The sequence below is a fragment of the Pristiophorus japonicus genome, unplaced genomic scaffold (assembly GCF_044704955.1).
Source record: "Pristiophorus japonicus isolate sPriJap1 unplaced genomic scaffold, sPriJap1.hap1 HAP1_SCAFFOLD_455, whole genome shotgun sequence".
NCBI lineage: Eukaryota > Metazoa > Chordata > Chondrichthyes > Pristiophoridae > Pristiophorus > Pristiophorus japonicus.
This window is the reverse complement of record NW_027254358.1, coordinates 216,470-288,558: the sequence shown is the minus strand read 5'-3', so window position 1 is coordinate 288,558 and position 72,089 is coordinate 216,470. Positions and strand designations below refer to the sequence as shown.

The 72,089-nt window shown below is 46.8% G+C and overlaps 2 protein-coding genes across 2 annotated transcripts; both read right to left on the bottom strand.

Moving 5' to 3' along the window:
* Window positions 1-7,329: 7,329 nt before the first annotated feature.
* LOC139252336 (probable G-protein coupled receptor 139) lies at window positions 7,330-8,154 on the bottom strand. The gene has a single exon (XM_070873339.1). It carries the CDS (start codon window positions 8,152-8,154, stop codon window positions 7,330-7,332), a length of 825 nt encoding a protein of 274 aa, XP_070729440.1.
* A 16,298-nt stretch (window positions 8,155-24,452) lies between these two features.
* On the bottom strand, window positions 24,453-63,945 carry LOC139252334 (probable G-protein coupled receptor 139). Its single transcript, XM_070873338.1, has 3 exons — window positions 63,876-63,945; window positions 52,220-53,107; window positions 24,453-24,673 (listed from the first exon to the last, which is right to left on the bottom strand). Exons 1-3 carry the CDS (start codon window positions 63,943-63,945, stop codon window positions 24,453-24,455), a joined length of 1,179 nt encoding a protein of 392 aa, XP_070729439.1.
* Window positions 63,946-72,089: the final 8,144 nt, after the last annotated feature.

Here is a 72,089-nt window from a genome sequence, read left to right as displayed (position 1 = left end):
CACTCCATCAAATCCAAGGGGTGAAGACTTGCGTGTAACTGGGGCACATCACATCAAGCTATTTGGCCTCTGTCTTCGCTGACAAAACCACCAACTATGTCAAGATCATCCTGGAGAGCAAAGATAGCCTCTGCCTCTTCTCCATTAGCAACTGTATCCTTAAACCCATCTCACTGGCACCTACCATTACCTTCAGCATAGAGTGCGAAGACTATATGTGTGCGCACTTGGTCCTTGCAGCAGAGCTGGTCTCCAGTCGCCTTGGATCCCCTTGCCACTAGACCAAGACCTAGCTCTGTCAAGCCCATGTGGTGGCTGGTGTACAACGGCCACCACACGTTAAAAAAATCCACGCACAGGCATCTTTCACTCTCCAAGATGTAGTTCAGGATCTGGAATATTAGGTCCTTCATTGAAACACCTATGAACTCATTCCTTTTTGGCGTTGAAGCAAATCATCATCGCTTCGAGGGACTGCCTATGATGATGATGATGATGATGATGATGATGACCTTGTAGTCTCTGCAGATTCTGACCGTGCCATTGCTTTTCAACACCGGAACAATTGGACTGGCTCACTCGTTGAACTCGACTGGCGATATGATTCCTTCGCGTTGGAGTCTGTCCAGTTCAACCTCATGTACGGAACCGCCTGAGACTTGTGATGGATGGGCCGTGCATCGGGGCCCAGATGGATCTGTACCTTGGCTCCTGTGAAGTTGCCGATGCCTTATTCGAATAGCGAGGAAAACTTGCTCAGCAATTGAGCACACGAGGCGTCATCCACTGAAGATAGTGCTTTGATGTCGTTCCAATTCCATCTAATCTTTCTAGCCAGCTTCTGCCGAACAGCGTTGGGCCATTGCCTGGAACAATCCACAATGATAGGTCATGCACAGCTCCATCATACGATACCTTCACTGCCGCACTTCCAATCAATGGTATGAGCTCTTTGGTGTAGGTACGCAGCTTTGCATTAATTGGGCTCAGTTTGGGCCTTTGTGCTTTATTGCCCTACAGTTTATCGAAAGCCTTCTGGCTCATTATTGACTGACTCGCCCCCGTGTCCAACTCCATGGATACTGGAACTCCATTTAATTTGACTTTCAGCATTATAGGAGGGCTCTTGGTGGGGAAGGTATGTACCCCATACACTTCTTCCTGGGTTAAGTTGCCTGTGCTGCGTGATCCGCGCCGGATCGATCATCCTCTGCCACGTTTGCACATTCGCTGGAACTGCCCCATCGTTGCGCAGCCTTTGCACATGTAGTGCTTGAATCGACATTGCTGGGCCCGATGATTACCCCCGCAGTGCCAACACGGTGCTAATGGATTCACATTCACCCCCGATGGAGGACTCTGAGTCATCACAGGTCTTGCAGCCGCAGACGTATAGGCCCTGCCATGTGCAGTTCGGCCTGCTAGCAACGTCATTTTATGCACAGTACTTGCCGGTGAGCTTCGATGTTGAGAAGATATCTGTTTGTTGTTATCGTCCATGGCCATGCATGCCTGGGCGATCGCGATGGCCCTGCTCAGGTCTAGGGTTTCAGCAGCCAGCAGCTTTCGAAGAATGACCTCGTGGCTGATGCCTAGCATGAAAAAGTCCGGCAGCATTTGCCCCAACGCAGCTCCAAAATCGCAAGGTCCCGCAAGGCATCTCAGGTCGGTGACATAATCCGCCACGTCCTGGCCCCCGGAGCGATGGTGCGTGTCAAAACGATTTCTGGCCATGAGGATACTCTCCTTCGGCTTGAGGTGGTCCCGAACCAGCGTGCACAACTCTGTATATTCCTTCGTCGTTGGTTTTGTTGGTGCAAGCAGATTCTTGATGAGGCCGTATGTTTTAGGCCCACAGACGGTGAGGAGAACCGCCCTGCATTTGGCCACGTTAGTGTTTCCTTCCAGCTCGTTGGCCACGAAATACTGGTCGAGACACTCGACAAAGGCTTCCCAATCATCACGCTCTATGAATCTCTCTAATATTCCAACAGCAGCCATGGTTGCGTGAAGGTTCGTATTCTGTTACTCATCGCCAATTATAGTGTATAGAACAACTCCACGAGGCTGAGTACCGTGAACTAAACTTAGTGTGACCATAATCTTCTTTATTGGAGTGCCGCAGGGTTCAGTGCTGGCACCCCAGCTCTTTACAATATGCATTAACGATTTAGATGAAGGAATTGAGTGCAATATCTCCAAGTTTGCTGATGACACTAAACTGGGTGGTGGTGTGAGCTGTGAGGAGGATGCTAAGAGGCTGCAGGGTGGCTGGGAGAGGTTAGGTGAGTGAGCAAATGCATGGCAGATGCAGTATAATGTAGATAAATGTGAGGTTATCCATTTTGGGGGCAAAAACACGAAGGCAGAATATTATCTAAATGGCGGCAGATTAGGGAAAGGGGAGGTGCAACGAGACCTTGATGTCATGATTCATCAGTCATTGAAAGTTGGCATGCAGGTACAGCAGGCAGTGAAGAAGGCAAATGGTATGTTGGCCTTCATAGCTAGGGGATTTGAGTATAGGAGCAGGGAGGTCTTACTGCAGTTGTACAGGGCCTTGGTAAGGCCTCACCTGGAATATTGTGTTCAGTTTTGTTCTCCTAATCTGAGGAAGGACGTTCTTGCTATTGAGGGAGTGCAGCAAAGGTTCACCAGGCTGATTCCTGGGATGGCTGGACTGACATTTGAGGAGAGACTGGATCAACTGAGCCTGTATTCACTGGAGTTTAGAAGGATGAGAGGGGATCTCATAGAAACGTATAAGATTCTGACGGGACTGGGCAGGTTAAATTTGGGAAGAATGTTCCCGATGTTGGGGAAGTCCAGAACCAGGGGACATAGTCTTGGGATAAGGGGTAGGCCATTTAGGACCGAGATGAGGAGAAACTTCTCCACTCAGAGAGTTGTTAACCTGTGGAATTCCCTGCCACAGAGAGTTGTTGATGCCAGTTCATTGGATATATTCAAGAGGGAGTTAGATATGGCCCTTACGACTAAAGAGATCAAGGGGTATGGCGAGAAAGCAAGAAAGGGTTACTGAGGGAATGATCAGCCATGATCTTATTGCATGGCGGTGAAGGCTCGAAGGGCCGAATGGCCTACTCCTGCACCTATTTTCCATGTTTCTATGTTTCCGCCCCATTCGTTACATCCTCAAAGAATTCCAGGAAATTTGTGAAACTTGGCTTCCACTTCATAAATCCATTCTGACTCTGCCTGATTGAATGATGCTTTTACAAATGTCCTGCTCATGCTTCTTTAGTAATGGACTCTAACATTTTCCCAACCACAGATGTGAGGCTAACTGGTCTATAGTTTCCTGCTTTTTGTCTGCCTCCTTTTTTAAATAGGGGTGTTACATTTGCAGTTTTCCAGTCTGCTGGGACTGCCCCAGAATCCAGAGAATATCTAGAGGGAGCCTGGATTCAACATCTGTTGGATGCGTTCCAAATTCAACATCTGTAGGAGACGTCCTGAATTCAATATCTGTAGGAGTGTGTCAGTATTCAACATCTGTAGGAGAGGTCCTGAATTCAATATCTGTAGGAGTGTGTCAGTATTCAACATCTGTAGGAGAGGTCCTGAATTCAATATCTGTAGGAGTGTGTCAGTATTCAACATCTGTAGGAGAGGGAATCAATTCCAAATATATAAAGGGGACATAATTCAACATCTGTAGGAGGGGGCCTGAATACAACATCTGCATGACTTGGACTCCTCATCTCGCTCCTGTTGTAAGTAGGCATTTGTAAGATCCAACTTTGAGAACATCTGACCACCTGTCAGTGTTATGAACAAATCTTTTACATTTGGCAATGTATTGGGGCAATTACCCTCAAGAGCCTGGTTTACAGTTACTTTATAATCACCACGCAACCTTACCTTACCATCTGTCTTAGGTACAACAACAATGGGTGTAGCCCAATTAAATTGATCTATCTCTGAGATAATGTACTCAGTCTCTAGGCCTTTGAGTTCTTGCTCAACTTTCTCCTTGAGTGCATATGGTACGGGACATGGCTTGAAAAAAATTGGTCGAACATCCTTCTGTACTCTGACACTCACCTTGAAGCCTTGGATCGGACTGCCTGGTTTGCAGAACTCCTTCGGATACTTCTTCAGGACATCATCTTTCGATGCAAATCGCGTTTCAACTTGAAAAATCTCATTCCAATCCAGCTTCAGTGATCCCAACCAATTTCTACCTAGTAATGCAGGCTTGTCTCCTGCCACTACTAAGAGAGGCAAGCTCTGAAACTGATCCTTGTTTTTCACCAGTATGGTGATACATCCTACCACAGGGATTTGCTCTCCTGAGTAGCCTCACAGCTCTATCTTTGACTTCTCCAGTGGAAAATCACTCAACTTGTCGAGACATAGCAATTCCGGGACTGTGCTCATGAATGCATCAGTGTCAATTTCCATGAGTATCTTGGTTCCTGTAACATCTAATTGGATGACGATACTTTTCGAATCGTTGTTCGATACTCTTGTGCTTCTGATGACATGTATCTCTTTGACCGGTTGCTTTTCTTCTATGCAATGTAATCTCTGTGGATTTCTACTTATAGTCTTGAAAGTTGATTTACTCTTCAGTTGGCATGCCTTTGCAAGATGCCCAGTTTTCTTGCAGAATAAACACTTTGCCTTCACATGTGGACAACTTTGAGCTATGTGTTGTTCCAGGCACCAATTGCACAACTTCAATGCTCTGTTACCTTGGCCAGGTGCTGAGGCCTTGGGGCCCAACTGCCTTTTTCTTTTAACCTGCAGGTGATTCACCTCGGTTGTCTGACGACTGGAAATGGTACAAAATTCTGGGGAGTACTGGTCCGTTATATCCATTAACATAGCTGTCTGACAAGCAAAATCAAAAGTCAAGTTAGGGGTATCAGCAACTTTCTTCTGATTGCTTCAGTTTTCAGCCCAAAAACATGTAATGCTCAGTCCTGAAAGTTTCTGAAATGACAGCGAATAGTTAGCTTTTTAATGCTAAAATGTGCTCACTGATACATTCATCAATTAATTGATCTCATATTCCAAGATAATAACTTTCAGCAATCTCCAGGGGCTCAGGATGGTAGTGATGTTCTAAATTGGTTAGAATCTCCGTAAGTGATGTGTCCTTTGACATGATGGGAACAAGGACATTTTTCAGGGTTTCATACACCTCGGGGCCTGCTTCAGTCAGGAAAATAGTCCGTTTCCTTTGTTACACCGCCCGGTTACGGTTTTCATTATCGGGGAGTTCGATGATACTATTTGCGATGAAAAACTTTTCTAGCCGCCACATATGCTCCAAACATCTCTCGGTCATGATGGAACTCACCAAAGCGTCCTATTATTCCCATGGGCACGGCCATCTGGACTCTTCAGTTCAGCCAAATGTGCTTGTAATTTATCTGGGATTTTTAGTTGTGCTGCAACAGAAAGGGCCTCGCTAGTCTCTCTGTTGTTGGCTGGGATCATCCACCAACAAAAATTTCAGCTACGGTATCCAGAAATCTGATCCTACGTCGCCAACATGGGATCTTCACTATGACATCACAAACACACACTTACAAGATGGCTTCAACTCAGGAAGTTGTCAGGTGACCAAGTCACCTGATGCTTTTATTGTATAAACAGCAATGGCTGCATTACCACAGTAATCTACTCGGTGGAGCAGTAGTTCACTGGGTGGAAGTATATATTACAGCCTTACTATCGCCTTACGTGGCTCAGTGTCAAATTTTGTTTGATTACGCCCCTATGAAGCACCTTGGGACATTTTACCACGTAAGACCCTATATAAATACAAGTTGTTGTTTTATCATAGACCCCGGGGGAGAGCAGATCCCCTCCCCGCCCTGCCCCACTGTGTATCACAGACTCCAGGGGAGAGCAGACCGGGCCCACTGTGTATCACAGAACCCGGGGGGAGAGCAGACCAGGCCCACTGTGTATCATAGACCCCAGGGGGAGAGCAGACCGGGCCCACTGTGTATCACAGACCCCGGGGGGAGAGCAGACCAGGCCCACTGTGTATCATAGACCCCGGGGTGAGAGCAGACCGGGCCCACTGTGTATCACAGACCCTGGGGGGAGAGCAGACTTGGCCCACTGTGTATCACAGACCCCGTGGGGAGAGCAGACCGGGCCCACTGTGTATCATAGACCCCGGGGGGAGAGCAGACCGGGCCCACTGTGTATCATAGACCCCGGGGGGAGGGCAGACTGGGCCCACTGTGTATCACAGACCCCGGGGGGAGAGCAGACCGGGCCCACTGTGTATCACAGACTCCGGGGGGAGAGCAGACCGGGCCCACTGTGTATCATAGACCCCGGGGGGAGGGCAGACTGGGCCCACTGTGTATCACAGACCCCGGGGGGAGAGCAGACCGGGCCCACTGTGTATCACAGACCCCGGGGGGAGAGCAGACTGGGCCCACTGTGTATCACAGACCCGGGGGAGAGCAGACCGGGCCCACTGTGTATCACAGACCCTGGGGGGAGAGCAGACCGGGCCCACTGTGTATCACAGACCCCGGGGGGAGAGCAGACTGGGCCCACTGTGTATCATAGACTCCGGGGGGAGAGCAGACTGGGCCCACTGTGTATCACAGACCCCGGGGGGAGAGCAGACTGGGCCCACTGTGTATCACAGACCCCGGGGGGAGAGCAGACTGGGCCCACTGTGTATCACAGACCCCGGGGGGAGAGCAGACTGGGCCCACTGTGTATCACAGACCCGGGGGAGAGCAGACCGGGCCCACTGTATATCACACACCCCGGGGAGAGCAGACCGGGCCCACTGTGTATCACAGACCTGGGGGGAGAGCAGACCGGGCCCACTGTGTATCACAGACCCTGGGGGGAGAGCAGACCGGGCCCACTGTGTATCACAGATCCTGGGGGGAGAGCAGACTGGGCCCACTGTGTATCACAGACCCCGGGGGGAGAGCAGACCCCCCCCCGTCCCACTGTGTATCACAGACCCCGGGGAGAGCAGACCGAGCCCACTGTGTATCACCGACCCCGGGGGGAGAGCAGACCCCTCCCCCACCCACTGTGTATCACAGACCCCGGGGAGAACAGACCGAGCCCACTGTGTATCACAGACCCCGGGGGGAGAGCAGACCCCTCCCCCACCCACTGTGTATCACAGACCCCGGGGAGAGCAGACCAGGCCCACTGTGTATCACAGACCCCGGGGAGAGCAGACCGAGCCCACTGTGTATCACAGACCCCGGGGACAGCAGACCCACTGTGTCTATATCACAGGGTGAGCTGGTTGGTGAAAATATAAGATAGGATTCAGTTCTGATGCTGGAAAATCTTCAGCTCTTATTGTTTAATGCATTTGACAATTACATTAAAGGGATATTTCCTCACATTCTTTAACTGCTCTCTGAACTTAGTCTGGGTCACAGCATAAATACAAGTGTTGGTGCAGCAACTCAGGGGTTGCAGCATGAAGCCCAGCTCTTGTACACAGAGAGGTAGAGATACAGCATTAAATCCAATGTACCACAGTCGGTTGCATATAGAATACACCACATACGTTGACCATAACAGGATGAAATTCCCCGAGGTAACAAACAGTAAAATGACAGATTTCCTGCGGCTCTCCATCTCAGGGTCTCTGGGACCACCCCCATGGCTGGGACCCCGGAGTCTCCTGCGAGCTCTGCTGGCCACTAAAATGTGTCTGACGGTGGGAGCATTGAGCAGCAGGATCAGAACAAATGGGACAAAAGTGTTGAGAATATAATGAAGGAGTTCGATTATTGCCCAGACTGTTGAACCAACAACACCATCTCGTCTATAACAAAACCAGGGATCGTTGTCGAGGTAATATTTACCCGTTAACATAAAATACCAGAAAATATCCTTTAAACAGCTCAGCACAGTCACTGTTCCCAGAACCACAGCCGCTGTTCTCTCAGTGCAATATTTGGTTTTCAGCTTCTGGCAACAAATGGCCACAAATCGATGGAAGGTGAAAGTGACGGTGAACCAGACAGAGCAGTCTGTGGCTGCATACAGCAGGACGGCGTGGATATTACACACAGGAATGGACATCACGAAATGGAAGTGACTCGAAAAACGAACTGGAATTTGCCTCAATATCAGGTCGAGGATAACGACCTGTAGATCCGCTGCTGCCATGGCCACCAGGTAACGAGTGAACATTTGGAGAGACCGCACTTTCCCCGAGTCAGGATCACAATCGTCAGTAGGTTAACTGTAAGGCAAGGACATAACAGGAATGTTATACATCATGCTGGGACCCAGTGTAAATATTAGTACCATCTCTGGAAAACCTGTAAACATTAGTACCGTGTCTGGAGTCTCTGTTGCTATTAGCACAGTCTCTGGATCCTCTGTTGCTATTTGCACAGTCTCCGGGTCCCCTGTAAATAATAAAACTATCTCTGCACCCTGTGTAAACATCAGCACCTTCTCTGGACCTACTGTCATTATTAGCACTGTATCTGCATAACCTGTACCTATTATTTCTTTATCTAGATCCCCTCTAAATATTAGTGTTATGTCTATAATGTACTTATGAATGACTCCACGAGGCAATGTGTTGTACTCAAACTGTAGTGACCTTGGTCTTTTATTCCAAACTCCAGAGTCGGCACAAACATGGTGTGCGGCCTTTTATACTGGGAGCTGCCACCAGGGCAGGAAACCCCTGGTCTCCACCAGTTGCACCCTTTAGTGGTGCCAGCATGGAAATACACAATGCAAACCTTATTGATAATACATCAGGTAACCAAGTCTCCATCTTATGTAACCACACAGTGACTACACAGAGAGTACATCCATAGTCTGCATATACAACAATTAGTACCATCTTTTAATCCTCTGTAAATATTACCACTTTCTCTGGATCCTGTGTAAATATTAACAGCTCCTCTGTACAATCTCTAGATTCTCTGTTAATACTGGTACCTACTCTTGATTCCATGAAAATATGTCTCCAGATCCACTAAATATAAATGCAATTTATGTAATTCTTGTAAATATTAGTACCACCTCTGGACCCCTGTAAATTATAATAACGTCTCAGTAAATATTAGTACCGTCACTGGATCCTCTGTTAATAATTTTTAAACTTTTAATGTATACATTCATGGGATGTGGGCATCGCCAGCAAGGCCAGCATTTATTCCCATCCCGAATTGCCCTTGGGAAGGTTGTGGTGGGTCTTCTACTTGAACCGCTGCAGTCCATGTGGTGAAGGTACTCCCACAGTGCTGTTAGGGAGGGAGTTCCAGGATTGTGACCCAGTGACTATGAAGGAACGGCCGATATATTTCCAAGTCAGGATGGTGTGTGACTGGGAGGGGAACCTGCAGGTGATGGTTTTCCCATGCGCCTGCTGCCCTTGTCGTTCTAGGTGGTGGAGGTCGCGGGTTTGGGAGGTGCTGCTGAAAAAGCCTTGTTGAGTTGCTGCAGTGCATCTTGTAGATGGTGCACACTGCAGCCACGGTGCACCGGTGGTGGAGGGAGTGAATGTTTAAGGTGGTGGATGGGGGGCCAATCAAGCGGCTGCTTTGTCCTGGATGGTGTCGAGCTTCTTGAGTGTTGTTTGAGTTCTACTCATTTAGGCAAGTGGAAAATATTGCAGCACACTCCTGACTTGTGCCTTGTAGATGGTGGAAAGGCTTTGGGGAGTCAGGAGGTGAGACAGTCGGTGTAGAATACCCAGCCTCTGACCTGCTCTTGTAGCCACAGTATTTATGTGGCTGGTCCACTTAAATTTCTGCTCAATGATGACCCCCAGGATGTTGATGGTGGGGGATTCGGCTGTTGAATGCCAAGAGGAGGGGGTTAGACTGTCTCTTGTTGAAGATAGTCATTGCCTGGCACTTGTGTGGTGCAAATGTAACTTGACAGTTATCAGCCCAAGCCTGAATGTTCTCCAGGTCTTGCCGCATGTGGGCACGGACTGTGAATGGACTGAGCACTGTGCAGTCATCAGTGAACTTCCCCATTTCTGATGTAGGGAAGGTTATTGATGAAGGACACTGCCCCGAGGAACTCCTGCAACAATGTTTTGGGGCTGTGATGATCCAACAACCAGAACCATCTTCCTTTGTGCTCGGTATGACTCCAAACAGTGGAGAGTTTTCCCTGATTCCCATTGACCAGTTTTACTGGGGCTCTTTGATGCCACACTTGGTCAAATGTTGACTTGATGTCGAGGGCAGTCACTCTCACCTCACCTCTGCATTTCAGCTCTTTTGTCCATGTTTGGACCGAGGCTAATGAGTCTCTAGACCCTCTGTAAGTGTTGGTAAAGTCTCAGGACCCTCTGCAAGTGTTAGTACAGTCTCTGGACCCTCGAAGTGTTGGTACAGTCTCTGGCCTCTCTAAGTGTTGTTACAGTCTCTGGACCCTCTAAGTGTTGGTACAGTCTCTGGCCTCTCTAAGTGTTGGTACAGTCTCTGGACCCTCTAAGTGTTAGTACAGTCTCTGGACCCTCTAAGTGTTGGTACAGCCTGTGGACCCACTGTAAGTGTTGGTACAGTCTCAGTGCCCTCTTTAAGTGTTGGTACAGTCTCAGGACCCTCTGTAAGTATTGGTACAGTCTCTGGATTCGCTTGTGGAATCCGTGCTGACTGCTCTATTATACTTTCAGTTTCTAGGGGCTAGAAATTCAAAGATTAGCAGCACCTGTTAGCGCCAGATGGGAGCATGAATGGGCATTGCAGAGAGCAAAATTCACCAGAACCCCCCCTGTGTTTGGGCTCATTCAAAAGGAAACTTAATTTGGGACTATCTACCGAAAAGTTTGGAACACTAAAGTGCTTATGCAAGAAACTACGAACTTTAATAGCGTTATGAACTTTTACAAGACAAATTCAAGCCTGTGGACAGACCTATGGAACAAAAGAAGCCCATTTGATTATTGGAACTGTCTGGGTGTGAGAACTGAGCTAACCTGTCTGGAAGAATGAGTATTTGGAAATCTTCCTCCACAAGAGACATGACCATCACATTATCACCCAGAGATAGCTCCCCATCAACATGGGTCTGGACAAACCATTTCAGCATATACATCAGGAAGAGGCCCAATCCAGCCTGTATGCGAAAGACTAAGCACAAAAGGTCATTGCAGTTACCAAACTAATTTTTCCATCAGGAAACAGTTTTTCGAAGATCAACCCACCCAAGACATATCAACTTTAACGAACCCGACAAAATATTACAAAGAAGAACCAAGCCCGACAAAATGATAGAAAGGATTGTGAACAGATTGGGCGGCAAGATTAGAACACTGAAATCGTATAACTGGCCACTGTTTTCAACAGAGGTTGGAGAGACGAGAAGACGAAGAGAGAGAGTGGGGGAGAGAGGTGGTCGCTACTACCTCATCAAGACAAGGAGAGAAACCAATGTGACAGTTGTAAAACTAACTTCTCCAGCCTCGAAGTCTTAAAGTCCTGAAGGAAGGAAGAACATCACCATCTACCATTAACTATCAAAAGGATTGGTAAACATAAGTCCCTGCCCTGGAGTCTAACCGAGCTAGAATTAGGTATTGGGAGGTGGGAGGTATAATTTTACTGCAACCCCCTTTGAATGTGTAGTGTATGGTACTTTATTACAGTGATTCTAAGTTTGACCTTGTACCTTTCCTTGTCTTGTTCTTTATTAGAGTGATTGTAAGTTTGGCCGTGTATTTTCTTACTAGAGTAATAAGCCTGTATTACATTCACTGTAATAAAACCAAAGTTCTTTGCATCAAACCAGTGTCCTCTGCACTTTTGTCACCCCCCCCCCCAAATAAATCCAGAGTGCAGAACCCAAGGGAGGGGGAGCGATTCGAAACCGCTCAAGTTGGTCAGAAGGGAACCTGACCCCTCAGAGACCACAAACACCACCCCCTCCCCCCTCCCCTTACAAAATGACGACTGCGGCAGGACTCTGTTACACGGGGTGTGATGTGGAGATTGCTGGTTTGGGGCAAAGAACCAAAATGGAAGAGAGAATTTCCTCCTATGTGTATAAGAAAGTGAATGTAACTAAGGAATGGGTGTTTAGTCGATTGCGCGCTGAGCGTCCAGCTGACGATGCAGCCCAGTGGACAGCAAGTAAAGATCACAAAGAAGCAGTAGAGAAAGCAATTTGGTTGGTCTGTCTACAGCAACAGGTCTAACTGCTAGACAGAATGAATGAAACATTGCAGGCAGGGTTATGGGAATGTGCAGAGAGCTACCAGGAAAGGGTTATGTCAGAAGAAAGATTATCAGGAGAACTCCGTCAGCTAAAACAGGAAAGGACCCAAATAATGGAAAGGTTTAAAAACAGTCAGGGCTATTTTTAATGTCAGGTTACCGAGGCCAAAAGTAATGAAAAGTCACTGAGGGAGGAAAGCACTCGCTTCACCCTACAAGTAAAAGAGCTCCAGGAAAGATTAAAAGATGTGCAAGTAGCGTATAAAATAGCTAGCACTAATGGGTTTGAATCAGGAGACCACGGTCCCTGCCAGCAACAAATTAAAAGTTTAAACCTTGCTCTGTTCAAGGCAATAGGCATGGTATGCCTAATAAGCCCGGGTACGCCCCAGGTAAACCTGGAAGAGAAGGAAGAAACAACCCGGCCACCACCTGTGGCAGCAGTGACTACACCGGTGCAGCAGCAGGGGGGGCAAATCAGTTGCGGGCCGGACAGGGATAGTCAACCACCACCACCTGTGGCACTGAGTTTCAGCTCGGCTTGGACGCAGGGAAGAGAGGGAGGCGAGCCAGAACAGGGAGAGCCAGAACCAGGGCCAATGTGCCCGGTCCAGCAACAGAAGTTTGGCCCGCCCACTCTTAACGGGGGTCTCGGGCCCCTGGAAAGTCAGTTTGTGGTCCCCCACACTCCCCACCAGCTTAGGGCCATGATAAGCCACCTGGGAAAGCTAACTCCAAAGGGAGACCCCTCGGTTCACTTTGTGGAAGTGGAACAGGCCGGGAATATTAATGGGTGTGATGATGCAGAAATGGCAAAGATGCTTCTCCTATCTCGAGACAGCAAACTGGACCAGTTCCTCTCTACTGAGAGCAAAAGAGGACAGAAAATACTTGCTGCCATCCAGAAAGACATTTTAGAAGCTATGGGCTGCAATGACGGGAGTCCCTTCTCGAGAGTAGAGAAAACGGTGCAGCTCACAGGAGAACCCCCACAGGCTTTCGCAGACTGACTGTGGCCGGTGTACAAAAGCACGTGTAGTGGGGGCATAGACAGAGATCACTTAAACCCGGACAAATTAGCACACAGGTTCCGAAGACTAGTAGCTAACGGTTTACCCAGAATAAGACCCAAGGCTGAGGCTTGGTTCGATCCCAGAGATTCCCAAGTCACAGAACAGGGCAGCTGACCCTAGCTTACAGAAACGGCAGAGGGACAGAGGAGCACCCACAAAAGGAAAGGGTTCACGAAATCCGACCTAACCAAGACAAGAGAGAATGGCATCACGAGGGGGGCAACTCCTCCGATACAAAACGTCCCCGTGTTGGGTGCGGAAAGAGTGGGCACTGCAGAAGGGATTGTAAAAATCCTTGGATAGAGCAGGAAAGAGTTCTCCAGCCCCTGCCCAAAAGACCGAGACAGATAAACCAGTCCCTCCCCACTCATTCGACACCTTTTTAACTGCAGTCCGAGCCATGTTAGATGGCCCTGGAAAGGTAGCCACCGCCACTGGTACCGAGATCCCATCTGCCCCCTCCCAACCAAAACCATGACTAGGACAGGCACAGCCCATCCACCTGTGTGCCCTCGAGTATGGTGCATGGGGGAGACCGACCGTACAGATGGAAGTGGAAAAGGTGAAAGGGACTTACCTGTTGGACACCGTGCCTCAAGCACCCTTGTCTCTGCAACTAACCCCGCCGCCTCACCTCTGTCTAACAGGGTCCCCTACAGCTTGGTGGGTTTCACGGGCACTGAACAGACTGGTTCATTCTCCGTTCCACTCTCCATTCATTTTGGTACACTCCACACTAAGTGGACTTGTGTCCTGATGAAGTGGGAGCAGGAAGGGAGAGGGATCCTGGGGGCTGACTTCATCCTAGGCCACGGGATCCTGGTGGATTTAAGAAACCACTGTCTTTGGGGGTCAGTCTGTATGGGACAGGAGAGTGAGGTGATGGTTATCCCAAGAAAACAGCGAAAAGGGACGGTGTGCACCATGAAACCAAAGGAGGGTTACGACCTTGAATCACTGGTCAGTAACACCCCTGTAGAATATCAAGAGTATGTGAGGAAATATCTTGCAGCTTTTGCCACTCACAAACATGACTGCGGGAGAATAAATGGGGTCGAGGTTAGCAAAGATGGGGACCCCATGACTCGACCACGGAAACAGTACAACTTCCCCAGGGAGGCGGTGGCAGACATGGAAACAGCCTTGGGTTTGCTGGTTAAACAGAGGGTATTGAGACCAATGGCTACCCATGTGAACTCTCCAATTTGGCCGGTTAAGAAACCGGACAACTCCTGGAGAGCCACGGTGGACTATCGAGTACTCAATCGTAACATCCCCGCCTGTGCACCCACTGTTGCTGCTGTCGCCGACCTCATTGGAAGTATCCCAGCCTCCGCGACCACCTTCACGGTGCTGGATATTTCCAACGGGTTCTGGTCCATACCTTTAAGAAGGGAAGATCAGTACAAGTTTGCTTTTACCTTTAAAGGGCAGCAATACACTTGGAACTGTCTCCCTCAAGGCTTCCACAACAGCCCCAGTATTTTCCATCAATGTATGGCCAACTGTTTAAAGTGTTTCAGCAGACCCCAGCAATTATTACAGTATGTAGATGACCTGCTCCTGTTCACCGATGAGGGGGAGGAGCATGGCCCACTGCTGGCTGAGCTGCTGGAGCTGCTGAAAGAAGAGGGATTTAAAGTAAACCCCAAGAAGGCACAGATCGGCCTGAAGGAAGTAAAATTCCTGGGCCTGGCTGTGTGCACTGGAGAAAGGGCCAATGACAAAGCTAGAAGGGAAGCAGTGCAGAAGTTACCCGCCCCCAACACAGTAACAGGAGTAAGATCTTTTCTAGGGCTAACCGGGTACTGCAGAGATCTCATTGAGGATTATGCAGCCACAGCAGCCTCTCTGCTCCGACTCCTACACAAGGGAGTGGAGTGGGAATGGGACAAAGGTTACGAGGCAGCATTTATCCAACTCAAGAAAGACCTGCAGACCGCGCCAGCTCTAGGGGCCATAGATGGGGGTAAAGAGTTTTTCCTGGAGGTAGCAGCCAGTGGGGACAGCCTGAGTGCAGTACTGTTCCAAGAGTGGCACGGCCGGCTGAGACCAGTGGTCTACTCCTCCACGATACTCACAGAGGTGGAGAAGGGATACTCCAACTGTGAGCGGCACCTCCTAGCCACTCACTGGGCTGTGAAAAGATCACTGATCTTCACAGGGGGTCCCCTATCACACTCCTTACCCACCATACACCCACCCAAATGTTCCTGGATGGGAGAATTAAGGACGGGACAGTGAGCAGTGCCCGCATTGCTCGCTGGACCCTGCTCCTCTCTCAAATGGACCTAAAGGTAAAGGGTCTCTGCGACCAACATGATTTATCCAGGGACTGCCCACCGGTGTTCCATAGAAGGGGTATGGGAAATTGACATAGGCTTTCGGGCTGGGTTACACCCCACAGGCCGAGAGATCAATGTAGACGGTTCAAGCACAGTATCTGCGGGTGAACGACTCACAGGCTGCGGAGTTTATGACCCTGAGGCAGGCACTGCCCTGGCGATTAAACTCCCAGCACTATGAGCGCACAGCACGCTGAACTGTCTGCTGTGGTGTCACACACCCCGAAGAATTCCCTAGTCCATACACGATTTGCTCGGACAGTATGTTCACATGCAATTCGTGTGTGGAGTACCTGGCTATCTGGTCCCGCCGCGGATACACATCCGCAGACGGGAGACCCCTGGCAATTAAACCCCTACTGGAAAAGATTATGAAAGCCGTAGGGGACAAAGGGAATATCTACATAAATAAGGTGAAGGCACATTCAACCACAGAAACCCGTAGCGAGGGAAACCAGCAGGCTGACATGTTAGCCAAGCAAGGGGCCCGCACAGGGAAGCTCTGGGATCCACACAACTCAGGACCCATAGCAGCAGTCAGGGGCAGGATAGGGATGGCAGGGAAGGCAGGGATAGCTGTGCCCCCGGACCTAAAAACGGTTCAGACCCAAGACCCCGTCCTCAAAACTGTCCTGAAGACGCTAGCAAAAGGGGAGAGGGTAGACGGCCCGTACAGCACCGCAGCAATTGCCATTAAAGAAGGCAATGGGTAGTACCGTAAGAACACTGGAGAGAATTCCTCCAGCTGGCCCACGAGGGTCCAGGAGCAGGACACCCCCGACCTGAGACCACTTGGCAACGAGTGGAACAGGCAGGGTGGTGGCCGGGACTCAGGGAAGATGTCCGCGAATTCTGCGCTAGCTGTCTGGTGTGCGCGGCCAACAACCCTGACCCCCAGAAAAGAACGGTGTCTACGGGACATATCAGGAGAGTAGAGGGACCCTGGGAGTCGATCCAGATTGATTACATCGGGCCCCTACCCACTGCCCAGGGAGGTTACAAATACTGCCTAGTATTAGTGGACGTATTCACCAAATGGGTGGAAGCCTTCCCATGCCGAACAGCCACTGCCCTGGGAAAAGCCAGGATCCTGGTCAGAGAAGTGTTCCCTCGATGGGGATGACCACAATATGTGGAGTCCGACCAAGGGAGTCACTTCACCGGGCAGGTGATGCAGGAGACCCTTAAGGTACTCGGCATCAAAGGGAAATGGCATGTCACCCACAACCCGCAGCCATCCAGGCCTGTGGAGCGTTTAAATCGCACCGTCAAAGAAAGGCTCCGCAAAGAGACAAGGACTCACCCAAGAGATGGGTAGAGGTCCTACCGCTAGTCCTCATGGGGATCTGGGCCAGCCAGTCAAAGAGCACAGGGTACTCCTCGTACGAGCTCATGACTGGCAGAGCCATGCGAACCCCCACCCATGTGTTAGCCCCGGTACTCATGGAAGGTCAGCTTAGGGAAGCGAGCTGGGACAGTTTTGTCAGCAATCTGTATGAACACCTTAAACAGATTCACTGGCAGGCTGCTAACAACATGGGAAAACAGCATCGGAGCAACCGACTGCTGCTAGAACCCCGCAAGCACCATGAGTGGGAAATAGGGGACCAGGTTATGGTACGGAACTACGCGAGAGTAGGGGTCTTTGAGGCACTGTACATGGGACCGTACCACATTGTCGACAAGGCAAGCCCCATGGTCTATGCCATAAAATTGCCCCGCCGAACATAGTGGTTCCACTTAAATCAGTGTAAACTTTACAACCCAGGGGCACCCAGCCGGTAGCCTCGGGCAACAAGAGACCCCCAGAAGGGATAGTGGTGGACCAGCCACCAAGTGAGAGTCCCCAGTCCATAGCCCTCAGCCAGGCAGAACCCCCGGGGGAAGAAATGAACCAGGCAGCCACCCCCAAAGGAGCGATGTGCTGCAGCACCGGAGGGGACGTTCCCCCGATAGTGTGGGACTCAAACCCACGTCCAGTCAGGGTACTTAGGGTTAGACGTTGCAGACCGACCTATCACCTACCTCGCTGGACACCCGGCGGGAGAAGAAGAAAGAGAGAAGGCAGGAATTAACCTGGCCTCCCGGAGACGGGTGAGAGATGTACATATATAGTGATGTGAATTTAAGGATGTTTAGCGATATGAATTTAAGTATGTTTAGTGAATAAGTTTAGAATAGTGTAAGATTTATCTGTGTAATGATAAATATATATGTATTAGTTACCGGGGTAAGGAAAAGAATCTACCTGTGCAGCTGTTAAAAGAAGCACAGGCCAGGTAACACCCGGGAGTAAGAAGAATCTACCGGTATGGCTATTAAGGAAGCACCGGTGAGATAACAAGCAGAGCGGCTATGAGATAAAAATAAAAGCAGAAATCAGTCCACAAGGAACTGAATAAGACAGCCGGTCAATTAAAGACCATGAGCCCAACTTGGAACTCGTTCACCTTTGTCCAGCCAGAGAACTTTCTCAGGGCTAGACAATCTGTTTTATGTGCCCCTACAGGAAAGAGAGCAGCATGAGAAGGCTCCTGTTCCTGCTCACCCTGATAAGGATGAGCTGTGGCGACTGAGGAGACGTGGAAGAATCCCTTATTTACGGGTGTTCAGGAGGAAGAGTACCCATCGTAACCGCCGGAGGTGGCCCCCGAGATGTGGAAGAACTCGCCGTTTATGCCCACGAGGGAAGATGGTCAGGGTGGCTGGGATCTAATTCTACCCGCTACTCCAGCCAGGAAGGTTTTACCTACGGGGAGGCCTCACTTCCATGTCCCCGGATGCGGATCATCGCTGCCCGAGTCAGTGTTACAGAGGGGAAACGTGTAGGTTTGTTTGACTTGCAAAGGAAACATTCCCCTGGGAAGATGGTGGTGGCTCAGAAAACTCAGCAAGTACGCATGGGACCAGGAATCGGACTGGGAAAGACTCGGAAATGATACGTACCGCACCATCACGGGGACAAATTGTGTTGGGACAAACGGTGAGAATCCGAACAAGGAATTTATGTTTGCATGTGAGGATCAGAGAATATTTGTCCCGCAGGCATATCGATCGTCTTCGCCAGGCAATGGCATGATGAAGGGGAAGGGATGGGGTGGGATTCTAGCCTACACGGATGTGCGGTCCCACAATCCCCACTCCCAATTAACGCCACCGAACTAAGAGCACACATTAAGAAACCCCTGCCCACAACTCCACCAATACGCACAGTAATAGAAAGGTATCCTACCACCACCAAGGGACCTGGCAACGGATTAGTATTGGTACCGACCGAAAAGGTGTTATATCAGGGGGTACATTATGCAGTAGCGACAGTAATATTAAACCTTACCAAGGTACACCTGACTGCATGGTGCCCGAAGGAAACAGAGCGCTATACTGTTGTGTAATGAGAGAGGATTAATTAGCAATCTCGTTGTGCGAGGCCCCTTGGGGAAGAGTGACCATAATATGGTGGAATTCTACATTAGGATGGAGAATGAAACAGTTAATTCAGAGACCATGGTCCAGAACTTAAAGAAGGGTAACTTTGAAGGTATGAGGCGTGAATTGGCTAGGATAGATTGGCAAATGATGCTTAAAGGGTTGACAGTGGATGGGCAATGGCAGACATTTAGAGACCGCATGGATGAACTACAACAATTGTACATCCCTGTCTGGCGTAAAAACAAAAAAGGGAAGTGGCTCAACCATGGCTATCAAGGGAAATCAGGGATAGTATTAAAGCCAAGGAAGTGGCATACAAATTGGCCAGAAATAGCAGCGAACCCGGGGACTGGGAGAAATTTAGAACTCAGCAGAGGAGGACAAAGGGTTTGATTAGGACAGGGAAAATAGAGTACGAGAGGAAGCTTGCAGGGAACATTAAAACGGACTGCAAAAGCTTCTATAGATATGAAAAGAGAAAAAGGTTAGTAAAGATAAATGTAGGTCCCCTGCCGTCAGAATCAGGGAAGTCATAACGGGGAACAAAGAAATGGCAGACCAATTGAACAAGTACTTTGGTTCGGTATTCACTAAGGAGGACACAAACAACCTTCCGGATATAAAAGGGGTCAGAGGGTCTAGTAAGAAGGAGGAACTGAGGGAAATCCTTATTAGTCGGGAAATTATGTTGGGGAAATTGATGGGATTGAAGGCCGATATATCCCCAGGGCCTAATGGTCTGCATCCCAGAGTACTAAAGGAGGTGGCCTTTGAAATAGCGGATGCGTTGACAGTCATTTTCCAACATTCCATTGACTCTGGATCAGTTCCTATGGAGTGGAGGGTAGCCAATGTAACCCCACTTTTTAAAAAAGGAGGGAGAGAGAAAACAGGGAAATATAGACCTATCAGCCTGACATCGGTAGTGGGTAAAATGATGGAATCAATTATTAAGGATGTCATAGCAGCGCATTTGGAAAGAGGTGACATGATAGGTCCAAGTCAGCATGGATTTGTGAAAGGGCTTGACAAATCTTCTGGAATTTTTTGAGGATATTTCCAGTAGAGTGGACAAGGGAGAACCAGTTGATGTGGTGTATTTGGACTTTCAGAAGGCTTTCGACAAGATCCCACACAAGAGATTAATGTGCAAAGTTAAAGCACATGGGATTGGGGGTAGTGTGCTGACGTGGATTGAGAACTGGTTGGCAGACAGGAAGCAAAGAGTAGGAGTAAATGGGTACTTTTCAGAATGGCAGGCAGTGACTTGTGGGGTACTGCAAGGTTCTGTGCTGGGGCCCCAGCTGTTTACATTGTACATTAATGATTTAGACGAGGGGATTAAATGTAGTATCTCCAAATTTGCGGATGACACTAAGTTGGGTGGCAGTGTGAGCTGCGAGGAGGATGCTATGGGGCTGCAGAGTGACTTGGATAGGTTAGGTGAGTGGGGAAATGCATGGCAGATGAAGTATAATGTGGATAAATGTGAGGTTATACACTTTGGTGGTAAAAACAGAGAGACAGACTATTATCTGAATGGTGACAGATTAGGAAAAGGGGAGGTGCAATGAGACCTGGGTGTCATAGTACATCAGTCATTGAAGGTTGGCATGCAGGTACAGCAGGCGGTTAAGAAAGCAAATGGCATGTTGGCCTTCATAGCGAGGGGATTTGAGTACAGGGGCAGGGATGTGTTACTACAATTGTACAGGGCCTTGGTGAGGCCACACCTGGAGTATTGTGTACAGTTTTGGTCTCCTAACTTGAGGAAGGACATTCGTGCTATTGAGCGTGTGCAGAGAAGGTTCACCAGACTGATTCCCGGGATGGCGGGACTGACATATCAAGAAAGACTGGATCAACTGGGCTTATATTCACTGGAGTTCAGAAGAATGAGAGGGGATCTCAAAGAAACGTTTAAAATTCTGACGGGTTTAGACAGGTTAGATGCAGCAAGAATGTTCTCAATGTTGGGGAAGTCCAGAACCAGGGGTCACAGTCTAAGGATAAGGGGTAAGCCATTTAGAACCGAGATGAGGAGAAACTTCTTCACCCAGAGAGTGGTGAACCTGTGGAATTCTCTACCACAGAAAGTTGTTGAGGCCAATTCACTAAATATATTCAAAAAGGAGTTAGATGTAGTTCTTACTACTCGGGGGATCAAGGGGTATGGCGAGAAAGCAGGAATGGGGTACTGAAGTTGCATGTTCAGCCATGAACTCATTGAATGGCGGTGCAGGCTCGAAGGGCCGAATGGCCTACTCCTGCACCTATGTTCTATGTTTCTATGTTTCTATACCAGGCCCTACGTAGAGACATGTTCAAGAAATGTTATGAGTTAGACTTTGGAAATGTAGACAAAAGAGACCTATACACCCTAAATGCTAGCGACACCATGGACTCAGGGAAACCTAGAAGGAGAACCATAAACGACGTTTTCACGACCTACAATACAGCATCCTCTGTAATAAATAGCCCAGATGACATAGAGCTGCAAACACAGATAAACAGTTTAAAGACCCAACTGAGAAAAATCCTGAAAGAAGAATACCATAGTCGGATCAGAACTACATGAGGACTGGGCGATGACTGTCCATTTAAAAGAAATAGTAGCTGAGCTGGAAAAACATGCACAGACAGTGAATGCACTTATACGGGAGGATAGAAACGCTTCTGACCAGGCTGCACAGAACGAGGTGTGCGTGCTGTATGGGGTATGGTTGTTGGGCGAGGGTCACAACAACCTGGAGGATTTAAAATGAGGTGTAGTCTCCTCTTGGATCAGGAACAAGCAACTCGCAGCCCTCCACCCATACAGCAATTCACTAAGCCCGTGCCAGCTCCGCCTAGCCTCTGAAGCCTACCCTGTCCCAGTAGACTGTGGGAAATCTAACCACACTATTATGGGGATAGTATTCAGGATGCTGGTCATGGGTGGGACAGCCTGACCCGCACCGGTATACCGGGTGGAGAACATTGGAGTTATTCAGTGGGGTGCACATATTCATTTCACAGCGGTCCCACCCTATGTCATAAAGTGGGAACACGCTGTAACGGGTACTGACCTCTCCGGGTGTCGGAGCCGGGGTGCACACGTAATACTGTGTCCCCGGTACTTCAGTGCCCATTCAAAGTCACAGTGTGGGGTTAAAGCTGCTGGTGCACAGCGTATTAACTGCACCATGGAGGTAATGACACAAGCCCAGGTCCCTCCACAGGTAGCATACATAGGGGCTGGGACATATTGTGTCACCACCATGGGTCCCACTACCAACATGGACACTTCTGGTGTCCGGAAAGTGCCAGCGGTTTTTGCTTCAAACCTGAGGCATCAGTTCAAGTGGCCCAGGAATGGATTGTCCCCATTCCTGAACCCTCCACTGTCCACCGCACTGTGAAGGAAAACATTACAAACCTGCAGGATTATGTTGTACATTTTGGCTATGCAATTCCCCCTCTACCCGAACATCTTACCGCTCTGCTGAAAGGCTTAATTATCTCACAAAAACACTTCTATACTCGAGAACAGAAAACCATTGAGATCGGGAAAAAGATTCTTGAGATCACCATTCCGCCTTGGTGGGACCTTTTCAAAAATATTGAGGTCCCAGTCTGGATCCGAATCGCTTCCCACACTTTCGTTATTTGTCAACTCGCGATTATACTTTATTTATGGTGTCTCACTTGCTGAGTGAAATGCAGAGGCCGTCAGGTCAGGCACCAAAGGATGCTCTACGCTCCTTGACCAAACTTGGGAATCGCGCAGGGAGGGGTGACACCATACTAACATGTTTAATTTGTGTTTGATTTTATCTGCTGTAAACTGCAACATCACGAGTGTTGTAAGAGTGTTATTTAAATGTTTTGACGATGTAACTTTATTTTACTGAACTTAAAACGTGTTTGACTATGGACCTTTATACTATTTGAAAATGTGTTACTATGTCTTTTGATTTTACTTCACTTGAAGTTGTGTATGACTGTATCCTGTTATTTTACTGTGGAAACCCAGTAAAAGAGGGACATCATACGCTCTCTATGCTATAACCAAATTGTAATGACTGTATTCGCCTGGATATTGCATTGCATTTCAACGGGAGATGCAGGGTAATGTTTCGCCAGTATAAATGGAGGGAAGATTGACTCTCTGGAGCAGGAATTTTGCTTACCTTGATTGACACTCAAGGAGTGTAGAGTGTCAACAGGGGGGACTGCAGAGAGCAAAATTCACCAGAAACCCCCCCTCCCCCCGTGTTTGGGCTCATTCGAAAGGAAATTAAATTTGGGACTATCTACCGAAAAGTTTGGAACTCTAAAGTGCTTATGGAAGAAACTACGAACTTAAATAGAATTATGAACTTTTACAAGACAAATTCAAGCCTGTGGGCGGACCTATGGAACAAAAGAAGCCCACTTGATTATTGGAACTGTCTGGGTGTGAGAACTGAGTTAACCTGTCTGGAAGAATGAGTATTTGGAAATCTTCCTCCACAAGAGACATTACCATCATAGTATCACCCAGAGATAACTCCCCATCAACATGGGTCTGGACAAACCATTTCAGCATATACATCAGGAAGAGGCCCAATCCAGCCTGTATGCGAAAGACTAAGCACAAAAGGACATTGCAATTACCAAACTAATTTTTCCATCAGGAAACAGTTTTTCGAAGATCAACCCACCCAAGACATATCAACTTTAATGAGCCCGACAAAATATTACAAAGAAGAACCAAGCCCGCCAAAATGATACAAAGGATTGTGAACAGATTGGGCGGCAAGATTAGAACACTGAAATCGTATAACTGGCCACTGTTTTCAACAGAGGTTAGAGAGACGAGAAGACGAAGAGAGAGAGTGGGGGAGAGAGGTGGTCGCTACTACCTCATCAAGACAAGGAGAGAAACCAACGTGACAGTTGTAAAACTAACTTCTCCAGCCTCGAAGTCTTGAAGGAAGGAAGAACATCACCATCTACCATTAACTATCAAAAGGATTGGTAAACATAAGCCCCTGCCCTGGAGTCTAACCGAGCTAGAATTAGGTATTGGGAGGTGGGAGGTATAATTTTACTGCAACCCCCTTTGAATGTGTAGTGTATGGTACTTTATTACAGTGATTCTAAGTTTGACCTTGTACCTTTCCTTGTCTTGTTCTTTATTAGAGTGATTGTAAGTTTGGCCGTGTATTTTCTTACGAGAGTAATAAGCCTGTATTACTTTGACTGTAATAAAACCAAAGTTCTTTGCATCAAACCAGTGTCCTCTGCACTTTTGTCACACCCCCCAAATAAATCCAGAGTGCAGAACCCAAGGGAGGGGGAGCGATTCGAAACCGCTCAAGTTGGTCAGAAGGGAACCTGACCCCCTCATAGAGACCACAAACAACACCCACCTCCCCCCTCCCCTTACAGCGTGAAGGGGTTTAGCGCCCAGGCGTGGCGAATGCAGCAACGGCCACGAACTTCAGTGCCGGTTTAGCCCTGGTGCTAACTCTTAGTGCCTGGGCTTCTCGTGCCTCGCAGATCGTGACATCATAAAGTGCGCAGTGCCCGTTACCGCCCAGGATGTAAAATTGACTTTTGCCCCTGAATGTATCGCCTTGCGTCACAACGTCAACACGGGGATGTGTTGTGAAGTCGCTGGCTGCTTGGGTAATTAAAGAGAATAGTTTCCAGCCAGTGCAATCTTTATTATTTGCACTAATCTGGTGCCTGCACAAAGTTTTTTATTGTTTCATGGGTGCAAGATGTCCCAGCCCTCCTACTTCTCCTATTATGCTGAGCCTTGGTGACATCATCGAAAAAACACAACATCACTTTCCAAATGCACATTGTCGACACCCAGCCCTACCTCATCTCCACCTCTCTCGACCCTCCACTGTCTCTCAATTGTAATACAAGCATAGAGATTGACAGCACGGAAGGAGGCCAAATTGTACCCTGCACTTTCTGTACTCCTCTAGAGTTTCTGCAGTATTGAGCCCTCAGTATCTGTCATAAGCCTCCGTTTTTTTCTTTATCATAACCTGTATATCCCTTGACATCCAGGGGGCTCTAGATGTTAGTCCCACACTTTTTCTTTAAAGGAACATACTTGCTCTAAACCCTCAGGATCTCCTCCTTGAATGCCTCCCACTGCTCTGACACTGATTTACCTCCCAGTAGCTGTTTCCAGTCCATTTTGGCTAAATCCCTTCTTAGCTGAGCAAAGTTTGGCTTTTCCTCAATTGAGAACTTTTATTCCTGGTCTATCTTTGTCCTTTTCCATAACTACCCTAAATCTAACTGAATTATCATCAATATCTAAAAAATGCTCTCCGACAGATACCCCTTCCACCTCTCCCAGCTTCATTCCCTAAAACTAACTCCAGAACCGCCCCCTCCTTTGTTTGTCTTGTAATATAATGGTTAACAAAGTTCTCCTGAATGCATTTTAGGAATTCCGCCTCCTCTATACCCTTCAAACTAATTTTATACCAGTTACTATTAGGATAGCTGTAATCCCCTACTATTACTGCCCAAAAGTGTTTGCACCTCTCAGCAACTTGCCGACATATTTGCACTTCTCTCTCCCTCTGACTGTTTGGGTGTCGATAGTACACTCCCAGTAGTGTGATCACCCGTCTTTGTTTTTCAATTCAACCCATATAACATCAGTTGATGACCCCTCTAACATATCATCCCTCCTCACAGCTATAATTGTTTCTTTAATCAATACTGCGACCCCACCCTCCTTTTTTACCCCCCTCTCTATCCCGTCTGAAAACCCTGTAACCAGGAATGTTGAGCTGCCATACCTGCCCTTCTTTCAGCCATGTCTCAGTAATAGCTATAATATCGTACTCCCAAGTGTCTATCTGTGCTCTCAGCTCATCTGCCTTATTCCCTGTATTCCTTGCATTGAAGTATATACCATTTAGCACTGCCAAACTTCCTTGTTGTCTATTTTCCAGCCCTTGTTTCATCTGTCTTCCAAATTCACTTTCTACTTTTCTGCTTTCCAACTCCTGTTTTGCTTCTCTCCCTTCAAATCTACTCTCCGGTTCCCACCCCCCTGCCAAGATAGTTTAAACCCTCCCCAATGGTACTAGCAACCCCTCCCCCCCCACCGCACGATGATATTGGTCCCGGCTCTGTTGAGGTGCAACCCATCCGGCCTGTACAGGTCCCACTTCCCCCGGAAATGATCCCAATGCCTCAGGAATCTAAAGCCCTCTCTCCTGCACCATCTCTCCAGCCACGCATTCAGCTGCTCTAACCTCCTGTTTCTGTCCTCACTAGCTCGTGGCACCGGAAGTAATTCACACTCCTAGCTCCCTAAAATCTGCCTGCAGGACCTAATCCCTCTTTCTGCCTATGTCATTGACACTGATATGGACCCCGACCTCTGACTGTTCTCCCTCTCACCGTAGAATGCACTGCAGATGTTCGGTCACACCCTTGGTCCCTCTTTAAATATTAGCACTGTCTCCTATTGCCCCTGTAATTACAAGTAATGTAATTGTCTGTAATTATCACATTATTAGTTTATTATTGTTACATTTTCTACTTCCCCTGTAAATATCAATACATTATCAGCTTCCCCTGTAAGAACATAACAACAGCAGAAATAGGAGCAGGAGTAGGCCATACGGCCCCTTGCGCCTGCTCCGCCATTCAATAAGATCACGGCTGATCATCGACCTCAACTCCACTTTCCCGCCCAATCCCCATATCCCTCGATTCCCTGAGACCCTAAAAATCTACCGATCTCAGCCTTGAATATATTCAGAGAATCAGCATCCACAGCCCTCTGGGGCAGAGAATACTAAAGATTCACAACCCTCTGAGTGAAGAAATTCCTCCTCATCTCTGGCTTAAATGGCCGACCCTTTATCCTCAGACTGTGCCCTCTCCTTCTAGACACTCCAGCCTGGGGAAACAACCTCTCAGCATCTCAGTACATTCTCTGTCCCCTGTAAATATCAGTACATTCTCTGTGTCCCCTGTAAATATCAGTACATTCTCTGTCCCCTGTAAATATCAGTACATTCTCTGCCCCCTGTAAATATCAGTACATTCTCTATGTCCCCTGTAAATATCAGTACATTCTCTGTCCCCTGTAAATATCAGTACATTCTCTGCCCCCTGTAAATATCAGTACATTCTCTATGTCCCCTGTAAATATCAGTACATTCTCTGTGTCTCCTGTAAATATCAGTACATTCTCTGTCCCCTGTAAATATCAGTACATTCTCTATGTCCCCTGTAAATATCAGTACATTCTATGTCCCCTGTAAATATCAGTACATTCTCTGTTCCCTGTAAGTATCAGTACATTCTCTGTCCCCTGTAAATATCAGTATATTCTCTGTCCCCTGTAAATATCAGTACTTTCTCTGTGTCCCCTGTAAATATCAGTACTTTCTCTGTGTCCCCTGTAAATATCAGTACATTCTCTGCTACCCTGAAATATCAGTACATTCTCTGTGTCCCCTGTAAATATCAGTACATTCTCTGTCCCCTGTAAATATCAGTACTTTCTCTGTGTCCCCTGTAAGTATCAGTACATTCTCTATGTCCCCTGTAAATATCAGTACATTCTCTGTCCACTGTAAATATCAGTACATTCTCTATGTCCCCTGTAAATATCAGTACATTCTATGTCCCCTGTAAATATCAGTACATTCTCTGTTCCCTATAAGTATCAGTACATTCTCTGTCCCCTGTAAATATCAGTATATTCTCTGTGTCCCCTGTAAATATCAGTACATTCTCTGCTACCCTGAAATATCAGTACATTCTCTGTGTCTCCTGTAAATATCAGTACATTCTCTGTCCCCTGTAAATATCAGGACATTCTTTGTGTCCCCCGTAAATCATAATCATCATAGGCAGTCCCTCAGAATCGAGGAAGACATGCTTCCACTCTTAACATGAGTTCTTAGGTGGCTGTACAATCCAATACGAGAACCAGTCTCTGTCGCAGGTGGGACAGATAGTCATTGACGGAAGGGTTGGGTGGGACTGGTTTGCCGCACGCTCTTTCCGCTGCCTGCGCTTGGTTTCTGCATGCTCTCGGCGATGAGACTCGAGGTGCTCAGTGCCCTCCTGAATGAACTTCCTCCACTGAGGGCGGTCTTTGGCCAGGGACTCCCAGATGTCAGTGGGGATGTTGCACTTCATCAGGGAGGCTTTGAGGGTGTCCTTGCAACATTTCCTCTGCCCACCTTTGGCTCGTTTGCCGTGAAGGAGTTCCAAGTAGAGCGCTTGCTGTGGGAGTCTCGTGTCTGGCGTGCGGACAATGTGGTCTGCCCAGTGGAGCTGATCAAGTGTGTTGAGTGCTTCAATGCTGGGGATGTTGGCCTGGTCAAGGACGGTAACGTTGGTGCATCTGTCATCACAGGGTATTTGCAGGATCTTGCGGAGATATCGTTGGTGGTATTTCTCCAGCGACTTGAGGTGTCTACTGTATATGGTCCATGCCTCTGAGCCATACAGGAGGGTGTGTATTAATACAGCCCTGTGGACCATGAGCTTGGTGGCAGTTTTGAGGGCCTGGTCTTCAAACACTCTTTTCCTCAGGCAGCCGAAGGCTGCACTGGCACACTGGAAGCGGTGTTGAATCTCATTGTCAATGTCGACTCTTGTTGATAAGAGGCTCCCGAGGTATGGAAAATGGTCCACGTTGTCCAGGGCCGTGCCGTGGATCTTGATGACTGGGGTACAGTGCTGTGCGGTGAGGACAGGCTGGTGGAGGATCTTTGTCTTGCGGATGTTTAGAGTAAGGCCCATGCTTTCGTACGCCTCAATACATACGTTGACAATGACTTGGAGTTCAGCAGGCATCATCCGTGTACTGTAGTTCGATGACAGAGGTTGGGGTGGTCTTGGACCTGGCCTGGAGATGGCGAAGGTTGAACAGCTTCCCACTGGTTCTGTAGTTTAGTTCCACTCCAGCGGGGAGCTTGTTGACTGTGAGGTGGAGCATGGCAGCGAGGAAGATTGAGAAGAAGTTTGGGGCGAGGACGCAGCCCTATTTGACCCGGGTCCGGACATGGATTGGGTCTGTAATAGATCCGTTGGTAAGGATCACGGACTGCATGTCGTCGTGCAGCAGGCAGAGGATGGTGATGAACTTTTGGGAGCATCTGAAACGGAGGAGGACACACTATTGACCCTTTTGGTTGACAGTGTCAAAGGCCTTTGTAAGTCATAGAAAGCCACGTATAAGGGCTGGCGCTGCTCCCTGCATTTTTCTTGCAGCTGCCGTGCTGTAAAAATCATGTCCGTTGTGCCCCGTAGGGGACGAAATCAGCACTGTGACTCTGGGAGGAGCTTCTCGGCCACAGGGAGAAGACGGTTGAGGAGGCAATATTCTCTGCTAACCTGTAAATATCAGTACATTGCCCCCTGTAAATATCAGTACATTGTCCCCTGTAAATATCAGTACATTCTCTGTGTCCCCTGTAAATATCAGTACATTCTCTGTGTCCCCTGTAAATATCAGTACATTCTCTCTGTCCCCTGTAAACATCATTACATTCTCTCTGTCCCCTGTAAACATCATTACATTCTCTATGTCCCCTGTAAATATCAGTACATTCTCTTTGTCCCCTGTAAACATCATTACATTCTCAGCTACCCTGTAAATATCAGTACATTCTCTGCTAGTCTATAAATATTAGTATGTTCTCTGCTACCCTGTAAATATCAGTACATTTTCTCTGTCCCCTGTAAATATCAATACATTCTCTGTGTCCCTTGTAAATCATCATCATCATAGGCGGTCCCTCGGAATCGAGAAAGACTTGCTTCCACTCTTAACATGAGTTCTTAGGTGACTGAACAGTCTAATACGAGAGCCACAGTCCCTGTCACAGGTGGGGCAGATAATCATTGAGGGAAAGGATGGGTGGGACAGGTTTGCTGCACACTCTTTCCGCTGCCTGCGCTTGATTTCTGCATGTTTTCGGCGATGAGACTCGAGGTGCTCAGCGCCACCCCGGGTGCACTTCCTCCACTGAGGGCCGTCTTTGGCCAGGGACTCCCAGGTGTCAGTGGGGATGTTGCACTTTATCAGGGAGGCTTTGAGGGTGTCATGAGCTTGGTGATAGTTTTGAGGGCCTGATCTTCAAACACTATTTTCCTCAGGCGGCCGAAGGCTGCACTGGTGCACCGAACCTTACAAAGGCCTTTGACACCATCGACTGCGAAGGTCTATGGAGCGTCCTCCTCCATTTCGGATGCTCCCAAAAGTACGTCACCATCCTCCGCCTGCTCGGCAACGACATGCAGGCCGCGATCCTTACCAACGGATCAATCACAGACCCAATCCATGTCCGGACCGGGGTCAACTAGGGGTCCATCATCGCCCCAAACCTCTTCTCAATCTTCCTCACTGCCATGCTCCACCTCACAGTCAACAAGTTCCCCGCTGGAGTGGAACTAAACTATAGAACCAGTGGGAACCTGTTCAACATTCTCTGCTATCCTGTAAATATCAGTATATTCTCTGTGTCCCCTGTAAATATCAGTACATTCTTAGCGTCCTCTGTAAATATCGGTACGTTCTCTGCTACGCTGTAAATAGAAACATAGAAAATAGGTGCAGGAGTAGGCCATTCAGCCCTTCAAGCCTGCACACCATTCAATAAGATCATGACTGATCAGTCACCTCAGTGCCCTTTTCCTGCCTTCTCTCCATACCACTTGATTCCTTTAGCCATAAGGGCCATATCCAACTCCCACTTGAATATATCTAATGAACTGGCATCAACAACTCTCTGCGGAAGAGAATTCCACATGTTAGCAACTCTCTGAGTGAAGAAGCTTCTCCTCATCTCAGTCCTAAATGGCCTACCCCTTATCCTTAGACTGTGACCCCTGGTTCTGGACTCCCACAACATCGGGAACATTCTTCCTGCATCTAACCTGTCCAGTCCCATCAGAATTTTATATTTTTCGATGAGATACCCTCTCATTCTTCTAAACTCCAGTGAATACAGGCCCAGTCGATCCAGTCTCTCTCCATATGTCAGTCCTGCCATCCCGGGCATCAGTCTGGTGAACCTTCGCTGCACTCCCTCAATAGCAAGAACGTCCTTCCTCAGATTAGGAGAACAAAATGGAACACAATATTCCAGATGAGGCCTCACCAAGGCCCTGTACAGCTGCAGTAAGATCTCCCTGCTCCTATAATCAAATCCCCTAGCTATGAAGGCCAACATGTCATTTGCCTTCTTCAATGCCTGCTGCACCTGATTGCCAACCTTCAATGACTGATGTACCATGATTGCTAGGTCTCATTGCACCTCCCTTTTTCCTAATCTGCTGCCATTCAGATAATATTCTGCTTTCACGTTTTTGCCACCAAAATGGATAACCTCACATTTATCCACATTATACTGCATCTGCCATGCATTTGCCCACTCACCTAACCTGTCCAAGTCACCCTGCAGCCTTTTAGCATCCTCCTCACAGCTTTTCACCACCATAACATCGCCCATCTCCGTCCCCTGCCTCAGCTTATTCACTGCTGAAGCCCTTATCCATGCCTAAGGCGTGAGACTGCCTCCTGGAACACAGTGTCCAGGTAACTCTCCCCCTCCCTGATGTGTCGCAGTGCCTGAAGCTCGGACCCCAGCTCATCAACACGAAGCCAAAGTTCCTCGAGTTGCCAACACTTGCTGCAGATGTGGTCACCGTGGATCACACTGGTGTCCACCAGCTCCCACACGCTGCAGCTGCAACACATCACCCACCCCGCCATCTCGAGTGTATTTTAGTTAATGAATTAGGTTGTCAAGTTTGAAATATCAAATTATGTTTGTATAGTTTTTAATCTGGAATCACGGCTCTTTCATTCATTCAAATTTGATCCATGGTCAGGGACAGGAGGGTGTGTCTACGAGTGAGGCAGGTATGGGGACTCAGGAGGTAGTGATGGAGGAGCCTCAGCCCTTGCTCTTGTCCAAAAGGTTCGAGGCTCTTGCTCCCTGTGTGGACGAGAGCAGGGACTGCAGGGAGGATGAGCAAACTGACCACTGCACCATGGTACAGGGGCCATTCAAGTGGGGGGAGTAAAATGAAATGTAGTAGTAGTGGGGGATAGATAAAGTTCTCTGCAGCCGAGAGCATGAGACGCGAAGGCTGTGTTGCCTGCCCAGTGCCAGGGTTAAGGGCATCTCCTCTGGGCTGGAGAGGAAGTTGGAGTCGGAGGGGGAAGATCCAGTTGTCGTGGTCTACGTGGGTACCAACGACATTGGTAGGACAAAGAAAGAGGGAGTGTGAGCAGCTAGGGACTAAAAAGCAGAACCACAAAGGTAATACTCTCTGGATTACTACCTGAGCCACGAGCAAATTTGCATCGGGTAAATAAGATCAGAGAGTTAAACACGTGGCTCAAAGATTGGTCAGGGAGAAATGGGTTTTGATTCATGGGGCACTGGCACCAGTACTGGGATAAGAGGGAGCAGTTCCTTTGGGACGGGCTTCACTTGAACCAGGCTGAGACTAGTGTCCTGCTGAATCGAATAACTCGGGCTGTAGAGAGGGTTTAAAACTAAATAGTGGGGGGCGGGGTTGGGGGAGAGGCGGGGCCGTGGGGGGTGTTCAGGTGAGGGGTAATGTAAAAAGTCAAAGGGAAAGTGCAGGGTAGCAATAGGGATAATGATGACCAGAAGGCGACAGGAAGGGACAGAGCGGATAAACATAAGAGTGCAACAGAAAGTAGTCGGGATAAATGGTTAAAAGAAAAAAATTAAAAGCTCTTTATCTAAATGCACGCAGCATTCGTAACAAGATAGATGAGTTGATGGCACAAATAGAAATAAATGGGTTTGATCTGATAGCCATTACAGAGACGTGGTTGCAAGGTGACCAGGACTGGGAACTGAATATTCAGGGGTATTTGACATTTCGTAAGGACAGATAGAAAGGAGAAGGAGGTGGGTTAGCTCTGTTAGTAAGGGATGAGATCAGTAGTGAGAAATGATATTGGCTCGGAAGATCAAGATGTAGAATCAGTTTAGGTGGAGATAAGAAATAGTAAGGGAAAGAAGTCACTGGTGGGAGTGGCCAGAAAACCTCGGGAGGACAATTGGGCAAGCCACAGCCATTCCACCAAAGTCGGCAGCCACTCCCCCGCACCGTGGCCGCCAATATTCGGGGGTTACAGGCCTGAAGGAGAGCGGCAATTTCAGCCCCTAAACTTAAAGAAAGGCAATTATGAAGGTATGAAGACAGAGTCGGCTAAAGTGGACTGGGAAAATAGATTAAAGGGATGTAATCAATCCGGACCAGAGGTGTTATCTGCTTTGAGTTTGAAGTGAGGCTTTTGAGCTCTGCTATAATTAAAAGGTTAAGAAGGGCTCTCAGGACTCAAATGAATTAATGGGCTGTTTGCAGTGATCAGCGTTTAGATCGCTTAATAGGCAGTTGAGACAGTGCTGAGAATAACATGTTGACTTTGCAAGAACTACCCGAGGTAAGCTGCGTGACTTAGAAATGGAACCACAGAGGCCCAGGAGTGTGGTAAAGCAGAACAATGGGGCAGAAGTAAACCGTTAACGGGATACCACCGGGCCTGAGCAAAGGTCAGGCTAACAACAATAGATTGTGGCCACATCAGTCAGGTGCTTCTTCCGGTAATGGAAGCAGTACCTTAATGTTACACAAGCTCGGCATAAAACAGAGGCGAGTGACTTTATGTGACGCGGAAGGAAGTAACCAATTAGCCAATGTGCAAGTGGGCTTTAGGCTAATCAAATTGTGCCAGACGATCGTGCACAAGGTTGAGCATGTATGTTTAAGTGTATAAAAGATTGTTTGAAACTACATATTGTTGGACGGTGACCTGGCTAGACCTGAAGCCGGTCACCCCACACCGGTGGGAATAAAGATTGCTTGAATCTTCGAACACTGACCTGGTATCGAGTGTTTATTTTAAATACTCCACTTCAGAGTTTGATTAGTTTATTTAATAAATCTCCTCTTATTATTTTAAATATAGTAATCTCATTTCTAATCTCATTATCAGATGTCCCGTCCACCTTTTCTGTCTCCCTGCTAAATACTGAAGCAAAGTAATTATTTAATATTTCTGCCGTCTCTCTATTGCTGCCTGTGGTATTATCCTCCCCATCCTTCAGTGGTCCTATTCCCACCCTGACCTTCCTTGTTTTTATTGATGTGCCTGTAAAAATATTTTACTATTTTTTAAATGTTCCTTGCTAATTTAGTTTCATAGTTCCTCTTTGCCTTCCTAATTGTGTTTTTTTTACTTCCTCCTAATGTCTTCATATTCTCCTTTATCATGCTCTCCCCTGCTATCCATGTGCTTAATGTATGTCTCTTTCCTTACCCTCAATTTTTCCACAGTGTCTCATTAGTGTCTCATGGATTCTATTTCTGTCTTGCTGATAAATGAATCACTTTTTTCGAATGTCATTATGTTATCCCTAATAAGTACAGCTACTACACCTCCCCCTATTCTCTTCTCTATCTTTTTTAAATATGTTATATATTGCAAGGTGTAATCCTTATTTTTCTGTTGCCATGTCTCATCGAAACATAGAAACATAGAAAATAGGTGCATGAGTAGGCCATGCAGCCCTTCGAGCCTGCACCACCATTCAATAAGATCATGGCTGATCATTCACATCAGTACCCCTTTCCTGCTTTCCCTCCATACTCCTTGATCCCTTTAGCTATAAGGGCCATATCTAGCTCCCTCTTGAATATATCCAATGAACTGGCATCAACAACTCTCTGCGGTAAGGAATTCCACAGGTTAACAACTCTCAGAGTGAAGAAGTTTCTCCTCATCTCAGTCCTAAATAGCTTACCCCTTATCCTTAGATTATGTCCCCTGATTCTGGACTTCCCCAAAATCTGGAACATTCTGCCGACATCTAACCTGTCCAGTCCCGTCAGTATTTTATATTTTTCTATGAGATCCCCTCTCATTCTTCTAAACTCCAGTGAATACAGGCCCAGTCGATCCAGTCTCTCCTCATATGTCAGTCCTGCCATCTACCCGGGAATCAGTCTGGTGAACCTTCGCTGCACTCCCTCAATAGCAAGAACGTCCATCCTCAGATTAGGAGACCAAAACTGAACATAATATTCCAGGTGAGGCCTCACTAAGCCCCTGCACAACTGCAGTAAGACCTCCCTGCTCCTATACTCAAATCCCCTAGCTATGAAGGCCAACATGCCATTTGCCTTCTTCACCGCCTGCTGTACCTGCATGCCAACTTTCAATGACTGATATACCATGGCACCCAGGTCTCGTTGCACCTCCCCTTTTACTAATCTGCCGCCATTCAGTTAATATTCTGCCTTTGTGTTTTTGTCACCAAAATGGATAACCTCACATTTATCCACATTATACTGCATCTGCCACGCGTTTGCCCATTCACCTAACCTGTGCAAGTCACCCTGCAGCCTTTTAGCATTCTCCTCAAAGCTCACACCACCACCCAGCTTAGTATCATCTACAAACTTGGAGATATTACACTCAATTCTCCCATCCAAATCATTAATGTATATTGCAAATAGTTGGGATCCCAGCACTGAGTCCTGCGGCACCCCACTAGTCACTGCCTGCCATTCTGAAAAGGACCCATTTATCCCGACTCTCTGCTTCCTGTCCACCAACCAGTTCTCCATCCACATCAGTACACTACCCACAATACCATGTGCATTAATTTTGCACACCAATCTCTTGTGTGGGATCTTGTCAAAAGCCTTTTGAAAGTCCAAATACACCACATCCACTGGTTTTCCCTTGTCCACTCTACCAGTTACATCCTCAAAAAATTCTAGAAGATTTGTCAAGCAGGATTTCCCTTTCATAAATCCATGCTGACTTGGACCGATCTCGTCACTCCTTTCCAAATGTGCTGCTATTTCATCTTTAATAATTGATTCCAACATTTTCCCCACTACCGATGTCACGTTAACCGGTCTATAATTACCCATTTTCTCTCTCCCTCCTTTCTTAAAAAGTGGCATTACATTAGCTATCCTCTAGTCCATAGGAACTGATCCAGAGTCGATAGACTTGGAAAATGATCACCAATGCATCCACTATTTCTAGGGCTACTTCCTTAAATACTCTGGGATGCAGGCCATCAGGCCCCGGGGATTTATCGGCCTTCAATCCCATCAATTTCCAGAACACAATTTACTATTAATAAGGATTCCCTTCAATTCCTCATTCTCTCTTGACCCTCGGTCTCCTAGTATTTCCGGAAGGTTATTTGTGTCTTCCTTTTTGAACCAAAGTATTTATTTAACTGGTCCGCCATTTCTTTGTTCCCCATTATAAATTCACCTGAATCTGACTGCGAGGGACCTACGTTTGTTTTCATTAATCTTTTTCTTGTCACATATTATGGATATGTCTCAGTAATCCTTATTATGTCTGGTTCCTCGCAATGCATGATTTCAATGCATGTTACAGTATTTGATTCCTTTGTATAATAACCTATTCTTACTCGAAATATAGTTACTCTAAACACTAGATTTGTTTTGCTGCTGATTAATCAACTTTGTCAACATGCTCTTAAGAATCTGTGCATCATTAGTGCTGAATTTTACGATCTGTCTATTAGACAGGATGGATATTGGGCTGTGGTTATTGATTATTCTACTTCTGTAGCTGATTAATTTTGACAGACCAGTTTATCTATGATTCTGAGTCTCTACACAGGTAACCGGCAGCGATCTCTGCCCCTAGCTCAATGAGGTTTGTCCCTGCAAGAGACACGTATAACTAAAGAACCTACGTCATGGATTTTTATAATACAGAGATCAATCTGGGGGCAGTAAACAACACTAATAAACTCTGAATAATGCTTTGATAAATAAATTACTTCAATATCTGCAATGTTATGAAAGACCTGATGACTGTGATTAATTATTGTTCATTACAGAGAATTACACAGGCCGAGACATTGGCTTCGTTAGCACCTCCTGTTACTGCATCTATCTAACCACTTACCAACTGGGTGCGGCAAGACGGAATCATAGAAGCACAGAATCATTGAATTTACAGCACGGAAGGAGGTCATTTCGGCCCATCGTGTCCGCGCCGGCCGACTAAGAGCTTTCCAGCCTAATCCCACTTTCCAGTTCTTGGTCCGTAGCCCTGTAGGTAATGGCAATTCAAATGCACCGCCAAGTACTTTTTAAATGTGGTGAGGGTTTCTGCCTCTACCACCCTTTCAGGCAGTGAGTTCCAGACCCTCACCACCCTCTGGGTAAAGACATTTCCCCTCAAATCCCCTCTATACCTCCCCCCCAATTACTTTAAAAATATGGGCCCTGGTTGTTGACCCCTCTGCTAAGGGAATCAGGTCCTTCTTATCCACTCTATCCAGGCCCCTCATAATTGTATACACCTCAATCAGGTCTCCCCTCAGCCTCCTCTGTTCCAAAGAAAACAGACCCAGCATCTCCAATCTTTCCTCACAACAAAAATTCTCCAGTCCAGGCAAATTCTTGTAAATCTGTTCTGCACCCTTTCCAATGTAATCACATGTTTCCTGTAATGTGGTGACCAGAACTGCACACAGTACTATCTGTGGACCTGCACTCCAAGCTCCTTTTGTCCCTCTACACTTTTCACTGTCCCACCATTTAACGTCTATTCCCTTGCCTTATTAGACCTCCCCAAATGCATTACCTCACACACTTATCCGGATTGAATACAATTTGCCACTGTTCTGCCCATCTGACCAGTACATTGATATCTTCCTGCAGTCTACAGCTTTCTTCTTCATTACTGAGATGAACGACACCCGGTAACTTCAGCGGGATGTTTGCGGCAGTGGAGATCGTGATGTCATTGCCATGCACATCGCACCGGCAACATCCCGACCGAAACTTGGGTACCGCCCCCTGAGCATCGTCGGGCGAGAAACATCGGCAGCTGCAGGAGGCGTGGATCGGGAGATCAGGAGCTTTGGGGGCGAAACATCAAGGCGAGGCGGCCGAGGTAAATAAGGAAATTTCAACAGTGGTGTTGCTCATTGTTTCAGATTCCTCTTCGGCCGCGATCTATCAGCCCGGGCTTCAGGCTGGATGGGATGGATCGGGAGGATCGGGATGGATCTGGAGGATCAGGATGAATCAGGGTGGATTGGGCAGGATCGGGATGGATTGGGCTGGATCGGGATGGATCGGGATGGATCGGGACGGGTTGGGATGGATCAGGGTGGATCGACTGGATTGGGACGAGTCGGACTGGAGTAGGCCGGATCGGGCAGGATCGGGATGGATTGGGCCGGATCGGGGCGGATTTGGATGAATCAGACTGGAGCGGGCCGGATCGGGCAGGATCGGGACAGATCGGGATGGATCGGGACAGATTGGGGCAGATCGGGGGGATCGGGCATGATCGGGATGGATCGGGATGGATCGGGGCGGATCGGGCTGGATCGGGGCGGATCGGGAGGGATCGGGAAGGGTCGGGAGGATCGGGATGGATTGGGCCGGATCGGGGCGGATCGGGAGGATCGGGCAGGATCGGGACAGATCGGGATGGATCGGGGCGGATCGGGCAGCATCTGTATGGATCGGGCCGGATCGGGCCAGATCGGGGCTGCCCTCAGGAGCCAGCTCATCGGTCCCAGTGCAGAGCCAGCAGCGATGGCCTTTCCCTTTAAGGGAGGGAGGAGCCTGTGAAGGTGACAGCGTTGTTCGGCCCATTGGGCTGCACTGCACCACTCCCGCCCCGCCTGCGTCCTGTTGCGCTCTAGGAAGAAAGTTGAGGGTTTGATTTAACGTTCCACTTCCTTCCTGGAGCACAAACACAGTTTCTTTAAAGTTGAAAATCATTAGTGCCTGCTGCTCATTTTCTCAACTTTCAAATTTCTCCCCCATAGAATTTACAGACCATCAGCTCAACTGGTCAATGCCAATGTTTGTGCTCCACATCAGCCTCCTTCCAGCACTCTTCATCTAACCCTATCACCATATACCTTTATTCCTTTCTCCCTCATGTACCTAGTTTCCTCTTAAATGCTTCGATGTGATTGGCCTCTATTACTCCAGGTATATCGAGTTCCACATTTTAACCACTCTCTGAGTAAAGAAATTGATCATGAATTGCTTATTGTATTGACCAATGACTGTCTTATACTGATGCTCTCCACTTTTGGTGTGGTGGAGTAATTCGGCTCCTTCGTGCCTCCCATTGGTGCCTGGTGGGGTCGCCAGCGGGGTGCTGAGAGACCAGTGACCGGGTGCAGCAAGTTCAGCAATGCTGGCAGACTTCAGTGCCGGTTTAGCACTGGCACGAACTCTCACCGCCTGGGCCTCCAGCGCCTCGCAGATCGTGACGTCATAAAGTGCTCAGCACCCCGTTACCGCCCGGGATGTGAGATTACCTCCTGCCCGCTGCTGTATCGCCGGGCATCAACAACGGCAGGAAGAGGAGGCGATGTCAACATGGCTGGCTGCTTGGGGAGCGCTAATTAAAGGGAATGGCTTTCAGGTAGGCCAACCTTTATTATCTGCACCAGTCTGGTGCCTGCTGAAAGTTTTTGCTGTTTCACTGGTGCAAAATGTCCAAGCTCTCCACTGTGTGGGAGTACTTGGGGCAGTAATGGCTGTCACGCAGGTTACCTTGCAATATAGAATTCCCGACAAGTAGATTGTGCACCATCATAGGCTCTACCCTTTAAGCTTGGGAAGCAACCTCTGATACCGTTAGCAATGAGCTACAAATTATTCAGCGCTCTGCCGTCACCACCCCACTCTTGGACTTTAGCGCCCGAAGAGGAGTTTATAGCAACTGATTTCGTGCTCCGTTCCCTCGGAGCACCAAAGCTGAATTTCCTGACACTACTTTGCAAATGTTAACGTCCAAATTGGGGCGCGACAGAATTTCTAGCCCTTGGACCTCCACAATTAGGCAAATCATCTCTCTGTCAACCCGATCGGACCCCTTCATAGTATTAAAGACCTTGATAAGGTCAGTGCTCAGCCTTCTCTTTTCTAGAGAAAAGGGTCCCAGCCTGTTCAGTCTATCCTGGTAGTTAAAATCTCTCAGTTCTACTTTCATCCTTGAAAAATATTTTGTGCCATCTCCAGTCCTCAACATTCTTTTTGTAATATGGAGACCAGAACTGTCACAGTGTGCCTGCCCAGTGTGGTCTCACCAAGATTCGATTTAAGTTTAATATAACCCCCCTCTGCTTTTCAATTCTATTCCTCTGGAAATGAACCCCAGTGCTTTGTTTGCATTTTTTAAATTGTTTTGTTAACCTGTGTTGCAACTTTAAATGATTTGTGGCTGATGTGGGAATGAGGGCTGCCTTTTCATGGGACGCCAGCACCAATTCTAGGACAGGAAGGAGCTGGGAAAGTGGGGTTGAGGCCAGGATCAGATCAGCCATGATCTTATTGAATGGCGGAGCAGGCTCGAAGGGCCAAATGCCCTACTCCTGCTCTTATTTATTTTTTTCTTATAGAGCTGTACCGATGGTAAGGGCTCCACTTTAACCGGGATGGGACCCATGTCCAAGCGGAAAGGGTAAATAGGGAGGTGGCAAAAGCTTTAAACTAGTAAGAAGTGGGGAGGCATCTACAAGAAATGGAACCAGCCTAACTATAAATAAAACAGGAAAAAAGAACACAGGAAAGAATAAAGTAAGGGAGGACATTGATGGCAAGGGAATTAATAGAGTTACAGAACAGGAATCTAAAAAGATGGTTAAACATAAAGTGAGAGGAAATCCTATTAAAAATGAGTTAAACTGCCTGTACAGCATTGCACACAGTGTACATAATAAAACAGGGGAGCTGAAGGCAATCATACGTTGTGAGGAAGCAGACATAGTAGGGACTACTGAGACATGGCTCCAGAAAAATCAGGACTGGGAATTAAACATTGCAGGGTACAACATATTTAGAAAAGATACAGCGGGAAAAAGGGGAGGTGGAGGATCAGTACTTATTAGGGATAACATAATGGCAGTAGAAAAAGTGACGCAGCTATCAGAAAGACAGAAATGGAATCCATGTGGATAGAGATAATAAAGATAATAAAGGATCAATCACACTAATAGGTGTAGTCTACAGACTACCTAATAGTGAAAGGGAAGTGGAGGAAGAAATATGTAGACAAATTAGGGAAATGAGTAAAAATCATAGAATAATAATCCTGGTGAATTTCAACTACCCCGATATTAATTGGACAGAAGAGGTAGGTAAAGGGGATAATGGAATAGAGTTCATACAATGTGTACAGGACTCCTTTCTAACCCAATATATAAAAAGCCCAACAAGGAAGGAGTCACTATTAAATCCAGTAATGTAGAATGAACCAGAGCTGATAAGAGAAGTAAAAGTAGGAGAACATCGAGGCAATAGTGACCATAATATAACATGCTTTAAGATGATAATTGAGAAGGACATAAATCTGACGAAAACCAGGGTAATAGATTGGAGAAAAGCTGAGGAACTATGAAATTAAATTATCAAGGAACATAAAACAGAGTAAAATATTTTACAGGAACATCAGTAAAAAAGGAAGGTTGGGATGGGAATAGGGCCATTAAGGGATAGACAGGATGATACACAGGTAAAGATAGAGAGATGGTAGAAATATTGAATAATTATTTTGCTTCAGTATTTACCAGGAAGATGGAACAGGTGGACATGACATTGGATCACAAGACCAGACCAGAGCGGGGGTTTGAAAAGGCAGCACAGTTCGGGAGGGGCCAGGGATAGGAAGGAGCCGGAGATCGGGAGGAGCCGGATATCAGGAGGAGCCGGGGATCGGGAGGAAATCAGGACCAGGAGCCGGAGATCAGGAGGAACGAACTGCAGCAGCGACAGGAGTAAGGGACAAAAAGTAAAAAGAATCAAAATCAAAGTTGACGTCACAGCCAAGCACGTAAGTGATTGGCTGGTGGATTGGTGAGTATTTTTCTTTTCTTTAAAAAACCTTGGGCATTGGTGTAAGTTAGGAACTGCAATCGAATAGATCAGTGATCTTTATTATCCAAGGAGAACTAATTAATTAAATCAGCTGTTTGCTGAGTAGCGGCTGGGTGTGTTTTGCTAAGGTTTAGAGTTTAGTTCTACTCGATAGTTCCGAGTGCAACTAGAGGGATGGCAGGGCAGCTTAGTCCCGTGGATTGCACATCCTGTGGCGTGTGGGAAATCCTGAAATCCTGGATGCTTGGCGCAGCTGGGACGACCACGTGTGCAGGAGGTGTCTCCAGCTGCACCAACTCCAGCTCCGTGTTTTGGAGCTTGGTCGGCGGCAGGAGTCACTGTGGTGCATCCGTGAGACCTAGAGCGACGTGGATAGCACGTTTCTAGAGGTGGTCACCCCGCAGCTTAAGAGTGTGCAGGCAGATAGGGATTGTGTGACCGCCGGACAGAAGAGGAGGACTAGGCAGCTAGGGCAGGTGTCCCCTGAGTACATCTCGCTCTCCAACTGGTATTCTGCTCTGAGTACCGGTGAGGGTGATGGTGTCTCTGGGGAGTGCAGTCAGAGCTAAATCCACGGCACCACGGGTGGCTCAGCTGCACAGGGGGGAGGAAGAAGAATGGAAGAGCAATAGTGGTAGGGAATTCGACAGTCAGGGGAGCAGACAGGCGTTTCTGTGGCCGCAGACGTGACTCCAGGATGGTATGTTACCTCCCTGGTGCCAGGGTCAAGGATGTCACGAGCAGCTGCAGGACATTCTGGGGGCAGAGGGTGAACAGCCAGAGGTCATGGTCCATATCAGGACTAATGACATAGGTAGAAAGAGGGACGAGGTCCTCCAGGCAGAGTTTAGGGAGCTAGGAGAGAGATTAAAAAGCAGGACCTCAAAGGTAGTAATCTCAGGATTACTCCCGGTGCCACGAGCAAGTGAGTACAGAAATAGGAGGATAGAGCAGATGAATACATGGCTGGAGAGATGGTGCAGGAGGGAGGGCTTTAGTTTCCTGAGGCATTGGGATGGCTTTTGGGGGAGGTGGGACCTGTACAAGCCGGACGGGTTGCGCCTCAATAGAGCCGGGACCAATATTCTTGACGGGGGCGGCGGGGGGTTGCTAGTGCTGTTGGGGAGGGTTTAAACTAGCTTAGCAGGGGGATGGGAACCTGAAAATAGATTCAGTAGGGAGGGGAGTAAAGCTGGAATTAGAAATTAAATATAATGAAAGTGAGTTTGAAGGAGGCAGGAAACAAGCAGGAAAAAAGGGTAAAAAAAACAAATTTAAAGGCACTTTGTCTAAATGCACGTAGCATTCGTAACAAAATAGATGAGTTGACGGCACAAATAGAGACAAATGGGTATGATCTGATAGCCATTACAGGGGCGTGGTTGCAAGGTGACCAGGACTGGGAATTAAATATTATGGGGTAATTGACAATCCGGAAGGACAGACAGAAAGGAAAAGGAGGTGGGGTAGCTCTATTGATAAAGGATGGAATCACTGCAATAGCGAGAAACGATAGTGGCTCAAATGATCAGGATGTTGAAACAGTTTGGGTGGAGATAAGAAATAATAAAGGGAAAAAGTCACTGGTGGGCATAGTCTATAGGCCCCCTAACAGTAGCAATTCTGTTGGTCGGAGTATAAACCAGGAAATAGTGGGGGCTTGTAAGAAGGGGACAGCAATAATCATGGGTGATTTTAAACTCCATATTGATTGGACAAATCAAATTGATCAGGGTAGCCTTGAGGAAGTGCATAAGGGATGGGTTCCTTGAGCAGTATGTAACGGAACCAACCAGGGGGCAGGCTATCTTAGATCTGGTCCTGTGCAATGAGACAGGATTAATAAACAATCTCCAAGTGAAGGAGTGATCATAGCACAACTGAATTTCAAATTCAGATGGACAGTGAGGAAGTTGGATCTCAAACCAGCATACTGAGCTTAAATAAAGGAGACTATGAACATAAGAGGGCAGAGTTGGCTAAAGTGGACTGGAAAAATAGATTAAAGTGTAGGATGGTTGATGGATAGTGGTGTACATTTTAGGAGATATTTCACAACTCTCAAGAAAAATATATTCCAGTGAGGAGGAAAGGGTGCAAGAGAAAAGATAGCCATCCAATTAAAAACAAGGGCATACAAAGTGGCCAAAACTAGTGGGAGGACAGAAGACTGGGAAGCTTTTAAAAGCCAGCAAACAATGACTAAAAAAATGATTAAGAAAGGGAAGATAGACTATGAAAGTAAACTAGCACAAAATATAAAAGCAGATAGCAAGAGTTTCTATAAGTATATAAAAAGGAAAATAGTGGCTAAAGTAAATGTTGGTCCCTTAGAGGACAAGATCGGGGAACATGGAGATGGCAGAAACTCTGAACAAATATTTTGTATCAGTCTTTACGGTAGAGGACAATAACAATATCCCAAAAGTGAATAGTCAAGGTGCTGTAGCGGGGGAGGAACTTAACACAATCACAATCACTAAGGAGGTGGTACTCAGTAAGATAATGAGACTGAAAGCGGATAAATCTCCTGGACCTGTTGGCTTGCATCTTAGGGTCTTAAGAGAAGTAGCGGCAGGGATAGTGAATGCATTGGTTGAAATTTACCAAAATTCCCTGGATTCTGGGGCGATCCCAGTAGATTGGAAAACTGCAAATGTAATGCCCCTATTTAAAAAATGAGGCAGACAAAAATCAGGAAACTATAGACCAGTTAGCCTAACATCCGTGGTTGGAAAATGTTGGAGTCCATTATTAAAGAAGCAGTAGCAGGATATTGGGAAAAGCATAATTCGGTCAGGCAGAGTCAGCATGGATTTATGAAGGGGAAGTCACGTTTGACAAATTTTCTGGAATTATTTGAGGATGTAACGAACAAGGTGGATAAAGGGGAACCAGTGGATGTGATGTATTTGGACTTCCAGAAGGCATTTGACAAGGTGCCACCTAAAAGGTTACTGCACAAGATAAAAGTTCACGGGGTTGGGGGTAATATATTAGCATGGATAGAGGATTAGCCAACTAACAGAAAACAGAGAGTCATGATAAATGGTTCATTCTCTGGTTGACAATCAGAAACTAGTGGGGTGCCACGGGGATCAGTGCTGGGACCCCAATATTTACAATCTATATTAACGACTTGGAAGAAGGGACTGAGTGTAACGTAGCCAAGTTTGCTGATGATACAAAGATGGGAGGAAAAGCAATGTGTGAGGAGGACACAAAAAATCTGCAAAAGGACATAGACAGGCTAAGTGAGTGGGCAAAAATTTGGCAGATGGAATATAATGTTGAAAAGTGTGAGGTCATGCACTTTGGCAGAAAAAAATCAAAGAGCAAGTTATTATTTAAATGGAGAAAAATTGCAAAGTACAGTGGGACCTGAGGATACTTGTGCATGAAACATAAAAGGTTAGTGTTATGTCTTGGATAAAGAGTTAGACTAAATACTGCAAGCTCAAAGTAGGTGTGATAGTCGTCTTTTATTAAAGATCTCTGAGTGCCTCTGCAGCCTGTGAGGCCTTCTTATATACACGTGCTCCCAAGAGATTGTGGGATCCCTTGGGACTCCAGGGGATAAGCCCTCTGGTGGTTATACATGGTAATTATAGGTTTACATACATAACACTCCCCCCTGTATAGAGAGAAGGCAGGAGTGGGGTACTGAAGTTGCATGATCAGCCATGATCATATTGAATGGCGGTGCAGGCTCAAAGGGCTGAATGGCGTGCTCCTGCACCTATTTTCTATGTTTCCCGCCCCAAAGTCAATAGTGTAACTATTTACAATGTGAGTTGATCTGGGGCCTTCCTTTCCCTGGTTAATCATCTCGGAGAAAATGCTGGCATTGGTGAATCGTTTGTTGGGCCTTCGCTGGGCTGCTGTGCAGCTGGCCTTGCCGGACTGCTGGGGGTGGTGAGCCTTGCTGGGCTGCTGCGGGTGATGGGTTCTGCTTTGTGGTCAACCGCTGGGTCAGTTGCCACTTATGTGTGTGTTAGAGGGTCAAAAAGGGTAGAGTCTATTGTGGGTTGTTCTGGATTGTCCGTAAATCTGAGTTTGATTTGGTCCAGTTGTTTTCTGCAGGTAAGTCTATTTGCGAGTTTGACCACAAACACCCTACTCCCCTCTTTGGCCTAAACAGTGCCAGCAATCCACTTGGGACCTTGTCCATAGTTCAACACAGGATCATTTACTTCGATTTCACATGACACATTTGCGCGATCATGATATGTAGTCTGTTGAAGCCGCCTGCTCTCTAGCTGTTCGTGTAGATCAGGGTGGACTAAAGAGAGCCTTGTCTTAAGTGTCCTTTTCATGAGCAGTTCAGCACGAGGGACCCCGGTGAGCGAGTGAGGTCTTGTGCGACTAAGCAGGACGCGGGATAAGCGAGTCTTCAGTGAGCCTTCAGTTACCCTTTTCAAGCTCTGCTTGATTGTTTGAACTGCTCGTTCTGCCTGACCATTGGACACTGGCTTAGATGGGACTGGACAGGTTAGATGCAGGAGGAATGTTCCCAATGTTGGGGAAGTCCAGAACCAGAGGACATAATCTAAGGATAAGGGGTAAGCCATTTAGGACTGAGATGAGGAGAAACTTCTTCACTCAGAGAGTTGTTAGCCTGTGGAATTCCCTACCACAGAGAGTTGTTGATGCCAGTTCATTGGATATATTCAAAAGGGAGTTAGATATGGCCCTTATGGCTAAAGTGATCAAGGGGTATGGAGAGAAAGCAGGAAAGGGGTACTAAGGTGAATGATCAGCCATGATCTTATTGAACGGTGATGCAGGCTCGAAGGGCTGAATGGCCTGCTCCTGCACCTATTTCCTATGTTTCTATGTTGCAGAGGAGGACAGATCCACGGTGGATCATGAAGAACCAGAACCTCAGACTGAAGAGGGAGAGGTATATGGGATGCACACATTTACTACAAAGTGTCCCCCGATAATGCTGAAGGTTGAATTAAATTGACTCCCGGTGTCCATAATGAGCAAAGCCAGTCCATAATGAGCAAAAAGACTTTCGGTAAGTTGTGGTGCAACTAGACTTCAAGGCCTGTCCTGACTCCCATTCGTACCAAACTTAGAACATATACAAAGGAACTGATTCCCGTAATTGGCAGTGCTACCGTAAAGGTCTCCTACGATGGAGCAGTGCATGAGTTACCACTCTGGGTGGTACCGGGCGATGGCCCCATGCTGTTTGGCAGGAGCTGGCTGGGAAAGATACGCTGGAGCTAGGACAGTGTCCGGGCGCTTTCGTCCGTCATGTGCCCAGGGCCTAAGCAAGTTCCCCTCGCTGTTCGAACCAGGCATCAGGAAGTTCCAAGGAGCAAAAGTGCAGATCTATTTGATTCTGGGAGCATGACCCATCCATCACAAGGTGAGAGCGGTACCGTACATGATGAGAGATAGGGTGGAGATTGAGCTGGACAGGCTGCAACGAGCGGGCACCATTTCACCAATCGAATTCAATGTGTGGGCCAATCCGATTGTTCCAGTCCTCAAGGGAGATGGCACCGTCAGAATCTGTGGTGATTACAAAGTAACTATCAATCGTTTCTCGCTGCAGGATCAATACCCGCTACCAAAGGCAGACGTGTTATTTGCGACGCTGGCAGGAGGATAAACATTCACGAAGCTGAACTTGACCTCAGCCTATATGACACAGGAGCTGGAGGAATCCTTGAAAGGCCTCACCTGCATCAACATTCACAAAGGTCTTTTCGTTTACAACAGATGCCCGTTTGGGATTCCATTGGCCGCGGTGATATTCCAGAGGAACATGGAAAGCTTGCTGATGTCAGTCCCGTGCCAATATGTGGGCCAATCCGATTGTTCCAGTCCTCAAGGAAGATGGCACCATCAGAATCTGTGATGATTACAAAGGAACTATCAATCGTTTCTCGCTGCAGAATCAATACCCGCTACCAAAGGCAGATGTCCTATTTGCGACGCTGACTTGACTGTGGGTTTTGCTGGAGCGAGCAGGTTTTTCATGAGGTCATACGTTGATGCCTCACAAACGGTGAGGAGGATCGCCCTTCGTTTGGCAGCGTTCACTTCTCCCTCCAACTCAATGGCCACGAAGTATTGGTCAAGTCGCTCCACGAAAGTTTCGCAATAATCTCCCTCCTAAAATTTCTCCAGGATGCCCACAGTTCTCTGCAATGTTGCATTGGGGTTCCTTATCTGTATCTTATTGCCAGTTGTTATGTCTTGGATAAAGAGTTAGACTGGATACCGCAAGCTCAAAGTGGGTGTGACCGTAGTCCTTTATTACAGATCTCAGGGTGGCCTCTCCAGACTGTGAGGCCTCCTTATATACAGGTGCTCCCAAGGGATTATGGGATCCTTTGGGACTCCAGGGGATAAGCCCTATGGTGGTTAGACATGATAATTACAGGTTTATGTACATAACAGTTAGTATGCAGGTACAGCAAGTGATCAGGAAAGCCAATGGAATCTTGGCCATTATTGCAACGGGGATGGAGTATAAAAGCAGGGAAGTCTTGTTACAGTTAGACAGAGTATTGGTGAGGCCACACCTGGAATACTGCGTGCAGTTTTGGTTTCCATATTTACGAAAGGATATACTTGCTTTGGACGCAGTTCAGAGAAGGTTCACTAGATTGATTCCGGAGATGAGGGGGTTGACTTATAAGGAAAGGTTGGGCCTCTACTCATTGGAATTCAGAAGAATGAGAGGTGATCTTAACGAAATGTATAAGATTATGAGGGGGCTTGACAAGGTGGATGCAGAGAGGATGTTTCCACTGATGGGGGAGACTAGAACTAGAGGGCATAATCTTAGAATAAGGGGCCGCCCATTTAAAACTGAGATGAGGAGGAATTTCTTCTCTCAGAGGGTTGTAAATCTGTGGAATTCTCTGCCCCAGAGAGCTGTGGAGGCTGGGTCATTGAATATATTTAAGGTGGAGATAGATTTTGGAGCGATAAGGGAGTGAAGGTTTATGGGGAGCGGGCGGGGAAGTGGAGCTGAGTCCATGATCAGATCAGCCATGATCTTATTAAATGGCGGAGCCGGCTCGAGGGACTCCTGCTTCTATTCCTTATGTTCTTATGTCCCTCTGCAAAGATTACTAATGCCGTCCCAATTGGCGCCAGGTGAGAACTCCCCTGCTGTCATACTCTGGGTACCGGGAGACGACAGATGCAGCGCCAGTCACTTCATTTGGTGAAATATTTGTGGAGATGAGCAGCCATGACTCACTCTAACATGAATAGGGCATATTCTAGTCCACATTGCATTCTGGATACGGACGCCCACCATTGGGGCCCAGAATCGAGGAACGGATCCTTTTAAAATCGGGCCAGAAAGAATCGCTTTTGTGAATTATGTATTTGAATGAAGTATTACAACGGTTTTACATTGGCTGAAGTTCGGGTCTGTCTCTGACCCATGAGAGATGAAAGTGGATAAACCAATGTGCAGCTCAAGCTCCGGCTCGCGTTCTATTTCTGCCCCATCCAGCGGGCCGGATAGAATGACTTGGCTGGCAGGATATGGCCTATTTTGTCCACCAATGGTGCAGTAAATCGCAGCGATATTCTCGGCAGATGTCCCGGGGGCTCCTTTAGTGCAGTCATTGATTTTAGAAAGATAACCCAAAAGCCCTACTCGCAGGCTCAGGCTCGAGCAGCAACTTCAGGTTCGGGAATCTGCTTCCGCCTCGCTTTCGACTGCCTCATATATCGTACTGCGCATGCGCGAAAAGGGCCGGGGTCCAACGCTCGCACGCGCAGAAGGACACAAAGATCTTTGAGCAGAAATCACTTGGCTTTTCGGACGGCAGGCGCTGGCACTGATTGTGCTGTTCCCATTACCAGCTCCTCCTGACCCATCATTTGTTCCTTTGCTTGTCCCATTACCACCCCTTTTGCCTCGCACCATCATCCCTTTTCTCGTTCCATCCCTCCTGCTTCAACCCGATCACACACCTTCCCTTTCTTCTTTCCTCCCCTGCCCCTATCCCCGCCACTGCAATTGCTTCAAAACTATTTCATCTGTAATATTGTTCAGTTCTGACAACGTTTCTGAAACGTTACCTCTGTTTCACTCTCTACCAATGCTGCCTGACTTGCTGATTATTTTCTGCATTTTGCTTTCAGTGTAGAAACAGTAGGATAAAGCAGCTGAATGCGGAAGCAGAAATGGCCTCCTTCCGTGCTGTAAGTGTCTATGATTCTATGATTCTGTGGTTTGGGTACACTCAAGGTACATTCCCACAAGGGGGAAACCACAGCCCGAGCTCCCTGGATGACGACAGAGATAGGGAGTAAGATGAAGCGGAAAAAATGGGTTTTGGTTTGTGGGAAATTGGCGCCAGTAGTGGAGTAAGAGGGAGCTGTTCCATTGTCACGGACTCCACTTACAGTGCTGGGACGAGGGCCCTGGTGAATTGAATAACAAGGGCTGTAGAGAGGGCTTTAAACTAATTAGTGGGGGGGCGGGGGCGTTCAGGTGAGCGCAAATTTAAAAACTCAAAGAATAAGGAGAAGACAATAGTGCAGGGGAGCACTGAGGGAAATGAAAACCAGAGCATAACAGAAAGGAACAGAATGTATAAACATAGAGGTGAATCAGAAAGTGGGGTCAAAGCAGGAAAAAATGGCAAAAAAACAAATTTAAAAGCTCTTTATCTGAATGCACGCAGCATTCGTGACAAAATAGATGAGCTGATGGCACAAATAGATACGATTTGATAGCCATTATAGAGACGTGGTTGCAAGGTGACCAGGACTGGGAACTAATTATTCAGGGGTATTTGACAATTTAAAGGGACAGACAGAAAGGAAAATGAGGTGGGGTCGCTCTGTTAATAATGGATGATATCAGTGCATTAGTGAGAAACGATATTGGCTCAGAAGATCAAGATGTTGAATCAGTATGGTTGGAGATAAGGAATAGTAAGGGGGAAAAGTCATTGATGGGCGTAGTCTATAGGTCCCCGGACAGTAGCTATATTGTTGGACGGAGCATAAATCAAGAAATAATGGAGGTTTGTAAAAAATGCATTGCAATAAGCATAGGCGATTTTAACCTTCATACTAATTGGACAAAGCAAATTGGCCAGGGTAGCACAGAAAGAAACATAGGAATCTATAGTGCAGAAAGAGGCCATTTCGGCCCATTTTATCTGTGCCGGCCGACAAAGAGTCGCACGTCCCTCGGTCAGCAGCCCTGAAGGTTACATATAAACCTATGAACAATGAACAATGGCAGAAAGGTAAAGAGCGTCCGGCCCAACTAGTCCGTCCCACACAACTGCGACATCCCCTGCACCGCAACAGTCTACACTCCACCCCAACCCGTGCTAGGCTCCGCCATCATTGAGGATGGGGATATTCATGGAGGCTCCTCCTCCTGTTAGTTATTTAATGGTCCACCACCATTCACGACTGGATGTGGCAGGACTGCCGACTAACCAACTTAACACAGGATCTGATTAGATTATACACAGGTTTCCTGTAATCATAAGGCAAACACTCTTTATTTTATTACTGCAGAATGCAGTCGAGGGCAACGGTCAGTTTGGAGAGTGAATCTAATTAGAAAACATTCGAGCAAGAGAGCTACAGTGGATAACACGTTCTGATTTGGGAACATGTGTATACATCATCCTTTTCAGGTGCGAGTGAGTACATTTAAAGTAGAGTTACTGCACAGACTCAGAACCGACATAATCTTTAGCTTTGGTCCTTCCCGCCTTAAAGAAGCAGCTGCTTGAGAAATATCCTGGATCTGTGAAATTAGTGAGTGTGAGTCAGGTTAGGGAGCGGGCGCGGATCTTTGCTGCAGGGACAGGACCGGCAAGTCAGTGAATGATAAACGTGACTTACATCATGTAGAAACATGTCAATTGCCACATACCAGGGTGAAGACAACAAACTAAAGAATGGGCGCTGGACCAAATTGTTTGGAATTCGAATCAATCTGGGAACCGCAACATGTTTTGGATTCCCTGGTGAACTCGCAGGGTTTTGTCATAAGAGCTGCTGTGATGTGAATGCTTAATTATTGCCTATAATAATGACATGCTTTGTTCCTATGAACATCAACAATAAATACTTTGAATCCTATTATTTCAAGGATTATATATTAACGTGTAAGTAAGAACGACCCAATTCTAGGACAGCCTGCCCACAGAGACTTGTGGAATAGGAAATAAACTGGAATTGTCAGTCAACGAATTCCGTCCAGTTTAATGTTTTAAAACTGGTGGTAAGTTACATAATTTCCCATTGAGTGTAACCAAATATTTCAGCCCTGTCTTCAGCTCCTCTCTGAACTTAGTCAGACTCAGGCCATAGATACACGTGTTTGTGGAGCAGCTCAGGAGCTGAAGCATGAATCCCATTTGTTGGGCGATGTAGACAGGATTACTGTAGTGTCTGTCTGTATATTCGTAATTCTGCAATTCCCATATTAAGGAATGTACAACATACGTCATCCAGAAGAGAATGAAATTGCCAGAGAGGGCAAACAACAAAACCATGGACTTCCTCCTGTTCTCCATCTCTGGGTCTCTCTGATTCTCAGTGTTCCGGATCCTCTTGCGGACTCTATTTGCCGCTATAATATGCCTGATGGTTAGAGCATTGAAGGACAGAATGAGGAAGATGGGAAATAAAGGGGTTATAATACTATCGATATACTCGTAAGCCTTCCAAAAAGTCGAAGTGTAATAGTCATCAGTTGTGACACAGAACCACGCGACACCATCAGTTATAAAGGAGGCCTGGTATGAAAAGTAAAAGGGAAGGCTCCTTAGACAAGCCACTGCCCACACGGCTGATAAAACCACAGCGGCTGTCCTCTCGGTGCAATATTTCGCTGTGAACCTGTGACAACAAATTGTTACAAAGCGATCGAAGGTGAAAGCGACTGTGAACCAAACCGAGCAGTCCCGTGCTGCGATGTACAGGACAAGAATGAGGGAACATATCGGAGTGATGTACAAGAAATTCATTGGGAAATAAATACTATTCATTCGCTTCAGTATCACATCAATGAAAACCAGTGACAGATCGGCCGCTGCCATTCCCAGCAGGTAGCGAGCGATACATTTGGAGAGGCCGCACTTTCCTCGGGACAGGATCACAATCGTCACCAAGTTAACTGTAAAAAATTGGACAATCAGAAAGTTACAACCAGACTCTCCAAAAAGTCTGAGTTTAACAAAATACCAAGTGAGAAAAGCCTCTTCCCCACCTGCCACAATATTAACTTGTTTAAAGTCAAGCCTGCGCCGCTAGTTTAAATAATCAATACAGGTAAAAAGCTCATTAAAATATGAAAATTAGAAACTGAGGGAATTGGAATAACGCATCAGATTGTTCACTGAGCGGATAATGCAACCAGACAGTTCAATCCATTCCAAACAGATCAATAAACCATTTAAAACCCTAATCTCTATGAACAGCGGCTTTGAATAATTTCTCACCATTTAAAACATATTCAGTTTTTCTATTCTTCCTACCAATGTGAATAACCTCACTGTTCCCCACATTATACTCTGTCTGCCACTTAATGTCCACTCGCTTACCCTGAATATATGCATTTGCAGGCTCTGTATCCACCTCAGAGTTACTGTCCCACCTTGCTGTGTATCGTCAGCAAACCTGGATACATTACTCTCCGTGCCTTCATCTATGTAATTGATACATATTGTAAATTAGTTGAGGTCCAAACACACTTCCTACAGCCTGCCAAACTGAACATGAGCCATTGATCCCAACTCTTTGTTTTCTGTCCTTCCTCTATACTCTATCCATGCTAACATATTACCCCCAAACCCATGAGCCTTTATCTTGTGCAACAATTTGTCATGTGGTACATTACCGCGATCAAGAATTAATCGGGATATCGGAGGGTAAAAAAGGAAAATAAAATTCAGCAAACATAGATTTCTACCCAGAAGCACTTTGCAAAGCAGGGAGCCTGAAGGTGAAATGTAGATCAGGATGCAATTGCAGATACAGGGGGAGGGAGAAATATGAGAGGATGAGGGGAAGAAGAGTTGGATGGAGAGGGAGAGGGAGGATGAGGGGAGGGGAGGTGAAGAGGAATGCTGTGAGGGACGAGGATGTGGAGGTGACGGGATGGGGAAGGGGAGGGGAGAGTGATGGCGGGGAGAGTGATGAAGAAGAGAGTGATGGAGGGAAAATTGATGGAGCTGGAGAGAGATGGAGGGGAGAGTGATGGAGGGGGGATTGATGGAGGGGAGTGATGAAGGGGAGAGTGATGGAGAGGGGAGAGTGATGGAGAGGGGAGAGTGAAGGAGGGAAAACTGATGGAGGGGAGAGTGATGAGGGGGGAGGGGGGAGGAAGTGAGGAGAGGGGAAGTGGTGAGGAGCACGGGTCGATAACTCCAGTTTCCGGCAGAGTCCAAATTTTAATTGGAGTTGATTAAACAGCAGGACTATTATGTATATAATAACTCGAAAGACCTGTTGCTGTAAACTCACTCAGGTGTAAACCTGGTTCAACTTTATTCGTGCCTAAAGTGTGCACATGACATGGTACTCACTCTTATATACCAGGGCCTGCGCACATGCGCGTACACCTCGATGACCTCTGACAGTGTCGCCCCCTGGTGTCTAGTGACCCCAAGCATCAATACATAACAACATCCCCCTTCAAGATCTTTACAAATTAAGATGGTCTGGGGCTTTCTGCTCCTGAGTTGATCGTCTCAGTTCTGGGCGAGCGTTCTGAGTCAGTTATGACTGGAGGTCTGATGGGAGTGGTGATGACCATGTCAGAGACTGAAAGTCCAGATTCAGTAGTGACAGCAGAGTATTCTGATCAAGGAACATTGGCTGGCTGGTCACTGACTGCATTTTCCGCAAATGGTTTCAATTCATTGTGTGCCGCAGTTTTATCTGATCAACATGTTTCTTGCATATATGCCCATTGTTGAGCACGACAATAAACACTCTGTTACCCTCCTTGGCCGTAACAGTACCAGCGATCCACTTTGGACCTTGCCCATAATTCAGCACATAAACTGGATCGTTGACCAAGATGTCACATGACATTGCAGCATGATCATGATATCATTGCTGATTTTGATGTCTGTTTTCAACATGATCATTCAAATCAGGATGGACAAGAGGAAGCTTGTTCTTGAGACTTCACTTCATCAGTAGTTCAGCAGGGGAGACCTCGGTAAGTGTGTGGTGACTTGTCCTGTAACTAAGCAATATACGTGACAAATGAGTCTGCAATGAACCCTGGGTCACGTGTTTCATGCTTTGCTTGATCGTTTGAACTGCTAGCTCTGCTTGACCATTAGAAGCAGGTTTGAATAGAGCAGACCTTATATGTCTGATACCATTGAGTTTCCTGAACTCCTGAAACTCCAGACTTGTGAAGCATGATCTGTTATCGCTCACAACAATGTCAGGCAAACCATGAGTAGCAAACATGACACGAAGGCTCTCAATAGTAGCTGCAGACATACTGGATGACATAATAATACACTCTACCCACTTTGAATGTGCATTCACCACAACAAAAAACATATTTCCTAGGAAAGGGCCTGCAAAATTGATGTGTATCCTCGACCATGGTTTAGATGGCCACGACCAAAGACTCAGCGGAAATTCTGCTGGTACTTTACTTAGCTGCATGCAGGCATTGCAATGATGCACACATGATTCCAGATCAGAGTCAATTCCAGGCCACCAAAAATGAGCCCTAGCAATGGTTTTCATCATGACAATGCCTGGATGAGTGCTACTTAGTTCACCTACAAATTTTTCTCTGCCTTTCTTAGGCATAACAACACGATTGCCCCACAGTAGACAATCTGACTGAATGGACAGTTCATCTTTGCGATGGTTGTAAGGTTTGATCTCATCACACAACTCCATAGTTATTGCAGACCAATCACCACTGAGGACACACCGTTTCACAACCGATAAAATAAGGTCATGGCTGGTCCAGATCCTAACTTGTTGAGCAGTGACAGGGGTACCTTCTCTCTCAAAAGCATCCATTCTTAGCAGTCGATCTGCAGGTTGAGGCATCTCCATATCTGGTGTGGGCAAAGGCAGATGACTCAGTGCATCGGCACAATTCTCAGTGTCCAGTCTGTGGCGAATGACATAATCATAGGCAGACAACGTCTGAATATGGGACGATGCATTGGTATTGATACTTTTGTTTTCCGTAAACAATGAAATGAGTGGCTTGTGATCCATTTCAATTTCAAAATGAAGACCAAGCAGGTACTGATGCATCTTTTTGACCCCATATACACAGGCCAAAGCTTCTTTTTCCACCATGCTGTAAGCTCTTTCCGTTTTTGACAAACTGCTCGAAACACACGCAACAGGTTGTAGCTTACCCGACTCATTTGTTTGTTGGAATGAGTACACAGCCAACCCCATATGATGAAGTACCACAGGCCAATACAAAACGCTTACACAGATCACAGTGAACAAGTAGTTTGTTTGAACAGAGCAGATTCTTAGCTTTCTCAAAAGTTCTATCTTGAGATACACCCCAGACCCAGTTGTCTGAGCAGCATGTGCAGTGGCTCTAGTAAGGTGCTTAATCCGGGTAAAACATTATTGAAGTAGTTGGGTAGCCCAAGGAATGAACACAGCTTCATCACATACTGAGTTCTGGGTGCAATTTTGATGGCCTTGGTTTTCGAATCGGTGGGCCTGATACCATCAGCAGCAATCATCCTTCCCAGGAATTCAACTTCAGTTGCCATGAAGACACACTTCGATCGTTTCATCCTGAGTCCCACTTTGTCCAAACGATGTAGGGCTTTTTCAAGATTGTTCAGATGTTCAGCAGTGTTGCCACCTTTGACCAGAATGTCATCTTGAAACACGACGGTTCTAGGAACGGACATCAGTAGACTCTTCTTGTTCCTCTGAAATATGGCAGCAGCCAAACGGATTCCAAAAGGACACCTCTTGTAGACAAACAGTCCTTTATGGGTGTTGATGCAAGTGAGTTTCTTCGAAGTGTCAACAAGCTCCTGTGTCATATAGGCCGACATCAGATCCAGTTTAGTGAACGACTTTCCACCAGCTAGCATTGCAAACAGGTCATCAACCTTCAGTAGTGGATACTGATCCTGTTTCAAAAATTGGTTGATCGTAACCTTATAGTCTCCACAGATCCTAACAGTGCCATCATTCTTTATCACAGGAACAAATGACTGGCCCATTCATTAAATTCTGTCGGTGGTATGACCCCTTCACATTGGAGTCTGTCAAGCTCAATTTCAACCTTCTCCCTCATTATGTACGGAAGAGACCGAGCTTTGTGATAGACTGGTCTTGCATCAGAATCCAGGTGAAACCAGCAAAATTGCCAAAGTCCAGTTCAAGCAAAGAAGGAAACTTCTTCAGCACTTGAACACACAAAGTGTCATCCACCTAAGACAATGTATTGATATCATTCCAGTCCCATTTGATTTTTTGAGCCAATTCCTGCCGAACAGTGTTGGACCATTGCCTGGGATGATCAATAATGGTAAATTATGAACCACACCATCATACGACACCTTGATTACTGCACTGCCAATCAGCAGTATGAGTTCCTTAATGTAAATACCCAACTTGGCATTGACTGGACTCAGCTTATGCTTCACAGCCTCAGTGTCCCACAGCTTGTTGAATGTTCTTTGGCTCATTATCGATTGACTCGCTCCCGTGTCCAGCTCCATTGATACAGGCACGCCATTTAGCTTTACATTAACCATTATTGGTTGGCTCTTTGTCAGGAACGAATACAGACCATACACTTCCTCCTCGGATATTTCGGATTGCATATCCGGGCCAGCACTAGACAGGCCTTTGTCACCAATGTGATGACCAGCAGCATCCTTGCTCAGTTGTGGGCACATTCGCTGAAGATGGCCCACTTTCGAACAGCTGTTACAGATGTACTTTTTAAACCAACACTGATGAGGCCGATGATTACCCCCACAATGCCAACAGGGTGAAATCGGATTCGTACCAGTTGGTGGACTTTGAGCAGCTACAGGTTTCACATAAGCAGTCAAGTAGGCCCTGCCACAAACTGCTCTGCCAGGCGACGACACATTCTTGTTTACAGTGCTTGCCATGGAGCTCCGAATCTCGATGATATCTGCCTTAAATTATCTTCAGTCGCCATGCATGCCTGGGCTCAAATCCAGTGTTTCTGCAGCCAATAATTGTCGAAGGATCACATCATGGTTGATGTCTGTGATGAAGAAATCTCCCAGCATGTCTTCCAATGCATTTCCAAACATAAACGGCTCAGCCAGACATCTTAGGTCGGCGACAAATCCCGACACATCCTGGCCCTCAGCACAAACATGTGTGTCGAAGCGATAGCGTGAGATGATGATCCCCTCTTTTGGCTTGAGATGTTTACGCACTAGAGTGCACAACTCTTCGTAGTCTTTGTCCGTTGGACGTGGAGGTGAGAAAAGACTCTTTATAAGGCCATGAATTATTGGACCACAAAGAGTGAGGAAAACTGCCCTGCGCCTAACTGTGTCACGAGCTTCCTCCATTTTGCTGGCCACAAAGCATTGATCCAGGCAGTCGATAATATCTGTCCAATCCTCACCATCCATGAATCTCTCTAAAATTCCAATGGTGCCCATTGTGCATGCAAAGGTTCTTAAGTTACCTCGTCGCCAAATGTTACGTATATAATAACTCGAAAGACTTGTTACTGCTCACTCAGGTGTCAACCTGGTACAACTGTATTCGCGCCCAAATCATACACATGACATGGTACTTGCTCTTATATACCAGGTCCCGCGCACAAGCACGTACAGGCCAATGACCTCCGACAGTGGCGCCCCCTGGTGTCTAGTGACCCCAAGCATCAATACATAACGGACAAAGGTTCAATCAGTAACTTTCTCACAATGTTCCAAGCTGCATTTTATTCTCTTTTTTGGTTCGACTTCAAACTCCTCAACTCAGCATACCGGTACCCTCGGTCACTGCCTCTCGCTGTTTGAGTTCCCTGCTCCTTGTCTCTCTGTGTCTCAGTTCCCTGCTCTCGTCTTCTGCCTCTCTCTGTTTGAGTTCCCTGCTCCCTGTCTCTCTCTGTGTCTCAGTTCCCTGCTCTCGTCTTCTGCCTCTCTCTGTTTGAGTTCCCTGCTCCCTGTCTCTCTGTGTCTCAGTTCCCTGCTCTCGTCTTCTGCCTTTCTCTGTTTGAGTTCCCTGCTCCCTGCCTCTCGCTGTCTCAGTTTCTTGCTCCCTGCCTCTCTCTGTTTGAGTTCCCTGCTCCTTGTCTCTCTGTGTCTCAGTTCCCTGCTCTCGTCTTCTGCCTCTCTCTGTTTGAGTTCCCTGTTCTCTGTCTCTGTGTCTCAGTTCCCTGCTCTCGTCTTCTGCCTCTCTCTGTCTGAGTTCCCTGCTCCCTGTTTCTCTGTGTCTCAGTTCCCTGCTCTCATCTTCTGCCTCTCTCTGTTTGAGTTCCCTGCTCCCTGTCTCTCTCTGTCTCAGTTCCCTGCTCTCGGAGATGCTGAGATCCAACAGACCCCGGAGTTTGCGCCACCCCCTTGGTGTTCATCACCCACAAACGTCCAGTCCTGCAACTCGGGGGATTTCCCGGTTGGGTCGCAGTTCCAGCGCAGTGTAGAACAAGAAACATAGAAACATAGAAACATAGAAAATAGGTGCAGGAGTAGGCCATTCGGCCCTTCTAGCCTGCACCGCCATTCAATGAGTTCATGGCTGAACATTCAACTTCAGTACCCTATTCCTGCTTTCTCGCCATACCCCTTGATCCCCCTAGCAGTAAGGACCTCATCTAACTCCTTTTTGAATATATTTAGTGAATTGGCCTCAACAACTTTCTGTGGTAGAGAATTCCACAGGTTCACCACTCTCTGGGTGAAGAAGTTCCTCCGCATCTTGGTCCTAAATGGCTTACCCCTTATCCTTAGACTGTGACCCCTGGTTCTGGACTTCCCCAACATTGGGAACATTCTTCCTGCATCTAACCTGTCTAACCCCGTCAGAATTTTATATGTTTCTATGAGGTCCCCTCTCATTCTTCTGAACTCCAGTGAATACAAGCCCAGTTGATCCAGTCTTTCTTGATAGGTCAGTCCCGCCATCCCGGGAATCAGTCTGGTGAACCTTCGCTGCACTCCCTCAATAGCAAGAATGTCCTTCCTCAGGTTAGGAGACCAAAACTGTACACAATACTCCAGGTGTGGCCTCACCAATGCCCTGTACAACTGTAGCAACACCTCCCTGCCCCTGTACTCAAATCCCCTTGCTATGAAGGCCAACATGCCATTTGCTTTCTTAACCGCCTGCTGCACCTGCATGCCAACCTTCAATGACTGATGTACCATGACACCCAGGTCTCTTTACACCTCCCCTTTTCCTAATCTGTCACCATTCAGATAATAGTCTGTCTCTCTGTTTTTACCACCAAAGTGGATAACCTCACATTTATCCACATTATACTTCATCTGCCATGCATTTGCCCACTCACCTAACCTATCCAAGTCGCTCTGCAGCCTCACAGCATCCTCCTCGCAGCTCACACTGCCACCCAACTTAGTGTCATCCGCAAATTTGGAGATACTACATTTAATCCCCTCATCTAAATCATTAATGTACAGTGTAAACAGCTGGGGCCCCAGCACAGAACCTTGCGGTACCCCACTAGTCACTGCCTGCCATTCTGAAAAGTACCCATTTACTCCTACTCTTTGCTTCCTGTCTGACAACCAGTTCTCAATCCATGTCAGTACACTACCCCCAATCCCATGTGCTCTAACTTTGAACATCAATCTCTTGTGTGGGACCTTGTCGAACGCCTTCTGAAAGTCCAAATATACCACATCAACTGGTTCTCCCTTATCCACTCTACTGGAAACATCCTCAAAATATTCCAGAAGATTTGTCAAGCATGATTTCCCTTTCACAAATCCATGCTGACATGGACCTATCATGTCACCTCTTTCCAAATGCACTGCTATGACATCCTTAATAATTGATTCCATCATTTTACCCACTACCGATGTCAGGCTGACCGGTCTATAATTCCCTGTTTTCTCTCTCCCTCCTTTTTTAAAAAGTGGGGTTACATTGGCTACCCTCCACTCCATAGGAACTGATCCAGAGTCAATGGAATGTTGGAAAATGACTGTCAACGCATCCACTATTTCCAAGGCCACCTCCTTAAGTACTCTGGGATGCAGTCCATCAGGCCTTGGGGATTTATCGGCCTTCAATCCCATCAATTTCCCCAACACAATTTCCCGGCTAATAAGGATTTCCCTCAGTTCCTCCTCCTTACTAGACCCCCCGACCCCTTTTATAACCATATTTGACCTAAATCCGCTCCTTGAGACGGACGGTGGTGTTCTGGGGAACCCACCGCTGTTTCCGCCGACTTCCTGGTGAGCGGACGATTGCTGAGCGACAGACGGGCTGAATACTGAGTGTGTCCACCCGATACAGCCCGGCTCCGAGTGATGGGAGGTGGTTAGTGGTTATGATTGGAAGAGGATAAACAGCAGTTTCTCACATTGAAGGAAATCAACAACAACAACTTGTGTTTATATAGCGCCTGTGATGTAGTAAAACGTCCCAAGGTGCGTCACAGGTGCTTATGTGACAACAATCTGGTCAGTTTCTCGGTGACACGGGGCAGAATAACAGCATGTGCCCATGGACCTGGTTCACGTTTCAAGGTGTTTCGGATCCGACTTATGTGCAGAGGCCAGATATCCACATTAATGCACCGAACCTGGTAAACAGGGCGACTGAGCTGCGGGCACAACTTGCTCCATGTGATTCATATATAGCGGCAATAACGGAGACCTGGCTCAAGGAGGGGGAGGTTGTCCACTTATTGCCTTGGCTACAAGATATTCACAGAAGATAGGGTAGAAAATGAAAGGCTGTGGCTGGCAGTATTGACCAAAGAGACTACTGTAGCACTGTAGAGGGGTGATGTAATTGAGGGGTCAAAAACGTAATCTATGTATTTAGAATAAAGTAACAATAGAGAAGCTGTTACACTACTGGTGTGTACTATAGGCCACCAGATAGTGGGAAGGAGATAGAGGAGAAAATGTTCAGGCAAATTGCAGAATCATGCAAGAACTACAGAGTCGTGATAATGGGTGATCTCAGTTATCCAGATGTAGATGGGATAGTAGCAGTGCAAAGGGTAAAGAGCGGGAGGAATTCCTGAAATGTGTACAAGAGAACTTTGTTGATCAGTGTGTTTCAGCCCAATGAGAAAGGAAGCAGTGCTGATCTAATTCTGTGGAGTGGGGCAGTGGAACATGATTCAGTGCGAGAACATTTGGAGAACAGTGATCATAATATTATTCAGAACAGTTATAGAAAAGGACAAGGAACAATCAAACGTAAAATTAATTAACTGGAGTAGGGTAGACTTCAGTAAGTTGAAAATGGGTTTTGTACAGATGGATTGGAATCAAAAAAATGGTCGGAATAACAGAAATTGAACAACGGGAGGCCTTCAAAGAGTTTATGGTTCGGATAACGATATAAGATTCTGAAGGAGATTGACAGGGTAGAGGCTAAGAGTCTGTTTCCCCATGTCTGGTGAGTCTAGGGCTTGGGGGCACCGTCTCAGGGTAAGGGGTTGGCCATTTAAGACTGAGATGAGGAGAAATGTCTTCACCCAGAGGGTTGTCAATGTTTGGTATTCTGTGCCCCAAAATGCTGTGGATGCTGAGACTCTGAACATATTCAATGCTGAGATCGATAGATTTTTGGGCCCGAGGGGAATCCAGGGAAATGGAGATCGGGCAGGAAAGTGGAGTTGAGGTCAATGATCAGCCATGATCTTAGTCAATGGCGGAGCAGGCTCGAAGGGCATATGACCTACTCCTGCTCCTAATTCTTATGTTCCTATAAAGAATAGACACATTCCCATGAGGGTGGAAGGAAAGACAACCAAAGATACATATAGAGATTCAAATTGGACAGCAGATTGGAAAAGGAGGCTTATATCAAATATAAGGTCCATAATACACCAGAGAACCAAACTGATGATAGAAAGTTCTTTAAAAAGGTAGTAAGACAAGCAAATAGAATAGGGGGCATAGTCTCAGGATGTGTTGGCCAACATAAAAAGGACCCCACAATCAATATTAAGAATATAAATAGTAAAACAGTAGTTCGAGGAAGGCTGGACCCATTATGGACCAAAAGCGATTATTTTGTGGATGCAGAGGGCATGCCTGAGGTATTAAATCAGAACTTTACATCAATCTTCACAGAATAGTATCCTGCTAACCTTCCTATCCATCCAATGACGGCACTTCTGACGGTGTACTGAACTTGGAGTGCTGCATAGTTTTTGTGCTCAATTAACTGGAGTGGGACTTGTCCCACGAACTTCTGACTCAGAAGTGACAGTGCTTCTGCTGAACCGCAGCTGTCAATGGCACAGGCGGCTGTGAATCAATGTGTTGAATTCACCATCCAACAGCCCAGAGCGATACTGTGTCTGATCCAGAAACTGGCAACTTGCGGTAATTCATGACCAAGCGGAGTGGAGCTGAGCTGAGCATTTCCTGACCTTGAGTGCTAACCTCTTACTAGCTGTAACTGGTAATACAAAGGTCATGTTCATAATTCTATACATTTCTAAACATTACACTTTTTCACAATCCGACTAATATGTATACTCCATGTAATGCACACGTCCGTTCCAGCAGGAAAAACAACAATGAGACATGATTTCAGGTCGAAATTTTAACACAGTTCATAATTTCAATAAAACATTGCGGTTAAATAAATGGAAAAATACCAGACACTGGACTGATACAATTAAATAGAGGATTATCGCACAAGGACAACATCAACAGCCGTTCAACCCATTTACACAGGAACTGGTTCCATTTCCTTACCCGTGATGCCAACTGCTGCAAGGAGAGGGTAGTAAATACGTTCTATCTGAAAGATGACTGCATAGCTCATGTTCTGTGTGTGGGAGCGTTCTATGTAGCGCTGGCAAGCAGGCTCTTAATGACAAGTATAAATTCGGTCAAAGGAGCTCATACTTATACCAAAGGGGAACCGCCGCTGGGACCATCAGAGATATTAGTTACAGTCAGTTAAACAAACTGATTTAATCAACTGTTCTCCCCAAAGCTTTATTATGTCACACAGTCTGTGTTATGGGATGTTCCAAACAATAACCTATAATATTGGTTTAGAATTTCTTCAGAAAACACGGCAAACACACTTCTTACTGCTTGCCAAACTGAACATGACCCATTGATCCCGACTCTCTGTTTTCTGTCCTTCCCCTAGCCTCTATCCATGCTAACATATTACCCCCAACTCCATGAGCCTTTATCTTAGAAATATAGAAACATAGAAAATAGGTGCAGGAGTAGGCCCTTCGGCCCTTCGAGCCTGCACCACCATTCAATAAGATCATGGCTGATCATTCACCTCAGTACCCCTTTCCTGCTTTCTCTCCACACCCCTTGACCCCTTTAGCCATATCTAACTCCCTCTTGAATATATCCAATGAACTGGCATCAATAACTCTCTGCGGTAGGGAATTCCACAGGTCAACAACTCTCAGAGTGAAGAAGTTTCTCCTCATCTCAGTCCTAAATGGCTTACTCCTTATCCTTAGACTGTGTTCTGGACTTCCACAACATCGGAGTGAGTGTGCGTGAGTGGGAGAGTGAGTGAATGAGTGAGTGGGTGATTGAGTGGTGGGTGTGAGTGAATGAATGAGTGGGTGTGAGTGAGTGAGTGAGTGGGAGAGTGAGTGAGTGAGTGGGTGCGAGTGAGTGGGTGGGTGGGTGAGTGAGTGGGAGTGAGTGAATGAGTGAGAGTGAGTGGGTGGGTGAGTGAGTGAGTAAGTGGGTTGGTGAATGAGTATGTGGGTGGGTGAGTGAGTTGGTGAGTGGGTGAGTGAGTGAGTGAGTGGGTGGGTGGATGAGTGAGTGAATGAGTGTGAGTGTGTGGGTGAGTGGGTGAGTGAGTAAGTGAGTTTAAGTGAGTGGGTAGGTGAGTGAGTGAATGGGTGTGAGTGGGTGGGTGAGTGAGTGAGTGAGTTTGAGTGAATGGGTGAGTGAGTGAGTGAATGGGTGTGAGTGGGAGGGTGAGTGGGTGAGTGAGTGAGTGAGTGGGTGGGTGGATAAGTGAGTGAATGGGTGTGAGTGGGTGGGTGAGTGAGTTAGTGAGTGAGTGAGTGAGTGGGTGTGTGAGTGAGTGAGTGGGTGGGTGAGTGAGTGAGTGAGTTTGAGTGAGTGGGTGGGTGAGTGAGTGAATTAGTGTGAGTTGGTGGGTGAGTGAGTTGGTGAGTGGGTGCGTGAGTGGGTGGGTGAGTGAATGAGTGTGTGTTGGTGGGTGAGTGAGTTGGTGAGTGGGTGGGTGAGTGGGTGGGTGAGTGAGTGAGTGGGTGGGTGAGTGAGTGAATGAGTGTGAGTTGGTGGGTGAGTGAGTTGGTGAGTGGGTGGGTGAGTGGGTGGGTGAGTGAGTGAGTGGGTGGGTGAGTGAATGAGTGAGTTCTGCAACATTTTCCAACATTCCATGAACTCTGGATCAGTTCCCATGGAATGGAAGGTCGCTAATTTAACCCCACTTTTTTAAAAAGGAGGGATAGGGAAAACAGGGAATTATAATCTGTTTAGCCTGACATCGGGAGTGGGGAAAATGTTGGAATCAATTATTAAAGATGTAATAGCAGCACATTTGGAAAGGAGTGACAGGATCAGTCCAAGTCAGCATGGATTTATGAAAGGTAAATCATGCTTGACAAATCTTTTGGAATTTTTTGAGGATGTAACTAGTAGAGTGGTCAAGGGAGAACCAGTGGATGTGGTGTATTTGGACTTGCAAAAGGCTTTTGACAAGGTCCCACACAAGAGATTAGTGTGCAAAATTAAAGCACATGGTGTTGGGGGTAATGTACTGACGTGGATACAGAATTGGTTGGCAGACAGGAAGCAAAGAGTACGAATAAATGGGTCCTTTTCAGAATGGCAGGCAGTCACTAGTGGGGTACCGCAAGGTTCAGTGCTGAGACCCCAGCTATTTACAGTATACATTAATGGTATAGACAAAGGAATTGAATGTAATATCTCCAAGTTTGCAGATGACACTAAACTGGGTGACAGTGTGAGCTGTGAGGAGGATGCTAAGAGGCTGCAGGGTGAATTGGACAGGTTAGGTGAGTGGGCAAATGCATGACAGATGCAGTATAATGTAGATACATGTGAGGTTATCCACGTTAGTGGCAAAAACAGGAAGGCAGAATATTATCTGAATGGTGACAGATTAAGAAAAGGGGAGGTGCAACGAGACCTGGGTGTCATGGTTCATCAGTCATTGAAGGTCGGCATGCAGGTACAGCAGACGGTGAAGAAGGAAAATGGCATGTTGGCCTTCATAGCGAGAGGATTTGAGTATAGGAGCAGGGAGATCTTACTGCAGTTGTAAAGGGCCTTGGTGAGGACATTGTGTGCAGTTTTGGTCTCCTAATCTGAGGAAGGATATTCTTGCTATTGAGGGAGTGCAGCGAAGGTTCACCAGACTGATTCCCGGGATGGCAGGACTGACAGATGAACAAAGCTGTGTCGGCTAGGTTTATATTGACTGGAATTTAGAAGAATGAGATCTCATAGAAACATTTAAATGTCTGACGGGATTGGACTGGTTAGATGCAGGAAGAATGTTCCTGATGTTGGGGAAGTCCAGAACCAGGGGTTACAGTCTAAGGATAAGGGGTAAGCCATTTAGGACTGAGATGAGGAGAAACTTCTTCACTCAGAGAATTGTGAACCTGTGGAATTCGCTACCACAGAAAGTTGTTGAAACCAGTTTGCTAGATATATTCAAAAGCGAGTTAGATGTGGCCCTTATGGCTAAAGGGATCAAGGGGTATGGAGAGAAAGCGGGAAATGGGTACTGACGTTGCATGATCAGCAATGATCATATTGAATGGTGCTGCAGGAAGGGCCGAATGGTCTACCCCTGCACCTATTCTCTATGTTTCTATGTTTCTATGCAACAACTTTTTATGTGGTACCTTATCGAGATCCAGAATTAATCGGGATATCGGAGGGTAAAAAAGAAAATAATATTCAGCAAATAGATGTCTACCCAGAAGCACTTTGCAAAGCAGAGAGCCTGAGGGTAAATGTAGATCAGGATGCAAATCCAGATAAAGGGAGGGGGTGAAGTATGAGAGGATGAGGGGAAGAAGAATTGGATGGAGAGGGATAGGGAGCGCGATGGAAGGGGCAGGGGAGGTGTAGAGGAATGCAGAGAAGGACGAGGATCTGGAGGTGACGGGATGAGGAAGAGGAGGGGAGAGTGGTGGATGGGAGAGTGATGGAGGGGAGAGTGATGGAGGGGAGAGAGGAGGGGAAGGGGTGAGGAAGTGAGGAGAGGGAAGCGGTGAGGAGCAGAGGGCCGATAACTCCAGTTTGAGGCAGAATCCGAATTTTAATTAAAGAGGCGATTAAACAGCGGGACAAAGGTTCAATCAGGTAACTTTCTCACAATGTTTCCAAGCCGCATTTTATTCTCTTTTTTGATTCGTCTTCAAGCTCCTCCACTCAGCTTACCGGTACCCTCGGTCTCTGCCTCTCGCTGTCTCGGTTCCCTGCTCTCTGTCTCTCTCTGTGTCTCAGTTCCCTGCTCTCGTCTTCTGCCTCTCTCTGTTTGAGTTCCCTGCTCCCTGCCTCTCGCTGTCTCAGTTCCCTGCTCTCTGTCTCTGTGTCTCAGTTCCCTGCTCTCGACTTCTGTCTCTCTCTGTTTGAGTTCCCTGCTCCCTGTCTCTCTTTGTCTGAGTTCCCTGCTCTCGGAGATGCTGAGATCCAACAGACCCCGGAGTTTGCGCCTCCCCCTTGGTGTTCATCACCCACAAACGTCCAGTCCTGCAACTCGGGGGATTTCCCGGTTGGGTCGCAGTGTAGAACAAGGCTTTCACATTTGACCCAAATCCGCTCCTTGAGACGGACGGTGGTGTTCTGGGGAACCCACGGCTGTTTCCGCCGACTTCCTGGTGAGCGGGCGATTGCTGAGCGACAGACGGGCTGAATACTGAGTGTGTCCACCCGATACAGCCCGGCTCCGAGTGATGGGAGGTGGTTAGTGATTATGATTGGAAGAGTTTCTCACATTGAAGGAAATCAACAACAACAACAACAACTTGTGTTTATATAGCGCCTGTGACGTAGTAAAACGTCCCAAGGCGTGTCACAGGTGCTTATGTGACAACAATCCTGGTCAGTTTCTCGGTGACACGGGGCAGAATAACAGCATGTGCCGTGGACCTGGTTCACGTTTCAAGGTGTTTCGGATCCGACTTATGTGCAGAGGCCAGATATCCACATTAATGCACCGAACCTGGTAAACAGGGCGACTGAGCTGCGGGCACAACTTGCTCCATGTGATTCATACATAGCGGCAATAACGGAGATCTGGCTCAAGGAGGGGGAGGTTGTCCACGTATTGCCTTGGCCTCAAGATATTCACAGAAGATAGGGCTGTGGCTGGCAGTATTGACCAAAGAGACTACTGCAGCATTACAAACGGTAATAAGACGAGCAAATAGAATAGTCTCAGGATAAGGAGTCGGCCAACATAAAAGGGACCCCACAGTCAACATTAAGAATATATGCAGTAAAACGCTAGTTCGAGGAAGGCTGGACCCATTATGAACAAAAAGGCGATTATTTTGCGGATGCAGAGGGCATGCCTGAGGTATTAAATCAGAACTTTACATCAATCTTCACAGAATAGTATCCTGCTAACCTTCCTATCCATCCAAAGACGGCACTTCTGACGGTGCACTGAACTTGGAGTGCTGCATAGTTTTTGTGCTCAATTAATTGGAGTGGGACTTGTCCCACGAACTTCTGACTCAGAAGCGACAGTGCTTCTGCTGAACCGCAGCTGTCAATGGCACAGGCGGCTGTGAATCAATGTGTTGAATTCACCATCCAACAGCCCAGAGCGATACTGTGTCTGATCGAGAAACTGGCAACTTGCGGTAATTCATGACCAAGCGGAGCGGAGCTGAGCTGAGCATTTCCTGACCTTGAGTGCTGACCCCTTACTAGCTGTAACTGGTAATACAAAGGTCATGTTCATAATTCCATACATTTCTAAACATTACACTTTGTCACAATCCGACTAATATGTATACTCCATGTAATGCACACGTCCGTTCCAGCAGACGGTAAAAAAAACTACAATGAGACATGATTTCCTGGGTCGAAATTTTAACACAGTTTATAATTTCAATAAAACATTGCTGTTAAATAAACGGAAAAATACCAGGCAATGAACTGATTCAATTAAATAGACGATTATCGCACAAGGACAACAGCAACAGCAGTTAGACCCATTTACACAGGAACTGGTTCCATTTCCTTACCCGTGATGCCAACGGCTGCAAGGAGAGGGTAGTAAATACGTTCTATCTCAAAGATGACTGCATAGCTCATGTTCTGTGTGTGGGAGCGTTCTATGTAGCGCTGGCAAGCAGGCTCTTAATGACAAGTATAAATTCGGTCAAAGGAGCTCATACTTATACCAAAGGGGAACCGCCGCTGGGACCATCAGAGATATTAGTTACAGTCAGTTAAACAAACTGATTTAATCAACTGTTCTCCCCAAAGCTTTATTATGTCACACAGTCTGTGTTATGGGATGTTCCAAACAATAACCTATAATATTGGTTTAGAATTCCTTCAGAAAACATTGCTGACCCTGACGCACTGGATTTGAACCTCATAATTATATAGCCACAAAAGGAACAATTCCAACAGACTCATCCTTCTCCCTCGCCAACATCCCCCGCCCCCAACATGCCTGCTGTAGGCTGACCTTTCTAAACTCCTTCATGTCCCAGTCATCCGTCCCAGCGGTGACCCCCTGAATTGTGCCAGGGGCCAACAATCACCGCCCCTCTCTGCATCTCGTAGAAACAGAGAAGCATAGGAGCAGGAGTAGGCCATTCGGCCCTTCCAGGCTGCACCGCCATTCAATATGATCATGGCTGATCATGCAACTTCAGTACCCCATTCCTGCTTTCTCTCCATACCCCTTGATCCCTTTAGCTGTAAGGGCCATATCTATCTCCCTTTTGAATATATCTAACGAACTGGCCTCAACAGCTTTCTGTGGTAGAGAATTCCACAGCTTCACAATCCTCTGAGTGAAGAAGTTTCTCCTCATCTCAGTCCTAAATGGCCTACCCCTTATCCTTAAACTGTGACCCCTGGTTCTGGACTTCTCCAACATTGGGAACATTCTTCCTGCATCTAACCTGTCCAGTCCCGTCAGAATTTTATATATTTCTATGAGATCCCCTTTCATTCTTCTAAATTCCAGTGAATATAAGCCTACTCAATCCAGTCTTTCTTCATATGTCAGTCCTGCCATCCCGGGAATCAGTCTGGTGAACCTTCGCTGCACTCCCTCAATGGCAAGAATGTCCTTCCTCAGATTAGGAGACCAAAACTGTACACAATATTCCAGGTGTGGCCTAACCAAGGCCCTGTACAACTGCAATAAGACCTCCCTGCTCCTATACTCAAATCCCCTAGCTATGAAGGCCAACATGCCATTTGTCTTCTTCACCGCCTGCTGTACTTGCATGCCAACTTTCAATAACTGATGTACCATGACACCCAGGTCTCGTTGCCCCTCCCCTTTACGTAATCTGTCACCATTCAGATAATATTCTGCCTTCCTGTTTTTGCCACCAACTTGGATAACCTCACATGTATCGACATTATACTGCATCTGCCATGCATTTGCCCAGTCACCTAACCTGTCCAAGTCATCCTGCAGCCTCTTAGCATCCTCCTCACAGCTCACACTGCCACCCAGCTTAGTGTCATCTGCAAACTTGGAGATATTACATTCAAATCCTTTGTCTAAACCATTAATGTATATTGTAAATAGCTGGGGTCCCAGCACTGAACCTTGCAGTACCCCACTAGTCACTGCCTGCCATTCTGAAAAGGACCCATTTATTCCTACTCTTTGTGTCCTGTCTGCCAACCAGTTCTCGATCCATGTCAATTCATTACCCCAATACCATGTGCTTTAATGTTGCACACTAATCTCTTGTGTGGGACCTTGTCAAAAGCCTTTTGAAAGTCCAAATACACCACATCCACTGGTTCTCCCTGGTCCACTCGACTAGTTACATCCTCAAAAAAATTCCACAAGATTTGTCAAGCATGATTACCCTTTCATAAATCCATGCTAACTTGGACCGATCCTGTCACTGCTTTCCAAATGCGCTGCTATTACATCTTTAATAATTGATTCCAACATTTTACCCACCACCAATGTCAGGCTAACTGGTCTATAATTCCCTGGTTTCTCTCTCCCTGCTTTTTTAAAAATTGGGGTTACAATAGCTACCCTCCAATTCATAGGAACTGATCCACAGTCTATAGAATGTTGGAAAATGACTACCAATGCATCCACTATTTCTAGGGCCACTTCCTTAAGTACTCTCAGATGCAGACTATCAGGCCCTGGGGATTTATCAGCCTTCAATCCCATCAATTTCGCTTATACAATTTCCTGACTAATAAGGTTTTCCTTCAGCTCTTCCTTCTCGTTAGACCCTCGGTCCCCTAATATTTCCGGAAAGTTACTTGTGTTTTCCTTAGTGAAGACAGTACCAAAGTATTTGTTCAATTGGTCTGCCATTTCTTTTTTCCCCATTATAAATTCACCTGATTCTGACTGCAAGGGACCTACATTAATCTGTTTCTCTTCACATATCTATTGAAGCTTTTGCAGTCAGTTTTTATGTTCCCTGCAAGCTTACTCTCATACTCTACTTTCCCCCTCCTAATTAAACCCTTTGTCGTCCTCTGCTGAATTCTAAATTCCTCCAAGTCCTCAGTTTTGCTGCTTTTTCTGGCCAATTTATATGGTTCTTCCTTGGATTTAATAATATCCCTAATTTCCCTTGTTATCCATGGTTGCGCCAACTTCCCAGTTTTATCTTTATGCCAGACATGGATGTAAAATTGTTGAAGTTCATCCATGTGATCTTTAAGTGTCTGCCTATCCACCATCAACGCTTTAAGTATCATTCACCAGTCTATCCTAGCCAATTC

Excerpts from the sequence above, each read along its gene's own strand:
- LOC139252336 (XM_070873339.1), bottom strand. The coding sequence starts at position 8,154 with ATGGCAGCAGCGGATCTACAGGTCGTTATCCTCGACCTGATATTGAGG.
- LOC139252334 (XM_070873338.1), bottom strand. The coding sequence starts at position 63,945 with ATGAGCTATGCAGTCATCTTTCAGATAGAACGTATTTACTACCCTCTC. Across the intron at positions 53,108-63,875 it reads TGCAGCAGTTGGCATCACGG|TTAACTTGGTGACGATTGTG; the intron begins GTAAGGAAATGG and ends AATTTTTTACAG. Across the intron at positions 24,674-52,219 it reads TACACTCAATGGGAAATTAT|CCAGCGACTTCACAACACAT; the intron begins GTAACTTACCAC and ends TTACCCAAGCAG.